The 62,340-nt window shown below is 42.2% G+C and overlaps 3 protein-coding genes and 1 long non-coding RNA gene across 4 annotated transcripts in view; 3 read left to right on the top strand and 1 right to left on the bottom strand.

Annotated features, from left to right (window-relative positions):
- Positions 1-2,992, bottom strand: part of LOC138978394 (uncharacterized) — a 237,124-nt gene extending 234,132 nt beyond the window's left edge. Inside the window, exon 1 of the long non-coding RNA XR_011459672.1 lies at positions 2,772-2,992. This is a non-coding gene — a long non-coding RNA (uncharacterized lncRNA). The remainder of the gene's footprint in view (positions 1-2,771) is intronic.
- Positions 2,993-25,859: 22,867 nt separating this feature from the next.
- Positions 25,860-26,279, top strand: LOC138977801 (uncharacterized). Its single transcript, XM_070350407.1, has one exon. It carries the CDS (start codon positions 25,860-25,862, stop codon positions 26,277-26,279), a length of 420 nt encoding a protein of 139 aa, XP_070206508.1.
- Positions 26,280-33,561: 7,282 nt separating this feature from the next.
- On the top strand, positions 33,562-48,541 carry LOC138978389 (neuronal acetylcholine receptor subunit beta-3-like). The gene is made up of 5 exons (XM_070351120.1): positions 33,562-34,720; positions 39,154-39,280; positions 42,231-42,346; positions 44,558-44,757; positions 47,574-48,541. Exons 1-5 carry the CDS (start codon positions 34,433-34,435, stop codon positions 48,205-48,207), a joined length of 1,365 nt encoding a protein of 454 aa, XP_070207221.1. The 5' UTR covers positions 33,562-34,432; the 3' UTR covers positions 48,208-48,541.
- Positions 48,542-52,348: 3,807 nt separating this feature from the next.
- Positions 52,349-60,295, top strand: LOC138977802 (neuronal acetylcholine receptor subunit beta-4-like). Its single transcript, XM_070350408.1, has 5 exons — positions 52,349-52,399; positions 56,152-56,278; positions 57,994-58,109; positions 58,830-59,038; positions 59,400-60,295. The coding sequence occupies exons 1-5, from the start codon at positions 52,349-52,351 to the stop codon at positions 60,031-60,033; spliced, it is 1,137 nt and encodes a 378-aa protein (XP_070206509.1). The 3' UTR covers positions 60,034-60,295.
- The last annotated feature ends 2,045 nt before the right edge of the window (positions 60,296-62,340 follow it).

Raw genomic sequence — 62,340 nt, forward strand, 5'->3', positions numbered from 1 at the left:
CATAAATGCCGTGCAAGGGGCTAATTGGTTCTGGGGGCAGAAGGGGACGTGCCCGCGCTCTGTTGGAGAAAGTGGACTTTCAGGCACAAGGTAGCGCGGATCTCGCCGAGGCAGACCTGGACATAATTCCAACGATGGGGAAGGGGTCCAACTACAATCATCTACTCTGAACGTTAAGAGCTTCTTTTACATAATAACATATGCATTGTTCCTTAACCTTTAGTAAGCTGTCGACACATTTGCAAAATTCATTGATTTTAGAATTTCGAAGCGAAATGTTCCAAAATTGTATAAACCTGACATTGTTGTTTTGAGATAAAGTAAAAGTTGTAGACAGCGTACTAGAGTTACATTAGGGCACAGGGGTGGCGGAAACTGGCTCTTACCAAACTTTTGAGAAAATATGGAATAGCCAGTTTGATGGCATAAGTAGACATGGCTAATACAAGTAACTGTGGCTTACATAAAATGTAACATAGGCTTTAGCCAAGAAATTCAATGTAGACACCTAAATACAAAGGTGTGGTTGCGCAAAGCGCACCAAATACCCAGGATTCTGGAATGCCCGAACGCCGATGTATGCGGAGGTATGAACGGATACTGGGTCCCCTAGTTGTTGACCTTTTCTCCATCTACGAATGGTAACTAGGATCAGATCGCATGCTGGCATACGACTAGAATCTGAAAGGGTACATTTCCTTCAGCGGCCGTATGCACGCGGGGCCCGCTGCCAAAGAGCCGGAAGTCTTCGTGAAAAAGAGGGTGCGTAGGGGGTAAAAGAATCAAACAGTTCGTAGAATACGAAACTACCTCCGGTCCTATTACGGATTAGGCTTCTTCAGCTTTGGGGGGATAGGGATTTTAAAAGCCATGCCTACTGCCGCCTTTGTGCCCTTATTTTGCCAATCTTGCTTTATAGCTACTGGATTAAAATCCCGTCGAAGCTGTCATCACTCTTAAGTCAATTTCATTGGGTTGTTGCTGCATGCATGGAGTGGATGCAAGAACATCTGTCTGTTTGAAGCTGAAGTCTGGTCATAAAACAATTTAAGTCTTTACTTAAATTTGGTTATGACCTGGTTCAGCTGAGACCTCCGTAAGACAATCGGAAAAGATAATTTGGTCGCTTTTCTGTAGAAAGTCAAACCTACGATAATTCAAGGGAGTTAAACCTCCCTACTTCCTTTTCCGTCTTGAACGCAGCGCGAGAAGACGTGTTTTTCGCGGACGAAAATTATCCCACCCATCTCACCGCGAGAGTGATGGCTTATCCTGCTCCTAGCAGATGCACTGATGACAACTTCCTGGGATGAATTAGCTTGAATATGTATGCAAGGGGGTAGTTACGTTGACCAGGTTACTAGTTATCTACTATGTATGTGTCGAAGGGGTGTATGTGAATGCAGGGTGGGTTGCCTCGGTCAGAATATGGGTTATCACATATTAGGGCCAGAATATGGGTTATCTCCTATTCCTGTGCCAAGAGGATGTGGGGGGGGGGGGGGGGGGGATTATGTTGGCCCGAATACGGGTTATCGCCTATTCAGGTGCCGGGGGGGGGGGGGGAGATTATGTTGGTCCGAATACGGGTTATCTCCTATCCAGGTGCCTGGGGGATGTGGGGGGGATTAGGATGGCCCGAATAAGGGTTATCTCCTATTCAGGTGCCTTTGGGGTGGGGGGGGGGGGGGGGATTATGTTGGCCCGATTACTGGTTATCTCCTATTCTGGTGGGGGGGGGGGGGGGGGGCTGGGCTGTTGGACAGAATATGGGTCATCTTCTCCGCTTTCAGGTCTTCAAGGTTTGGGTTATCTCCAACCAGTTATACATGTTTTCTTTTAGTGTGTACATTTACTTGTCTGGTACTTTGGCGCAGTAGGCAGCGCTTTTTAATTGCACTGTCACAAGCTATTATAAACTCTTCATAAGTAGACATGGCTAATACAAGTAACTGTGGCTTACAAAAAATGTAACATAGGCTTTAGCCAAGAAATTCAATGTAGACACCTAAATACAAAGGTGTGGTTGCGCAAAGCGCACCAAATACCCAGGATTCTGGAATGCCCGAACGCCGATGTATGCGGAGGTATGAACGGATACTGGGTCCCCTAGTTGTTGACCTTTTCTCCATCTACGAATGGTAACTAGGATCAGATCGCATGCTGGCATACGACTAGAATCTGAAAGGGTACATTTCCTTCAGCGGCCGTATGCACGCGGGGCCCGCTGCCAAAGAGCCGGAAGTCTTCGTGAAAAAGAGGGTGCGTAGGGGGTAAAAGAATCAAACAGTTCGTAGAATACGAAACTACCTCCGGTCCTATTACGGATTAGGCTTCTTCAGCTTAGGGGGGATAGGGATTTTAAAAGCCATGCTTACTGCCGCCTTTGTGCCCTTATTTTGCCAATCTTGCTTTATAGCTACTGGATTAAAATCCCGTCGAAGCTGTCATCACTCTTAAGTCAATTTCATTGGGTTGTTGCTGCATGCATGGAGTGGATGCAAGAACATCTGTCTGTCTGAAGCTGAAGTCTGGTCATAACAACAAAGATTAACTAGTATTAAAGCCAATAACAACAAAGAATAATTATTTTCCTTTTAGCGCATCTTTCACACCTCTCACTTTCGCTCAGTTCACAATGACGTTATAGTTCCTGCACTTTTAGCTGTTAGGACGGCTTAGGCTAATGTTACCATGAATGCGTATCCGAAATCGTCCATGAACTTGGGTTAATGAAGCCGTAGTGCGAAGCGACAGGAGCCATCGGTGACGTTTGTTTGTTTGTTTATTTGTTGCTTAACGTCCAGCCGACTACGCAGAGCCATATCAGGACGAGGAAGGGGGGATGAAGGGGGCCACTTGTCAAGCGATTCCTGTTTACAAATGCACTAACCCATTACTTGTGTCCCAGCAGGCTTTAGTAAAACTAAATTAATACCTACTGGAAGATTACCAGTTTCCAGTATGTTAAAATAGGCTTAACCTATCTACTGCTGGACTTACATCAGAACACTAACAGATTAAACTATACATGAATCGCGAGACAAGCGGAAAGAGAAGAGATTTTTGGAAAAAATACAGGTGAATGAGCAAGAAGGCAGAAAAAAGAAAAGAATTCATGAAGAAAAAGAGAGCATGACAGGAAAGAGGAACCAAAAATCTACCTAACAGCAAACTAGAAAGCTCCTGCGGTTCCAAAAACAGGAGGGGCCTTTAATTTCATAACCGCAGTGCCCCACTGCGGGACATCGGTGACGTCAAGTCCTTGCCAGGCGAGCAGTGCCGTCGTCGAAAGTGGAGCAGGCAGACATCTCTTCAGTAGTAGGCCATTTCAAAGCCTCCGCATGGTAAAAAAAACAATCTGGAATGGTGAACGCAAGACTTAGTTCACAGTAACGGTAACATCGCCCACCAGTCCTTATAATTTAACAACCAAGTGCAGGATTAAATGGACATAACTCTTTACTCTCACTCTCATGCATCTCGAACACACATACCAACGGATTTCCAAAACGAACTCACAAATTCATACCGTTCAAGTACAAAGTTGCAAACACGCACGTGCACACTGCATGTACATTCCGCCATCTTGGACTGACCGGTTTTCATAAGTCAATAAACAAATCTAAGCCTGACAATAATTTAACTGTAACCCACACAACATAATATTTAATGATTACATACCACATCCTGGTTGCATTGAAGTAGCCATACATATCCCCTGCCGTTGATAACAGGTTTCCGGCGTCTGCTCTACGTAAACAGACCCTACGTTCAACGAAGAACGGATTCGCTTGGAACGCAAGCTTTCTTTCCTCGGCTAAAGGCCCGTCCATACACTCCCGTCCGACCCTGTCCACATTTGACTTATGCTCAAAACGGCCCACGTGGGAGCGCCGTAGCGTGCCATGATCGCGAAGCGTTATTTGCAGAAGAATAGCGCGTGTTCTAATTTCTATGACACAGACATAGAACGACGGAAATTTGACCAATCAGAGCAAACCAGAGCGATGACGTCAGCTGCTCGCGGCGCGGCAGTCGAATGCAACTGAACGGTGACCCGCTCACTGATACCGCGTTGTGAAAAAAATCGTCGATGTGTGGCCACTCGGCAAATCCCGCGCGACGCACAAAACGGCCTGCGGCGCATGGAGCGTAAAACGGCGTCCAAATGTGGTCCCCGCTTAAAGGCAAAGAACGAATGAATAAAAAGGAGTATCTACGAGCTCAAATTTAACTCTGAGTTCACCTTACAAAATACAAGTAAAACACACGTGAAATACCTGAGCACGAGCTCCACGAGACACTTGAAGTTAACCAGCGTCTACCTGTGACAGGTGAAATAGAGGAACACAGGCGCTCCATAACAATACCTTTAACACCACAGCATAACAGTATACTAATATTAAAGCCGCTTGTGACATGACATTGTTTCCGCGGAAATCATAACGAACTTTGCACCCTGCATTCCTGAATAATTCAAGTTTATCCCATGACCTGCCTCTTTGTTTCTGTTAGCTGAGGAGGTGATTATTCTGGATAATCCATCACAACCATATGGATAATCCATCACAACCGAGTCTCGATCTCACCTGTCATTGGTCATTGCCTTTGATCTCAGAGTACAATTGAATAATTTATAGAGGTCATCTGCATATTTATCGTTAACTCGGGGACTACTTTCTTCAGAAAAACGATTGAGATATTCTGCGGTATAAAACTCGAACTCACGTTTAGCTAACGATCTACATACATTTTAACATTGAAGAAATAAAGAAAACAACAAAGAATACACATAATCTGCTGGGGTGAAAAGAGCTGAGTGAAGATTATGAGTTGGCCGAAGCGGTGAGAGAGAGAGAGAGAGCGATAGAGAGAGACAGTGATTCAAGGCGCACAACTCTTCATAGGCAACCGCTTAGATCAATCCCGACAACACAATCCTGATTCAAAATCCTGAGCGACGAAATAAGAATTAAACTAAAACAGTATGCTTACAGTTTTGTTCATTTGCTATCGCTTTTAGAGCATTGATTGCTAAATCTTGTTCAACAGAACAAGGCTGTCCCATCTGTCGTCTGCTGCAGATCTCTGTCGTTTGCTACAGAATCATCGGCTATTGATCAAGTTGACTAGCAACATGGAAATTGCCACTTACAAAGTTGGAGATAAGGTTAAAATAAAAGGTGGCGAAGAAGATCGGATCTTGCGTGTGTTATTTTTCAATTTTAAAGTAAACAACGGTGTCTAGGTGCAGGTCATGCAGGCAGATAGATTTACAAGTTTTGACCTACATTGAATAGACCAGCAGAACAAAACTACCGCAGTACAGTACAGATAGCTTACTGGCCTCAGACTGAACGACAGACATCAAAGTAAGGCTCACCTAGATGACGATTGAAGAAGTAAGTAATCCAAATTTGAACACTGAAGCACAACAGCTCAAATAAGCACAAATTCAGCAATCATCCTCATCGCTTGTAAAATCACACACGCGTTTTTTTGTTTTTTTTGGCGAATGCCTCTGACAACTGACTTGGGTCACCGACTGAAACCGGCCGGTAACTGCACAGTTTCAAATGCATTGAACTGCGCAATCTCTGTAATTCGTTTTCTTAAGCAGTATTGATGACTAAATACAAAAGCAGACGTTTTACCAAAAAGACAAAAAGGGACTCGTTTCGCACATGAATTTGAGGACACGATTTGCGGTCGCTGAAGGTTTGGCCAGCAGAAAACAGGCACACGCAGAGTTTGTGTCAAAAAGTGGTGTTTTTTAATGAAAACGTCAGAGTAATGGGATAAAAAGCTTACACACCTCGTCCTAAATATCGTGCACATTTTCCCTCGGGTAGATTTTCAGGTATCACAGGCTCGGTAATACCTGAAAATCGACCCTTGGGGAAATATGCACGATATTAAAACTCGGAGTGTGTAACCTATATATGTACCGTGCAAGTTTTGTGCAAATCGGATTGCCGGTTTTCTAGTGTGTAGCGCGAACACACAAAAACGCAATTTTGCGCGAAATCCATGGGGTTTCCTTACCTTAAGTGTGTCTTGTATCATGTACCCACTAGTCATTGTGCATTTTAGTTAATGGACTGATGATGTCATTTGTATGGAGTCGACGCACGTGCGAGGATATGTATGTGTGGGAGGGGGGGGGGGGGGGCGCGGGAGATGGAAGCTTGCTGTATGTTATGTAATGTATATATTGTGTGTGATACGTGGAAATGTGATACTATTTATTTGCATGTATGATACAGGTACAAATGTGATAATTGTAGGCTTATACTAGTGATTACTGTGTGTGATACATGAAAAGTGATATGAATGCTGTTTTTATATGTTATACTCTTACTTTCTCCCAAGCGCAAGACAAATTCTTCTATGAAAATTGAAGCCAATAAAATTTGAGTTGAGTTGAGTTGAGAGATTTACCAGATCTTACCAGGCACAGTGATAGCACAGATCCCCTTCCCCCTCCGCCGTTCGTCTGTCCAGGTGACTAATGTGTGTCTTATCTACTGACCAGGGCACGACAGGCTGCCTGTGCAGGTGTATAGTGATGGCACAGACCCCCTTCCCCCCTCTGCCACCCCAACCCCCACCTACCCCCTTCCCCGACTACCTCCATATCAAGTGCCTGCAGTTCGTCTGTCCAGGTGAATAGTGTGTGACTTATCAACTGACCAGGGCACGACAGGCTGCCTGTGCAGGTTCATAGTGTCGGGCTAAGATACTAGCAGGTCTCACATAAGTTTACCTGGGAGATCCACCCTTAATCCACCAGGCGGGCGCGGCCAGGATTTGAACTCACGACCTTCTAAGTAGGAGGCCGATGTCTGATACGCTAGGCCACTGCGCCCGACCGTCCAGGTGAATAATGTGTGTCTTATGAACTGACCAGGTCACGACAAGCTGCCCGTGCGGGTGAACAGTGACGGCACAGTTACGTGGGACCCAGACCTTACCATCCACACCTCCTGTGCCGTGGACATCACGTACTACCCGCAAGATCAGCAGGTGAGGATAATTGACCAAACGTAAAAAAACCAAGCTATTTTATTCACAAACTGTGTGTGTGTGTGTGTGTGTGTGTGTGTGCGTGTGTGCGTGTGTGTGTGTGTGTGTGTGTGTGTGTGTGTGTGTGTGTGTGTGTGTGTGTGGTTTTGTGTGCGTGTGTCTGTGACCGTTTGTCTGTAGTCTGTGTGTTTAATTATTGCCAAAATGATCTCCTTGAATATGTCTACAAAAAAGACACTTCATTCCACACTCTACGTGATCACACTGTATTATCAAGACACGAGGGTTTGGGGCCCATTGGCCAGAGGTGCACGAGACAGTTACCAGCCGCGGTGTTGGATTGATTAAATTAAGATTTGTTGTGATTTCAACGAATCAGACCCCGCGGTTTGTTCTCTCCCGTTTGGGTGGCACCCACTTTTGGGTCATGCACCTTGGCCCTGAAGTCTTTGGACCCTCTAAAACTCCGCTTAACCTCTGAAAACTCTATGGACCCACTAAACATTTAAAGCGTGGGTCCTGAGACCATCTTTGGAGCGTTCGTGGGGAGCACTAACTAGTCCTATCTCCAATTCTGCCCTAAACAAAAAAACACAGGAGTGCCCGTGGACCATCTACCCCTGGTTGATGGGCACTGCACAGCTGAGGTTCGCCCCGCCCCAGGGTGTCACGGGCTTCAGTGGGCCGGACGCCAGGCTGAACGTTGAATGGGACATCGTCCGCGTTGTCAACAGCACGTGTGATTTCTACCATCGCAATGTCAATTGGAGCTGCATAAAATACGAGTGAGGGATTTGGTCACGCAAGTGTAGCGTATACAGAGATAGACTCGAGTGCAGTGTGTGTGTGTGTGTGTGTGTGTGTGTGTGTGTGTGTGTGTGTGTGTGTGTGTGTGTGTGTGTGTGTGTGTGTGTGTGTATATGTGTGTGTGTATGTGTGTGTAGGGTGTAGGGTGTGTCTCTGTGTGTGTGTGTGTTCTGCTCTCTTCGTTGATTTGCTAAAGCATTATTTTGATGTGATTCACCATGACCTACTTCTCAGGAAACTCGCACTATACGGCCTTGGAAATGATACAATGATTATCGTTAATCAAGTGTTTTTCTCTCTGACCGAGTACAAGCTGTGTACACCAAAGGCTCTATGTCTAGAAGTTAGTAAACACAAAGTGCTAGGTGTTATTCTTGATAACGATCTGTCGTGGAATTATCACGTTCCAGGGGTATGTAATGTACTTTCCAAAAGGCTTTACTTGTTGTCCAGAATAAAACACTTCTTGAACAGGCATGGCTGGCAGCTTGTCTTTAACGCTCACATTCAACCAATCATTAATTATGCGTCAACATTATGGGATTGTGCGAGTGCTAAAACTCTTAAACCTTTATTTAGTTTACATAAAAGAGCATTCAAGGCGAATGGTGGCTGCTGGTTAAGATCATTTACGAATGTCCTGCGACCATGTCCGGATCATTACGAATTATTGGCTAATTCCATTCGCAAGGCGCAGGCACACACACACACACACACACACACACACACACACACACACACACACACACACACACACACACATACACACACACACACACACACACACACACACACACACACACACACACACACACGTACTCGTCTCCGACTACATTTGATCAAATATTGACTAAATGCCAAAACAAGAACTATTGTGCAAATAAATGCAAATAACTCGAAACTTTTGTTTTCGTTATTTATTAAACTGATAGTCTGGGTTAGCCAAGGTAGTTTTTATAAAACAATCATAAAGACAGAAAAGCTCCAAACTCAAAACAACTTAAGGGGGCAGGGTCACCCAAAATCCGGTACCAAAATTGCAAAAAATTGTATCTCAGGTTCTATTGGGTATGTTTACTTCAAATTTGGCCAAGACATACAAGAAGGGTTCTAAAATAAATCTGTACAGTCTAATTGGTGATATAACTTTGCTTTTTTAGTAAAAATGTAGAATAAACATATATTTTATATTGTGCGAAAATAAAAAAAGCCATAATTGTCAGAAACATAGTGGCTTTGGATTTATATCAGCATGTCTGATTTTTTTCATGACTGCTTTTGACTGTCTTGCCTGTGGCTGGTACCAAAATCGTATTTGTACTCATCAGAACTGTTATCATAACGCATGGGCCAAATTTTCGAAAATATATTAGTACAATAATACTTTCAATCTGCTTGATTTTAGTACCGGCCATAGATACCACATCAAAGAATAAGTGTGCAAAATTTCAAGACAATTGGTAAACATGTAATAAAGTTATGAGAAACAGAGTGTGTCTGATGCGCGATTTTTGATGAAAGTTTCGCGTGCAGATTTTGTTATGTAATTTTGTGTTGTGTTGACACACACACATACCTTTTTTGAAAGCACATATCTCACGAATGCCTTTGTGTATCGCGAAAAAATAAACAGTGTCTGAAAGAGGAGAAATCAAACTTTAAAATAAGCCTAAACACTTTTGTGTTTGCCAAAAAACCGACTTTTTTTCGATTTTTGATGAAAGTTTCGCGTGCAGATTGTTTATGTAATTTTGTGTTGTGTTGACACACACACATACCTTTTTTGAAAGCACATATCTCACGAATGCCTTTGTGTAGGGAACAAATATAAACAGTGTCTGAAAGAGGAGAAATCAAACTTTGAAATAAGCCTAAACACTTTTGTGTTTGCCAAAAAAACCGATTTTTTTCAAAATCTGGGTGACCCTGCCCCCTTAAGATAACAAAAGAATGTTGAAAGTCAACTCGTCTAAAGGGGAGAGTGTACCTTTAATACAACAATGGGAAGTTTTAAACCTTGTTTTGAACGAAAAAGTGGTATCTCGATAAAAGAGGGTTTTGCCAAGTGCCTACTTCTGTTGTCTGCATCAGGCGTATAACATGTCCGGATCATTACGAATTATTGGCGAATTCCATTCGCAAGGGCAATTCGGCACAGTGTAAGAGTAGCTTTATGAAAAGATGCTACTTGTTCTTACTTGCAACGTAGTTCACGGATTATATTCTTTCCTCGACGGTCTACCTTTTTGCTTGCTTCAAACTGTTTTCCTTGTGCCCTTGACAAAGATATGTTATGTTCGTTTGTATGTATATTTGTGTTTGTTTGTCTGTTTAGTTTGTTTGTTTTTTGCTTGTTTGTTTGTTTGTTTTTATTACTTCTTTGACTGTTATTTTAACATTGTTAAAATGTATTATCATTAGATTAGTCCCTCTCATGGACGAGGGCTGGATGTAAAAAAGCACCTGTTGGCTTATGACATTACCCTAGTTAATAATGAATTTGTCTGGTCTTGTCTTGTTTTGTCTTGTCATGGCTTGTCATTGCCATGGTAACTGAACCACCGAGGCATGCAGGTAGGTTTTCAAGTGTGGTAGCTGGCGAATGTGTAATACTTGACTGTCAGTGTCCTCAGTCTCACCTTGTTCACACCGGTGACACTGTGACGGTTCCCCTACGCTTTGTGTTCGGTGCCCTGACCCTTTGTGTTCGGTTCCCACTCGGTTCCCACACGCCAAAATTCGCGGACAAAACATCCATTTATGGTAGTATTACGCAATGTTGCTCTCTGAGAATGGTCTTGTTAGATCTGTGAGTGTTTACACTACATGCCTAGGCACGGTGCTGTTGGATTGAAGGTTTTTGATATTTTAGCCGTTATTAGGTAGAATGCCTTCCACTTTACTGCAAAACTGCATAATTCGTAGCATCGGCAAGAAATATCCTACCAAAAAATGCCTGCTTGGAACTGTCCGTGGTCCAGCAAAAAGTTCAACATGTCTGTAGCAGACAGCCCAAGTTTCAAGATTGTAGGGCCATCCAAACAGCCGTAATAATAAAAACAACAAAAGTAGTCAGTGAAATTGGCTGTGTTCGGTCCCCCCACACTTTTGTGACGTAGGCGTGACGGTTCCCATAATTCATTGTGTCGGTCCCCACTTTCTGTGTCGGACCCCACTTTCGACCTCATTTCTCTGTGACGGACCCCACAACCAGCCTATTTTGTGTCGGTCCCCACACCTTCTTGGATTTATGACTTGCCGGTTACTTGTATCATTGTATTCATTGAATCTAATTGTCTCGGAGTTATTTTTCAGCAAAAACCGGCAAGGCAGCACCTTTTGTGATACCAAGTAAGTCAGATGACATCAGTATGTGTGTGTGTGTGTGTGTGTGTGTGTGTGAGAGAGAGAGAGAGAGAGAGAGAGAGAGAGAGAGAGAGAGAGAGAGAGAGAGAGAGAGAGAGAGAGAGAGAGAGAGAGAGAGAGAGAGAGAGAGAGTTGTGTTTCCGTACCCGCGACAGCGTTTTTCCAGCGGCGCGACGAAAATCAAGCACATAGAAAATGACCAGGAGTGTTTCCACACGCGCGACGCGTTAGCGGCGCGACAAGCGGCAAGCGACGCGATTTTTTTGAAAGGGTCCTGGAGCGATTTTTTCGCGTTGTCGCGCGGCAACGCGGGAGTTTACAGATTTTACCGCATGTTTAAAACGCAAGTACGGAAACACGTCACGCGTTTGCGCGCGTTTTCTTTTGTCGCTGCCGCTGTCGCGGGTACGGAAACAGAACTTACCGCGAGTACGACACTACCGCGAGTACGACACTACCGCGAGTATAACATATGCACTACCGCGTGTCACACTACCGCGAGTATAACATTACCGCGTGTCATTTTATGACTTCCATGGCTGAAGGCAAAGGTTGAAATGTTTCCTTGAAATATAAAACAAAAAGGCCTGGTCTGTTCTCTGAACACTAATTCAATGTTTGTCATGCTAACCAAGAACTCAAAACGATCAGAACACACTATCAGAATACATATAGAATGGGTTGCTTCCAATCAAAGTTAGAACACAAACTCACAAGAAGTAAGTTTGCATGCGTTCTCTCTACGGTTATGGTACTCGCGGTTGTGGTACGCGCGGTAGTGTGACACGCGGCAGTGTTATACTCGCAGTAGTGTCGTACCCGCGGTAGTGTGACACGCGGTAGTGTTACACGCGGTAGTGTCGTACTCGCGGTAGTGTGACACGCGGTAGTGACGCTCGCGGTAGTGTCGCATAACCTGAGTGATCTGGAAAGGTGTCAATCTCTCTCTCTCTCTCTCTCACTCTCTCTCTCTCTCTCTCTCTCTCTCTCTCTCTCTCTCTCTCTCTCTCACACACACACACACACACACACACACACACACATACTGATGTCATCTGACTTACTTGGTATCACAAAAGGTGCTGCCTTGCCGGTTTTTGCTGAAAAATAACTCCGAGACAATTAGATTCAATGAATACAATGATACAAGTAACCGGCAAGTCATAAATCCAAGAAGGTGTGGGGACCGACACAAAATAGGCTGGTTGTGGGGTCCGTCACAGAGAAATGAGGTCGAAAGTGGGGTCCGACACAGAAAGTGGGGACCGACACAATGAATTATGGGAACCGTCACGCCTACGTCACAAAAGTGTGGGGGGACCGAACACAGCCAATTTCACTGACTACTTTTGTTGTTTTTATTATTACGGCTGTTTGGATGGCCCTACAATCTTGAAACTTGGGCTGTCTGCTACAGACATGTTGAACTTTTTGCTGGACCACGGACAGTTCCAAGCAGGCATTTTTTGGTAGGATATTTCTTGCCGATGCTACGAATTATGCAGTTTTGCAGTAAAGTGGAAGGCATTCTACCTAATAACGGCTAAAATATCAAAAACCTTCAATCCAACAGCACCGTGCCTAGGCATGTAGTGTAAACACTCACAGATCTAACAAGACCATTCTCAGAGAGCAACATTGCGTAATACTACCATAAATGGATGTTTTGTCCGCGAATTTTGGCGTGTGGGAACCGAGTGGGAACCGAACACAAAGGGTCAGGGCACCGAACACAAAGCGTAGGGGAACCGTCACAGTGTCACCGGTGTGTTGTTCAGCTCATCTTCTTCGGACAGTTGACCGACAATGCCTTTGTCGGTGTCATTTTGTTCGTGACGACGACGACAATTATGATGATGATTTTGATGAGGATCATCATCATGATGCCCGTGCGTGTGTTTGTGATGATGTATTTCTTTCGAATACATCACCTCAATTTAACTAATAGGAGTTACCTTACTTACGAGTGCTAGACTGAGAAGCGTCCTATGTTACCAGTACTAGACTGTAAACAAGGTCGCTAACTCTAGATTTCCGTCGGTATACCATTTAGGGGAGTAGTCTCCCTTTGTCGGTAGTACCTCTCTGCGCATGTGCCAATGCCCATAATCCCCAGTTTCAATTTCTTGCTACGGGGAGCTAGACGTGTATTTAGACCTTTCCCGTCTAAGAAGACTTCCTTCACAGGAACTACAACATTCACCTTCAATCACGGTTTGGGCTTTCCTTTTTAAGGGCGATTACTACGCCTGTATACATTCAATGATTCATCACGTTGAACAACGTAACGAACCGTGAAAATGAAAGTGAAACGGCTTAAAAATGTAACAAAGTTACTTGGTCATAAGTAGAAGGTACTTCAATCATCAATGATACCTTGTTGACACACAGAGCCTAACAGGCTCCGTTACTTGTCTTTTTTTTAACTAGTGAACATGCAATTGAACGACAACTATTCTTTACTCAGTCGTTACGAATGTCGAACAGATATTTACAGCGGTTGGACCGGTTTCATTGGCGCAATAGAACTCCGCGAACGATAACTTACCTTGCCGCTTTCATTGGAAAGCAACGGCAGGTCACCCTACACATCAATGTAGGAATACGAACAAGACCTTCAACTTCGAAATTACCTGGAAGTTTTTTGCGTTTTAACAGCTTTTTATCGACTACAGCGAGGTTTACCATGCGCGTTATCCCGACCGGAAGCGCATTTCTGATCCGAATTTTTAGGCGTACAAAGTACCGAGCGCCCGCGAAGGTTACATACGGCGTATGAATACTTCTGTCATTACAAACTGCGATGACTCTTGCGGGCAGCGTAGATACGGAACGCAGTACGCTTGAACGCTGATTGAACTGAAGGCACAGAGCGCCCGCAAATGTTACATATGGCGTATGAATACTTCGGTCATTACAAACTGCGATGACTTTTGCGGGCAGCGTAGATACGGACCGCAGTACGCTTGAACGCTGATAGAACTGAAAGCGGGTTGTATCGAAGAATAACAACAACAAACCTCGCTCGCTTGGAAAGAAAACCAAACACTGAGATTGAGATATACGCCTCCGGGAATATTACGGAGGGAACTTCCTTTACTCTCAGAGAAAGGCAAGTAATTCTCTCTCCTATGTTTCTGGGAAACGATGTTTTCTGCGGTTGGCAGATTATGGTTTTGGTATTTTTATCAGATGATCATGGTGGACTCACAGAGACCACGTGGTGGTTCTTCTTCAAATTGGATAAAGAATACTTTCCTTGCCAACTTAACTTGATTAACTTGTAAACTTGTATGCGTGCATACATACACATTATATATATATAAATATATATTTAAAAAAAAAAAATTAAATTGACAAGGAAGAATTAAAGTGTATGCAAACACAGATGGGACATCTTTATTGGGATATAATCCTTTTTTCTTGGCAAAGGGTATCAAAGAAGTCAGTTGATGTTACAAATTCCATTTTCATGGAGTGTTTAAATCAGCTATCTGAGTGGTAAAAGATTTAACTTATGGATAAACTCAAGTGTTTACACTTTGAGATTTACACTCAGCTAAAATCTGTTGATACCACAGTGCCAGGAGACAGCTCTTCAAATTCAATTAGAACAGGCACACATATATACTTATGTTCTGTTCCAGTGCACAATTGATGTACATTACACTTGAATGACATGTTATGAATAATATACAGTTGAAACCATGCCTTAGGGGCATGAATAAACTTGGTTGTTAACACATGAGTATTACACTCAGCTGAGTTTTCACAACATGCAAGATCGAGCAAGGCTCTGAATAATACTCACAGGGGAGCTTCCTATAATGTTGTCATGCCTCTACTTATTCCTGGTTCGTAGGCAAAACCTAAGCCTTTGACCTTTAACAAGGCCACATCTCTACTGTTGTCACCTAATCCTACGACTAGGTTCTCAGAAGTAGACAACAGGACCTAACAATAAGAGGCCGCCCTTAAATAACACTGGCTCTAGTCAGGTTCATACAAGGGATACAATGTTTATCATTTCATATTATGGAAAATATAACATATTTGCTAAACGGATGTTGTTACAACACACAATTAACTATGCCTCCTAGACAGAGCGGCTACTCTCATGAGAAAGGTACTGGATAAACTCTTGGCACAACCATGCCGTTATCAGTACGAGGGGGAATTAAGTCATATTGACATGTATTTATATATACATAGACATTACCAAACAGACAATGTCGGGCGCTCTGGGGGAATACCTCCAGTAAGCACAGGAAGAGACAGGCTTCCTTTTCGCCCTGATAACTCCCAGGATCGTTGCGACAGCTTATGACAGACCCTCCAGCTGTCAGGCAAGACGTCCACTGGGCGTAACATGAGTAGAATCTCCCTGAGGTAGCTACAGCCTCGTCTGCAACCTCTCCCTTGAGGTGACCCCGAAACACGGCTGTTGACAGGACTGGGCCCCTCCCACCACTATCTTTGCCAGGGTTCCCCATCATGATGGTGGCTTCATGCATTTTGACTACCAGAATTCAGTGCTGCAAACTGCCTGTAGCGATGCTTCAGCACCGGAAGGACAGCTCCCGCCCCCCATTGCCTGTCTACCACCTCCTGACGGACTGAGGAAGACCTAATGTTTAACGCTCTTGGAACTAGACCAACACTTCACGCCTGACCATATTCAGCAGTGCCCGGCTACACAGAAGTCTGGGAGTGTGAGGAGAATGCCTAGAGCCTCCTAGTTATCTTCATCACCTGGAATGGAGAGCTAATGGTTAGAGGCTACAACCTTCACACCGGGGAGCCGCCCTACCAGTAACAAGATGGCACCTGCAATCTGCATACAGATCACCAGTCAAACAGCGGTGGACAACTGAACAGGGTATAGTAGTCACATCAGTTTCCATGCATACTGCAAGCTCTTGAGGTCTCTAGATGTTTCCTTCGGATACACAGCTACAAGACAGACACTGCGTACCAAGATAAGAGGAATCAAAGTGTCTCAAGACATTTGCCTGAGGAAACGACTCTGAAGATCACTCACACTTGGAGTGGAGCTTGTTCAACAGGGTAACAGGCCCAAGAATCTTGCCATACAAGCGTCGGGCAACACGGGTGAGCATGTTCAGGCTACATCACAAGGCGGGGAGCTGTTAGAGATAACGCAGAGACGGGGGAAGAAGTGCTCTGAGATCGTCAAGTACAGAATGCTTTCATGACCTGTGGACGGACTCAGCGTAACAACTTGTAAGAGTTGCCCCTTCTTCCTGAATGTCATCTGACACCCGCATCAGCCAGGGGATGATGATAGAAATGTCAGATTGTACAGTCGACACTCAACAGAGGATGTCCGACACCTGTAACAGGTCACATCTCGACTGATAATGGTAACAACTCTGGCAGAAGCATCAACAGGAGAGACGACAGTAGACGTCCTAGAGAAGGGATGGGCCGTTTAAGATCACTGGGCAGATGCCCCTGAGATGATCAGCAGCTTTTGGAAGACAACCTACCCCAGGGTCAGGCAGTCCTTAGGCTACAAAACCTCATGGTTATCATCCTTGGACCAAGTCAAGAACCGCCCTGATATGGCGCTTCGTGGTCGGCTGGGCGTTAAGCAAACAAACAAACCAAGTCAAGGCAAAACCCTTCAACAGGGACAGCACTCAACCTACGTCATGCTTCAGAGACGGACAGACTTGACTAAAGAGGGAATGTCTCCCGAGGTGACTCCGCCCGTTTTTCCATGGACTTTCCAGGAAGGACACTGAGAGATAGTCTGAGGTCTGGCCAGCCATCCGCACTATGAGATCCATAGGCCAGATTTCATAGATCAAGGAGGACCTCTCAGCCCATGCGGATTGATTAGTGCTGCCAGACATCTTGGACTGGGTAAACCATACGTCCCTCCATCATTGAGTCAAATTTTCCTGGAACAAGAAGACCTTCCTCTACCTTTGGGGGTATTGGGTACGGCCACAGACACACTTGGATTTGGGAAGGCTCAGCCACCCCTTCCAACCGAACCTTGAATTGGACAAGCTTCGTTTGCCTCTTACAACTGGCGCTCTAAGATCCCTGGACCACAGAGATAAGACCTAGAGGTATTCCTCCCCCGAAAGGCATAATGAGTGCGGCAATACCTTTGACAATGGGTGAATGTGTCCATCCCATCCATATGTAGACTCTCAGATGCCTGGACTCAAAAGCTAAAGGAGCTGGAAGAAAGAGACACAGTGAGATCCTAGCAGGAGCTAGGAATACCACACAAGGCTATCTCCCTCGCTCCCAGTCTCCGGTGACACAAGGTTATTGGGTGAGTATAAGTTGTGTCACTCTAAGAGCTTGAGGTAGAGACACAGTGAGATCCTAGCTGGAGCCAGGAATACCACACCAGCCTTTTCTCCCTCGCTCGAAGAGCCTGAGGTAGAGACACAGTGAGATCCTAGCTGGAGCCAGGAATACCACACCAGCCTATCTCACTCACTCCCAGTCTACGGCTACGCGTCGTTTTTGGGCGAGAAACGTGGCAACTCGGGTGCTGACTAAGACCTTTGTCAAGTCAGAACTATGCATCAGACCAAGAGAGTACACCTCCTGCCTCAGGCAGGGGCCTGAAAACAACTCTGCATAGTCACCCTAGAGCTCAGCTCCACAAACAGCTGAAGTGCCCCAGAGCTCACAAAGCTATGCTGGTCAGACAATGCAACACTTGCCGCCCACAGCCACGCCTACTGAAAATCCAGATATGGACTTGGGTGATCTAGGCAGAAGTACTACTGAGATCACAACATAAGACATCTTTGTGAGTTCAACTACCAGGGGGCAGAACTTTGCATCAGCCCAAGATAGTGCACCTTCGGCCATAGGCCGGAGAACATCACTGCATATATAGTCATCTAAGAACTTGTGAGCTCTACAGAAATCTGGAGTGTCCCAGAATCCACAAAACCTATGCTGGGCAGACAACCCAGCAGATGCCACCTACAACCATGTTTACAGAAAACCTAGATCAAGGACCTGGCTGATCAAGCCAGAAAACGGTCCTGCTGAAATCACAAATGGGACCTCTCAGTGAGTTGCATGCCAGGCATGGCACCCTCTTGAGTAAGACAAGAGCGGTCATTCAGCCAATAAGGGCTCAGAGATGCCCATGGTCACTGGGGACCCCCTCACGCTATAAGTGTGGAATTTCAAAGTAAGAAGCAGGTTTTCCCCTTGGGTAAAGGCAATACAGCTGGCTGTCTTTAACTGGCTATTCTAGGACAAATGGTACCTATAACCATTAAGGGTAGGCTTATAGCCCCCACATGCGTTGAGACAGGCACAGGTAAGGTGCAGACAGTGACCGTACTGCTGAGCGCACTTGCGCTTACTTCCTGTCACGCAGGAGGAACAGCTAAGTCAGCCTGAATTTACACTGGTATCTGTGCCTATCATCCTCATTAGAGAGGTAAATTCAGAGAGGATATATATATATTCATTCATGCGACTGGCACAATTGTTTGCCATGGAAAGTGGTGCCTCAGACCAGAATTCTACAGGATCTCTGGAAACTCTGTCAATCTCCCTTAAATGGAGGATCAGTCGCAGAGACGCACCTTGGTGATAAGTTCAAGGTATTAGAGGAATTGTTATCTCTGACCATTCCTCATCTTTTAGGTCGTTCACCTGATCCGCCTGCAGAACTTTACGTTGCTGGGGAGTTGGGTCGCTCAAGGCGCATAATGGCAAGTCATAACCATAACCCAACATTGATAAAGACAAGTGATCAGAGGAATAGTAACGACCATCGAGTAGAAACCAGCTCTACATTGACAGGTGGGACTTTCTTTCGATTGTCCCTTTCTGGAGCAAGTTGACACAGTGGCAACAATGCAACTTGCCACTCGCCCGACTCAGGATTTCTTGCTTCTCAGTCCGATGATCTATCCTTTTCTTCCCCCGATTTTACAGGGGGGATTCCGGACAAATGGGCTGAGTCGGGTGAGGTGACACTAGATTACCGATCGAAAGTCAACCCTCCAGCCTGTTATCTATTCTCCTATTAGTTAAATTGAGGTGATGTATTCGAAAGAAATATGTATTTTTTACAAGTAAAATGACTATTTCTAAGAATACTCACCTCAATTTAACCAGAGACCCTCCCACCAACCCCGCTATTGACTTAATAGCTTCGAATTGAAACTGGGGATTATGGGCATTGGCACATGCGCAGAGAGGTACTACCGACAAAGGGAGACTACTCCCCTAAATGGTATACCGACGGAAATCTAGAGTTAGCGACCTTGTTTACAGTCTAGTACTGGTAACATAGGACGCTTCTCAGTCTAGCACTCGTAAGTAAGGTAACTCCTATTAGTTAAATTGAGGTGAGTATTCTTAGAAATAGTCATTTTACTTGTAAAAAATACATTTTATAGAGCAATGTGTTATTCCTTGATGTGTGTGTGATTGCACTGTAAGTAATGTTATGTTGTCGTTGTATTTTGATTGTACTGCGCTTTGAGCAGGGTACATGCGTTATATAAATATTATGCATTATTATTATTATTATTATTTAAGTTATTGAGACATCCCAGTGCACTAAGGGATTTATAGAGCAAATCGAGAAAATTCATTATTTTCGAGATTTGCTCTATAAATCCCTTAGTGCACTGGGATTGTTTCAATAACGATATTGTCAGTACCGCCAGAAAAAAAAATGATTCAAAACGCACATTTTGCTACGCGCATTTGGATAGGCAGAACTGTGTGGTCAGGTCGTGTAAGATCTACTTTTGTGTGGGCTGTCTCAGGTGTGTCGTGCTTTCGTCACACGCAAACTCTTGTTTTAATTTCTGTTGGTAAATAGAGACCTCATTTGAACTCGGAGAAAGGGCTGTGCTCTTAGTCATTAGCGATTCAAAACCTCCAGTCGAGCTTCGACGGATTGACTGTGCAGAGTGGTGCCCCTTGAATTGATGACCAATGACTGCTCGACGGTTAGCACATTATCAAAATAAATGTGGTATGTTTCTCGTGTTGTATCTTCACTCATCGGGGAGTCTGGTACTAAATATGAACGGTAAGAATGCTCTGAACTCTACACGTATTATATCCCCATCGTTTTTTCGTTCACATTTGCCCAACATGTTAATTTGCTGAGCGGGGTTTATGTCGTCTGCTAGGCTTGGGCAATCGAACCACTGCAGTCTCATTTCAAAAACAAAAATTGCTCATCACGTTGCACTGAGTCTGCACGCATGAGGCAGGCTGGTAACAATAAGTCTTATATATGGTAAGAACGTTCTGAACCCTACACGTTTTCGATTCCGATTGTTCTTGCCTTGAAATAATAATTCGGAAACCATTCATTTACTGAACTGATGCAGTGTAGTCTGCTACGTATGACCGAGTCGATCGAGTCAGTCGACTTCCAAATGCTGGTCTAGCTGGTACGTTATCGGAATAACACTTGTGTTTTCTGTTAGCCGCTGGGAATTGTATACTAACTCATCATTTGGTAATGTGGATAATAAGTTAGTCCCTCTTTAGGGCGAATGCAAAACAAAAAAACAAAAAAACAAAAAAACCTACCCTCCAACAAACAACGTTCTGTTCCGTTTTACAAACTACGCTTTTTTGTGTAACAAAACAACGCTTTTTGCCCTGTAATAAAGAACACTATTTATGTAACAGACCAACAAAAAAACAAAAAAAGCAACTCATAATTTGGTAATGTGGATAATAAGTTACATGCCACTAACACGGCATAATTATAAGAAGAATCTATGCAAGTCGAAAATGAGATGAAACACAGCGGCTTCTATTTTTAGATCAGTGGCACTGTGGCACAGGCACATGCAATCTGTCAGAAAAAAAAACCACTTCTGCTTTCATTGAGAAGCAGGGAATTTATGGTCATTTGGTATTGTGGAGAATATAAGCTACATGTCATCAATTAATTCTGAGGATGAGAGTATAGTTTCGCTTAGGCAAAGGGCGGAAGAATACGCTCTATGGAAAAGTTAGCGCACGCCAAGAGTGCGCTAACAGTTTTAGCGCATCGCCATTAGCCAATCAACTGGTTCACATCAGTCATGTGACACCAGTACTTACTGACAATTATTATTGTTATTATTATTATTATTATTATTATTTAAGTTATTGAGACATCCCAGTGCACTAAGGGATTTATAGAGCAAATCGAGAAAATTCATTATTGAACGAAGCGCATAGCGCTGAGTTCAATAATTATTTTCGAGATTTGCTCTATACATCCCTTAGTGCACTGGGATTGTTTCAATAACGATATTGTCAGTACCGCCATAGAAAAAAGAAGATTCCAAACGCACATTTTGCTACGCGCATTTGAATAGGCATAACTGTGTGGTCAGGTCGTGTACAGTAAGATCTACTTTTGTGTGGGGTGTCTCAAGTGTGTCGTGCTTTCGTCACACGCATTTTAATTTCTGTTGGTAAATTCCAGTGTAGCGTTAAGCTGAACAGTGATGATCTTTCAGAGAGACCTCATTTGAACTCGGAGAAAGGACTGTGCTCTTAGTTATTTGCGATTCGAAACCTCCAGTCGAGCTTCGACGGATTGACTGTGCGGAGTGACTCCCCTTGAATTGACTCGAAGGACTCGACGGTTAGCACATTTTCAAAATAAATGTGGCATATTTCTCGTGTTGTATCTTCACTCATCGGGGAGTCTGATACTAAATATGAACGGTAAGAATGCACTGAACCCTACACGTATTATATCCCCATCGTTTTTTCGTTCACATTTCCCCAACATGTTACTTTGCTGAGCGGGGTTTATGTCGTCTGCTAGGCTGAGCTGAACCACTGCAGTCTGCACTGAGTCTGCACGCATGAGGCAGGCTGGTAATAAGTCTTATATGGTAAGAACGTTCTGAACCTTACACGTTTTCGATTACGATTGTTCTTGCCTTGAAAAAATAATTCGGAAACCATTCATTTACTGAACTGATGCAGTCGTATTTCAGTGTAGTCTGCTACGTATGACAGTCGATCGAGTCAGTCTTCCAAACTGGTCTAGCTGGTACGTTATCGGAATAACACTTGTGTTTTCTGTTAGCCGCTGGGAATTGTATACTAACTCATCATTTGGTAATGTGGATGATAAGCTACATGCCATTAACACGGCAAATGAGAAGAATCTATGCAAGTCGGCGAAAATGAGATGAAACACAGCGGCTTCTATTTTTAGATCAGTGGCACTGTGGCACAGGCACATGCAATCTGTCAGAAAAAAAACCCACTTCTGCTTTAATTGAGAAGCAGGGAATTTATGGTCATTTGGTATTGTGGAGAATATAAGCTACATGTCATTAATTAATTCTGAGGATGAGAGCACAGTCTCGCTTAGGCAAAGGGCGGAAGAATACGCTCTGTGGAAAAGTTAGCGCACTCCAAGAGTGCGCTAACAGTTTTAGCGCATCGCCATTAGCCAATCAACTGGTTCACATCAGTCATGTGACACCAGTACTTACTGACAATTATTATTATTATTATTATTATTATTATTATTTAAGTTATTGAGACATCCCAGTGCACTAAGGGATTTATAGAGCAAATCGAGAAAATTCATTATTGAACGAAGCGCATAGCGCTGAGTTCAATAATTATTTTCGAGATTTGCTCTATAAATCCCTTAGTGCACTGGGATTGTTTCAATAACGATATTGTCAGTACCGCCAGAGAAAAAAGAAGATTCAAAACGCACACTTTGCTACGCGCATTTGGATAGGCGTAACTGTGTGGTCAGGTCGTATACAGTAGGATCTACTTTTATGTGGGCTGTCTGAAGTGTGTCGTGCGTTCGTCACACGCAAACTCTTGTTTTAATTTCTGTTGGTAAATTCCAGTGTAGCGTTAAGCTAAAAAGTGATGATCTTTCATAGAGACCTCATTTTAACTCGGAGAAAGGACTATGCTCTTAATTATTTGCGATTCGAAACCTTCATCGAGCTTCGACAGACTTGACTGTGCAGAGTTTTGCCCCTTGCCAAGGTCGACGGAAAGCACATTTTCAAAATAAATGATTCTCGTGTGGTATCTTCACTCATCGGGGAGTCTGGTACTAAATATGAACGGTAAGAATGCTCTGAACCCTACACGTATTATATACCGATCGTTTTATCGTTCACATTTGCCCAACATGTTAATTTGCTGAACGGGATTTATGTCGTCTGCTAGTGCTACGCACTGCACTGAGTCTCATTTCAAAAACAAAAATTGCTCGTCTCGTTGCACTGAGTCTGCAAGCACGAGGCAGGCTGGTCTTATATATGGTAAGAACGTTCTAAACCCTACACGTTTTCGATTCCGATTCTTCTTGCCTTGAAATAATAATTCGGAAACCATTCATTTACTGAACAGATGCAGTCGTATCAGTGTAGTCTGCTACGCCGGCCGGTGCTGATCTAGCTGCTAGTCTACGTTATCGAAATAACACTTGTGTTTTCTGTTAGCTGCTGGGATTTGTATACTAACTCATCATTTGGTAATGTGGATAATAAGCTACATGCCACTAACATGGCATAATTATGAGAGGAATCTTCGCAAGTCGAAACTGAAAAATTAGACACAGCAGGTTCTATTTTTAGATTAGTGGCAACTGTAGGCGGCACAGGCGCATGCAATCTGTCAGAAAAAACCCACTTCTGCTTTTAATTAAAAAGCAGGAAATTTATGGTCATAATCATTGGTATTGTGGAGAATATAAGCTACATGTCATTAATTAATTCTAAGGATGAGAGTACAGTCTCGCTTTGGCAAAGGGTGTAAGAATACGCTCTGTGAAAAAGTTAGCGCACTCCAAGAGTGCGCTAACAGATTTAGCGCATCGCCATTAGCCAATCAACTGGTTCACATCAGTCATGTGACACCAGTACTTACTGACAATTATTATTATTATTATTATTATTTAAGTTATTGAGACATCCCAGTGCACTAAGGGATTTATAGAGCAAATCGAGAAAATTCATTATTGAACGAAGCGCATAGCGCTGAGTTCAATAATTATTTTCGAGATTTGCTCTATAAATCCCTTAGTGCACTGGGATTGTTTCAATAACGATATTGTCAGTACCGCCAGAGAAAAAAGAAGATTCAAAACGCACATTTTGCAACGCGCATTTGGATAGGCATAACTGTGTGGTCAGGTTTTGTGTCAGATCTACTTTTGTGTGGGCTGTCTCAAGTGTGTCGTGCTTTCGTCACACGCAAACTCTTGTTTTAATTTCTGTTGGTAAATTCCAGTGTAGCGTTAAGCTAAAAAGTGATGATCTTTCATAGAGACCTCATTTAAACTCGGAGAAAGGACTGTGCTCTTAGTTATTTGCGATTCGAAACCTTCATCGAGCTTCGACAGATTGACTGTGCAGAGTGTTGCCCCTTGCCAAGGTCGACGGTAAGCACATTTTCAAAATAAATGTGGCATGTTTCTCGTGTGGTATCTTCACTCATCGGGGAGTCTGGTACTAAATATGAACGGTAAGAATGCTCTGAACCCTACACGTATTATATCCCCATCGTTTTATCGTTCACATTTGCCCAACATGTCAATTTGCTGAGCGGGATTTATGTCGTCTGCTAAGCTATGGCAATCGAACCACTGCACTGAGTCTCATTTCAAAAACAAAAATTGCTCGTCACGTTGCACTGAGTCTGCACGCATGAGGCAGGCTGGTAATAAGTCTTATATATGGTAAGAACGTTCTAAACCCTACACGTTTTCGATTCCGATTGTTCTTGCCTTGAAATAATAATTCGGAAAACATTCATTTACTGAACAGATGCAGTCGTATTTCAGTGTAGTCTGCTACGTGCTATTCTAGCTGCTACGTTATCGGAATAACACTTGTGTTTTCTGTTAGCTGCTGGGAATTGTATACTAACTCATCATTTGGTAATGTGGATAATATTAAGCTACATGCCACAAACATGGCATAATTATGAGAGGAATCTTCGCAAGTCGAAACTGAAAAATTAGACACAGCGGGTTCTATTTTTTAGAACTGTGGCACAGGCACATGCAATCTGTCAGAAAAAACCACTTCTGCTTTAATTGAGAAGCAGGAAATGTATGGTCATAATCATTGGTATTGTGGAGAATATAAGCTACATGTCATTAATTAATTCTGAGGATGAGAGTACACTCTCGCTTAGGCAAAGGGCGGAAGAATACGCTCTGTGGAAAAGTTAGCGCACTCCAAGAGTGCGCTAACAGTTTTAGCGCATCGCCATTAGCCAATCAACTGGTTCACATCAGTCATGTGACACCAGTACTTACTGACAATTATTATTATTATTATTATTATTATTATTATTATTATTATTATTTTTATTATTATTATTATCATTATGGTCATTATGGAAGTCGGCAAGGTTACAACGATGCGGCTGAAAAGCAACTAGCAGTATCTTATTGCTACAGGTACACGGTGAAGAGGCGGTCGTTGTTCCTGTATCTGACGTTGGTGACGCCGACGTTGCTGATGGCCTTGCTGTCCGCGCTGGTGTTCTCTTTGCCCGCAGAAAGCGGCGAGAAGGTGTCCTTGGGCGTGACCTTGATGCTGACCTTCACCTTCCTCCTGTCTATCCTGATGGACGTCCTGCCTAGGTCCTCGCTGCAGATCTCCGTCTTCATGGTCTACCTGGTGATGCTCTGCGCATGCTCCGCGCTCTCCGTGCTCCTCACCGTCCTGGTGCTCTCCCTTCACCACAGGCCCGATTCTCTCCCTTTGACAAAGAGAGCTCGCGTTTTCGTTCGACTAATTGGCCCCAGAGTGCGTGTGAGAAAAAGCAGTTCTTCCCTACGAGAAACTTCATTGGCTGGTGTTGCGCCTGCAGAGAACTCCTGCGACATGGTGTCGCCTGTAGAGCAGGCTGGAGGCGCTCGCTTTGCTAAATTCTACGGCCGACAGGAAGATATGGTGGGAAGGTCAGGGTCAGCGGAAATGACGTGGCGTGACGTAGCTGCGGCCTGCGACTTCCTGTTTTCACGCTTTTTCCTGGTGGTCATTGCAGCTTCAACTTTGGTATTCTTTGTCGTCATGACTGTTTGAACAACGTGGAATGAAAGCCAAGATATAACCAACTGTTTTGTAGACAAGGAATAAACTTGTGCTTGAGATTATAAAAAGAATTCGCCGCCACTCTTCATTCAAAACAATAAGAGATATCAACCGACATATCTATATAGATATATCGATATACGGCTTGTGTGTGTCTGTCTGTCTGTCACTTCGCGATGCACGGCCAAAGTTCTCGATGGATCTGCTTCAAATTTGGTGGGCATATTCAGGTAGACCCCGGAAACAATCTGGTCGATGAAAATTTTCAACACGTTCTCTAAGCGCGGCGCGGTGAACCGATTTTGGTTTTTCTGTAGATCCATTCCCAGTAACTCTTCCTTATCTTCTCCAGTGTTTTGCGCATGTATCTCCCTTCCCTCGTGTGGCGTCAATCCCGTACGGTATTTGCAAGAATCTCGCGATTCACCCGGCGAAGCGGGTATTCCTCCAGTACACTATAAACCTTTGGTAAGGTCAAACTTATAGATAAAACAAACCGTTTTTACATTTAGTCAAGTTTTGACTAAATGTTTTAACATAGAGGGGGGAATCGAGACGAGGGTCGTGGTGGTGCATGTGTGTGTGTCTGTCTGTCTGTCTGTCTGTCTGTCTGTCTGTCTGTGCGTGTGTGTTTGTGTAGAGCGATTCAGACTAAACTACTGGACCGATCTTTATGATATTTGACATGAGAGTTCCTGGGAATTATATCCCCGAACATTATTTTCTTTTTTTCGATAAATGTCTTTGATGACGTCATATCCGGCTTTTTGTAAAAGTTGAGGCGGCACTGTCACACCCTCATTTTTCAATCAAATTGATTGAAATTTTGGCCAAGCAAATTTCGACGAAGGCCGGACTTCGGTATTGCATTTCAGCTTGGTGGCTTAAAAATTAATTAATGATTTTGGTCATTAAATATCTGAAAATTGTAAAAAAAAAAAAAAATTGTATAAACCGATCCAAATTTACGTTCATCTTATTCTTCATTATTTTCTGATTCCAAAAACATATAAATATGTTTTATTTAGATTAAAAAAAAGCTCTGAAAATTAAAAATATAAAAATTATGATCAAAATTAAATTTTCGAAATCAATTTAAAAACACTTTCATCTTAGTTCTTATCGGTTCCTGATTCCAAAAACATATAGATATGATATGTTTGGATTAAAAACACGCTCAGAAAGTTAAAACGAAGAGAGGTACAGTAAAGCGTGCTATGAAGCACAGTGCAACCGCTACCGCGCCAAACAGGCTCGTCACTTTCACTGCTTTTTGCACTAGCGGCGGACTACGTTCAGTTTCATTCTGTGAGTTCCACAGTTTGACTAAATGTAGTAATTTCGCCTTACGCGACTTGTTTCTTTAGCTGTAATCACGCGGGGCTTGAGGAAAAATCACGAAATTAAAACTCGTACCTTGAGACTTAAATTCTGCTGAAGTGAACATTAATAGAATAAAACTATTTATCGGTTTGCTGATTTGCATAGCTGGTGTTTTTGGATGAGTCTGAGAGTGAGTGAAGAATAAGATAAGACGTGTGTATGTGTGTATCGACGATACAGTTCCAGGGCAACCGATTCGAAGTTCTTTGCGATGTTGTATTCAAACACGTTTTCAACCATTACCTAACAAGGGACTGCTCGAAACATTGTTGCGAACAAATCTACGGTACTTTGAGGAAAGAGTATTGGCAAAAAGCTTGTCAAGTGCGGCTTGCTTTTTGACTTGTATGCTTCAAAATCTTCCGACCTTGAAAGTAGACGATAAACACCAGACATCTTCAATATTTTCAAGGGAGGATGCATTTTTCACAGTCTTGCAAGATTCAAACTTACTTCAATCAATCAATCAATCAATGAGTCTTATATCGCGCATATTCCGTGGATACAGTTCTAGGCGCTCTGCAGTGATGCCGTGTGAGATGAAATTTTATACGGCCAGTAGATTGCAGCCATTTCGGCGCATATTTACCTTTCACGGCCTATTATTCCAAGTCACACGGGTATAGGTAGACAATTATTAACTGTGCCTAAGCAATTTTGCCAGGAAAGACCCTTTTGTCAATCGTGGGATCTTTAACGTGCACACCCAATGTAGTGTACACGGGGGGAGGTTCGGACACCGAAGAGAGTCTGCACACAAAGTTGACTCTGTGAAATAAATTTCCGCCGAACCTGGGATCGAACTCACGCTGACAGCGGCCAACTGAATACAAATCCAGCGCGCTACCAACTGAGCTATATCCCCGTGCACTTCTGCACGCTTCCTTTTTTTGTCATATTTAGCTAATTCTCAGCAATAATATGGATACTTTTCTCAACACGTCTGATCAGTCAAAACGAACGCAGAACACAGTGCTGGAAAATCACACTGATTGAAATACTAAAAGGTCTGGGATGACGAACGCTTAACTGACGTCATATTCAACCTCGCGGGTCTCACCTATCTCAAGAAATAAGCGTCGTACGAAGACACTGCCCTTGCAGTTTCAGATACTTCACTAGTTCAGTTACCTCACTTCCGATACTATGACATCTCCTACGTACTAGCTGAGACTATACTACCCCATATCCCACACATTAGGCTTTGACCTCAAATCAAAATATTACATCATAACTAGATATAATAGATCACTAACGTATGTTCCTGAGTCAACAGGAAATACTTTTAGTAGACAAATCTGCTTTGTGACCTTGAAACTTGTGTCTTTTTTGAATATCATCAAAATTTAACAGTGAATGAATTTAGAAGGCTCTATCTTGAGAAAAAAAAACATCCGAGAAAATGTTAACGCTATTTTTTACAATAAAAAAACAAGAAAGGTATGTTGCTGGAACGTTTTATTACCTTGCTTGTGCCTTCCCTGCAAGCGGCTGAACATTTTGTCAGATAAGTTTTGTCTAATTACTGTTTGTCTGTGCACTTAAAAGACCGTTGGGTCGATATATCTGTGAATATATTTTGTTTTGCTGATAATTAAACGTTCCAACTAGTAAGCTACCTTTCTTGGGTTTTTCATTCTGAAGTTTGAAACGTTGGCAATCTATGTTTTTGGATATGTGGTAACTTTTACATTCAGTCAAGCATTTGTTTTGTCTACGGAAGGCCGGCCTAAACTAGCGTGTGTATCTCGTATGTAGACAATCTTCTGTATGTGATGCCGTTTGCAATATATCATCAATGTTGAAAAATGTTTAAAGAGAAGAAAAAATGAACAGCGGACGAAATGAAGGCGATGTGTGCATTTTTTCCGCAGATATGTGCATTTTGTTCGGCCGATGGAGGAACAATTTCGAGATTGATTCCGCTCGTGTTTAGCTTCAGAAGCGTGGTCTCTCACGCTTAAAATCACAAAAGCGTCAGACATCAATATAAAACTCATTAATTTTGCTAATGCTAGCAAACTGGATCTATACCTGTTCACTAACTCACGGATGGGGAACTGTTCCATACTACTGTATTTTGGTTGGGATCAGCATGTCCCAGTTGTAGATATTCGCTATTTTTTAGTTGCTCTGGATCGCATGCGATGGTCGGTTGGTCGGTCTGACATGTCTGTCAGTACCTGGCGCATCACTTTACAGGATGGTTGGACTACCCTAACATGTTAAAGGAATGCGGTTCGGGGGTCTAGATTAGTACGTATTAACGAGCGCGCATTATGTGAAGAAAATGCATGTTTTCACACGTGTTAGTGTTGTTGTGTATACCATACAAAGCGTCATAGGGTATGAGCAGTGCTGAAAATATGTTTTAATTGTGCCAAAAGTAATCAGTAATTTCTAGATTAGCTGATTATTTGATCAATTGCTTGAGACGATGTTCCTGCTGTGAGCAAATCTTGCATCGAGGAGTCCAAAATCGTTCCAGTTGTGAACAGTGACGTTTCAGTTGTGCACAAAGCCGTAAAACAGAGAAAATACGGGTTTTCGTGTCAACCCGACCGACCATCGCGTGCAATCCAGAGTAACCGAACATTAGCGACTATCCACAAACGAAACACGCTTATCCCAACCAAACTAGTATGGAACAGTTCCCCACCTGTGTAACTTGTAAGCGGTCTTTTAGCTGCACGCGTTTAATACGTAACTGAATTACTCTCTCATTTCAGTTGCATCACAAATGAGGTTTGCCGCTCATGCGTGGTATTGCCCGAAAGGTCGCAAAACGCGGTATTCAGTGCTGCCCTGGTAAATTTGCCTTGTCAACAGCGCATTTCGATCGGTACCAGAGCCATACGTGAATATCGCTCAGGTACCGTTGTCACACCATCAGCTATTCTTGTGTGAATGCGCTCTGTTAACCACTTGGGCATGCTGCTGTTCAGAGATTAATTGCATAATTTATAAATAGACTCTTTCGCAAGCTACACCCTAAGTGTAGCTGTCGTACCCATGACTGAGAGGCAAGTTTAAACGCCGGCTTTCAGGAACGGTTGATGGAGGTAAAATATTTGAATCTTTCAATCTGTTTTATTCGACATTTGTTTTAGCTGTAATTTTGTCACCAGTAGACGTACGTGTTGGCAATTTGCAGTACTATTCAGAAGACAAATACAAGAAAATTAAATACGTTTCAGATAAGTGTTGGCCAAACAGTAGATTGGTGTGTTGGGTCATCATTAAATTGAGCTATCGAATTGGAAAACATTTTGCAAGTGATGTGAAAATAGAAACGACATAACCGTCCAATGGCCATTGCCTACAGAGAGAGAAAAACATTAAGTGTTTACATGTACCCCAGCAACCTAGCAATGGACTTTGTTTTTGAGTCCACATCAATTTTCTGCCTCAGAGTTCCTCGCATGAATTAAAACAGAAGTTCATTTAAATAAAAGTGATTAACGACCATTTCCTGCGGTCGACACGCGGCGATAAAATGAGTTAATAGAATGAGTAATTCTGGAAAATCGTTCACTAGAAGTACTCGATCATTATGCAACCTTTTATTTTATTCGATTTTCCGAACACCTCTCTAAAGCTTTGGAATGAAGAAAAAGTAATACATTTATACAAGAAATCAGAAAAGAAAGAACAAGTTTACAGACTAAAAAAAACAATGTTTTAAAAGCTTTGCTTGCTAGGAGATTCTAACCTGTGACCCGACGTGACGAATTGGCGGCCAAGCGCTCTACCAACTGAGCTAACCGGGCTCACTGAGTAAAAAGATAAATTTTGACTTCGAGTGAGTTCTGGAGCATGGGGATCAGTTATCGACTCGTCGGTTTTCGAGCCGCTCCGTTCGTGTTTGTGCGTTCTGTTGATCTCACTGTTTGAGGTAAGTTAACTTGATAACTGCCCCTTTTCCCCTTTTGGAAGATATAATCAAGTATCATTAACTTTAAGTGTGACCGACACTCCAGCATAGATCAATAGCAGAAGGACGCTGACGTCATTTCAGAAAAGGATTTCTCTACCCAGAATTCCAAACGGGTTTGGAGATTTTGAAGATTTCTTTTTGTTCGATGACGCCCTTAGTATGTTAGGTTAATTATATCAAGTGAAGCCAGCTGTAAAAAAACGGGCGTTGACAGACACAATGTAGGGGGATACTAACTTGTAATATCATATACCTGTGATTACAATTGTAGCTGTCGGTAATGTGCTCCAAGAATAAATGGCTTCCAAACTTAACCACACGTCAGGGATTTCAAACTGGCTTTCCCTTGCACGAAAATAAAAATGTTTCGTTCAAATGAGGTTTGTGCGAACGAGAATCGAACTATTCCGAATAGCTTTTCATACTCTGCTCAATTTAAAATGCGAAAGAAAAAGCGACCTTTCAATATAAAATTAGAAAACATGTCGCAAAAAAAAGTGTTTGAAGTAATTTTATTGGAGCGTTTGTTAACTTTTCAGCAACATTAACGAGTACATGGTTACTTTCAGTGTTTCTGTACATCCTTTCTAGAAAATACTTAAATACACATGTCTCTTTTAAACAATACGAAGGTTATACACTAATTTTTAAAACAATTAAGAAACAAATGACGACAGTGATTTTAGGAAGGAAAAAATGACGTGAAAGACCATATTCGTCACGCGTGTGTTTTTTTAAATCTAGTCAAGTTTTGACTACATGTTTTCACATACTAGACTGGGGATCGAGACGAGGGTGGATTGTGGTGGTGGTGGTGGTGGTGGTGTGTGTGTGTGTGTGTGTGTGTGTGTGTGTGTGTGTGTGTGTGTGTGTGTGTGTGTGTGTGAAAACTGTTGGACCGATCTTCTTGAAACTTTACATGCGAATTCTTCCAGATGAAAACCCAAAACTTCTGTTTTCATTTTTTGGAAAAATATCTTTGATGACGTCATATCCAGCTTGTTGTGAAAGTTGAGGCGGAACTGTCACGCCCTCGTCTTTCAATAAAAATTGGTTGAGATTCAGTCCGGACTTTAAGATTGCATTACAGCTTGGAGGCTTACAAATTATTCAATAAAGTTGTCATTAACATCGAATTTTTACCAACATATTTAAAACGGACTGCATTATTTCCTTATCTTCTCCTGAATCCAAATATACATAGATAATAAGTCATGTTTACTCTGAAAATGTGTTCAGAATTAAAGCAAATGTGTGCATATTAGGTACTACGTTTGCATGCATGCTCCGCCAAAACGAGCGCAATTATTAACCCGTCTCGGTCGTTGGGTTAGGGCTAGCCAAGCCTTACTACATGTAGTCTGGGTAATGACTGGTTGTCAGTGTGGTTTCAGTTTCAGGCCGAAAGACTGACTAAATGTTTTGATATCGCTTCACGCAACTTGTTTCTTTTTGACAGTTATTACTGCTGAAAAAAATGGGTGCATATTACGTGCTACGTTTGCATGCTCCTCCAAAACAAGCGCAATTATTCATTATTGTGTATTTCTCATTGCAGGGTGGCAGGGTGGGAAGTAAACGTAAACGGCACCAAATTACTGAAACACACTGCGGCGTGATGACGTTGTATTGACCAAGCGAATGTCCACTTTGCTCTCTTGAGAACATTTTGATGGACATTTGGGCTCACACTAATATGTCTCTGTTAGCCCTTCCTTTGTCGAACGTTGGATTTAAATTGCATGTCTGTTGAGTTTCGCTGCACATCGGTTCACGCTGGAACACATAAATAATGGGTTAATTGCTGTGGGCGCAAGGAGACATTCTGCACGTGCATTTGCGGATACATCGTAATTAAACTTAACACTGGGGATAAACTAGGGAATTCATCCTTAATCGCCTGACAGAAGAATAAAATCAACACGATTCTCGGCTTTTATCACTTTCGGCGTTTTAAATTGTGTTGACTTTTCTCAGGTAGAAATATGAGTTGCAGCTAACATGCTTACTTAGTTTGGATATACCTTTCGAACGAGTCTGTCGGATAGCTGTTCCTTCTGCAAAACCTTCATCAACCTCCGATTCTGTGCATTGTAGCATGTACGCAGATTCTGAAGGGAGAAACATATTAGACGACAACAGAGAACGCATCTGTTTGGTTTACATTTGTTAATTTTGGTATTTATTGTTATCATCATTACTATTACTTTTTATTGAACTGTGAAGTTGTGTCTCCAGAACATAAACAGCTCAGCAACCGTTGTTCTTTAGGTTGTCCACTGAAGTCATCAAAGCGTTACATTTTTCAGATCATCCACATTGAAGATTAGGCTAGCAATTAAATCAATCCCCAAAATGACTCACACAGGGGATGTGTTTATTTTTATTCTACATTCGTGAGTGAGCTAGACCACTCATGAGATAACAATATTGTTCAAACCACCTGTGTGTATATCAAGTAAATGAGGTCCTGTCAAACTAGTTTGGCAGGGACCTGCTTTTCGACTGCTTATGATGCCAGAGTCACCGAGACACACGTCATTATGGGTGTATTTATTTATCGCTAAGGTTTGAACAGGAAAGTGTGCGTGACTGTCAAGCGTATTAAAGAATAACTAAGCAAGTGACAAACGCAACACAATTGGACCTCCATCTTAAAAGGAATACCACAACAACAGTTATAAGCACAAAAAAACGACAATATACCAAAGAATAATGTATAAAATGTAGTCTCGAGGAGCAGGAAGAGGTGCGCTGGGAAAGACAACATACACAACTGATGAAAGGGCAACAGAACATCGACAAATTATATTAAAACAGAAAAATGACTGGACTTTTCTCCCTTTTGCAAAATCCTGCCTGCTTTTTACTCTTCGTATATTTCGCCGTGAACAAGTGCGAATGTCAAACTTCACTCAATTATAACACAATTGCGTTCTACAAGCTCCACTCCAAGTTATTTGAAACTGGTTACAACCAGAATGTCAGGCCAACCCTTAACTCGTCACAGGCCACAGTGGTGAATGTAAAGCTCGACGTACTCAGCCTCCGTGACGTCGACATGAAGGAACAGCAGATGAAAATGCTGGTTCTCTTGGAGTTCCAGTGGACGGTGAGTGTCATGTCAGCTTTCAATTGTGTGTGTGTGTGTGTGTGTGTGTGTGTGTGTGTGTGTGCGTGTGTATATGTGTGAGTGTGTGCGTGTGTGTGTGTGAGAGAGAGAGAGATATATATATATATATATATATATATATATATATATATATATATATATATATATATTATACTAGAGGAATACCCGGCTTCGCCGGGGTTAATCGCGAGACAGAGACAGACAGCGTGGCGGTTCACCACAATCACCTTTGAAGGCGAAGTCCTGTCAAACGGGATTGAGAATTTTAGAGCTTATTTCTTAGCCCTATATTATCTGCTGTGGCTTCTCAAATGCCAGAACATACAGACAGACAAAAGCCGCTAGACCACATCACAAACAGAACTCTACAATACACAGGTTTTTGCCCACACACACACACACACAAACACACACACACACAGAGAAGCCGTATATATATATATGCATATCTGTATCTATAAATATATAGAGATAGGTGAGAGTGTATTTTTCGCGTGGCTATAAATTGATTCGACCTTTTCACTTTGACAGTAAGAACAACTTACGGGTGCAAGGGAAGCGTTGTGGACAGCGCAGTGGACAGCGCAGTGACATTCTAAAAATAGTAATAGTAACTTACAAACGGGAAAGCCACACGAAGGAAGGGAGATAAACGCCAAACACTGGAGAAGATAAGGAAGAGTTACTTATAATGTTGAAATGAACACAAAAACCAAAATCAGTTCAGCGCTGCGCGCTGAGAGCACGTGTTGAAATATCTCATCGATGATATTGTGTCCGGGGTGTAGCTGAATACGGTGTCCAAATTTGAAAAAGATCCAGCGAGAACTTTGGCGTTGTGATGTGGTGTAGCGGCTTTGGTGTGTCGGTATGGGGGCCCGGGTAGCTGAGGTGGAACCAAAATCGGTTCAGCGCTGCGCGCTGAGAGCACGTGTTGAAATATCTCATCGATGAGGTTGTGTCCGGGGTCTCTCTGAATAAGCCCACCAAATTTGAAGCAGATCCATCGAGAACTTTGGCCGTGCATCGCGAAGACACAGATACACAGACACACACACAGATACACACACAGATACACAGACAGACACAAGTCGTATATATATATAGATATACTAGAGGAATACCCGGCTTCGCCGGGGTGAACCGCGAGACAGAGACAGACAGCGTGGCGGTTCACCACAATCACCTTTGAAGGTGAAGTCCTGTCAAACGGGATTGAGAATTTCAGAGCTTATTTCTTAGCCCTATATTATCTGCTGTGGCTTCTCAAATGCCAGAACATACAGACAGTTAAAATTAATATTAAAAGTCCTACGGTTTTGAGCCATTAAGGACTTGAGTGTTTGTCCGCTTTCAAAAAGAGGAAAGAAAGAAACAAAAAATAAGGAGAGGAGGGCAGGGGGTGGGGTTGAGTTGATAATGCTCTGTGGAATTTGTTAAAATGAAAAGTAGTTAAGATGTTTCTTGGTAAGAATTATAAGTCTGTATTCTATATCTTGAATAACGGGCTTGTAATATTATTTTTTTTATTTTATTTCAAATCGAGTTAAAAAGTGGAACCTTTCAGGATCACCAATATACAGACAGACAAAAGCCGCTAGACCACATCACAAACAGAACTCTACAATACACAGGTTTTTGCCCACACACACACACAAACACACACACACACAGAGAAGCCGTATATATATATGCATATCTGTGTCTATAAATATATAGAGATAGGTGAGAGTGTATTTTTCGCGTGGCTATAAATTGATTCGACCGATACACAGACACACACACAGACACACACACAGACACACAGACACAAGTCGTATATATATATATATATATATATATATAGAGAGAGAGAGAGAGAGAGAGAGAGAGAGAGAGAGAGAGAGAGAGAGAGAGAAAGGTGTTATTTTACTTTATCTATCTTATCTTATCTTAACCATTATCTCGGTGCAATTCCCAAAGCACATAACAGTACCTTTGGTGAATTAAGAGAGAGAGAGAGAGAGAGAGAGAGAGAGAGAGAGAGAGAGAGAGAGAGAAAGAGTGAAAAACGGTCCTATAGTTCCCATTGCGTGTTCTCTTTGAGTGCATGGGTGCATGCGGGGTCTAAACCCGGAAACTGTCCGAACAGACTCACCCTGTATCAAGACATATGTCGCGACAACCACATCAACAATATGCGTACTTTGACGCGACAAATGTCGTAACAAGCTGACAGTATACGTACTATGACGCGACAAATGTCGTAACAAGCTGACAGTATTTGTACTGTGACGCGACAAATGTCGTGACAAACTGACAGTATACGTTCTATGACGCGAAAAATGTCGTAACAAGCTGACAGTATACGTTATATGACGCGACAAATGCCGTGACAACCAGCTGACAGAATACCTACTATGACGCGACAAATGCCGTGACAACCAGCTGACAGGATACGTTTTATGACGCGACAAATGCCGTGACAACCAGCGGACAGGATACGTACTATGAAGCGACAAATGCCGTGACAACCAGCTGACAGGATACGTTCTATGACGCGACAAATGCCGTGACAACCAGCTGACAGTATACGTACTATGACGCGACAAATGTCGTGACAACCAGCTGACAGGATACGTACTATGAAGCGACATATGCCGTGACAACCAGCTGACAGGATACGTTCTATGACGCAACAAATGCCGTGACAACCAGCTGACAGTATACGTACTATGACGCGACAAATGTCGTGACAACCAGCTGACAGGATACGTACTATGACGTGACAAATGTCGTGACAACCAGCTGACAGTATACGTACTATGACGCGACAAATGCCGTGACAACCAGCTGACAGGATACGTACTATGACGCGACAAATGTCGTGACAACCAGCTGACAGGATACGTTCTATGACGTGACAAATGTTGTGACAACCAGCTGACAGGATACGTACTATGACGTGACAAATGTCGTGACAACCAGCTGACAGGATACGTACTATGACGCGACAAATGTCGTGACAACCAACTGACAGGATACGAGGATACGTACTATGACGTGACAAATGTCGTGACAACCAGCTGACAGGATACGTACTATGACGTGACAAATGTCGTGACAACCAGTGGGTTAAGATCTAAACAAACAAAGGGAAACAAGCGCTCTGAAAATAGAAAATGGGTCAATAACATGAGCGAGTGAGAGTTCTTGGTAACCTATTTCCTGGCACTTGAGCGAATAGCAAGCATTAAAATGAACAAGCGATTGTCATCTTCATAAAAAGGAAGATCATCGCAAGGTAAACCATATTATCACTTTTTCTTATCATTTCAGCTCTGCTTATTTTGTGATGATTCTTGTCTTATATCGTCTGTTTCTGTGCTTCGTGTTTTTATTTATGGCTACACGTTTTATTATCCATACGTTTTAGGATTCTGATAGAAGTGCAATGCATTGGTTACATTTTTTACCAGCAACTCATATGAGCGAGAGTGTGCGTGTGAGTGTGTGTGTGTGTGTGTCGTGTGTGTGTGTGTGTGTGTGTGTGTGTGTATGTGCGCGCGCGCGCGCGTGTGTGTGTGTGTGTGTGTGTGTGTCTGCAGTATGGATGTTGGCCGACGTGCCTTGCCTAGAGTACTTTGGGTGTTCTTACTTCGTATGTTTTATTGTTTATATTTTAATTTTGTATGGTTGTTGTCAGATGTTGTCGGATTGTTTTAAGAGCAGATGAACCACATTTTTTCATCCATTGTTTAATTGTATGGACATAGAGAATACTACATGGCTTGCTGTATCGTAGCAGATTTATACAAGGTTTTTTTTTAAATATTGAACTGCCAGCGAAAGCGAGCTGTTCACTATTTGAAAAAGCAACGAGTGTAAATCTGGTACGATACAGCAAGCCATGTAGTATTCTGTTTATCCTACATACTGTACTTACGTGTGTTTTACTGAAAATTTCCTGCAGTCGAGGCAGCTAAATTGAAGACGCTTGTTTTGGACAATCGATCTCTTCTAAACCCTCGTGCAATATATTACGTCAAAGCAAAGAAACGTCACTCTGAAAGTGTGGTGTGACGTGTTAGTTCCAGAAATTCATCGAGGGTAATTAGCGAGCGCAATTTTTTTTCTAAAATGACGTTTGTCTCAGTGACTTTGGCATCATAAGCAGTGGAAAAACAGGTCCCTGTCAGACTAGCTTGACATGACCTCATTTACATGATATACACACGTGTGATTTGAACGATTATTATCTCACGAGTATATCTCTCACGTATGTAGGATAAAATAAATTATCTCATCTTTACTTATCTTGTCTTATGTCATCTTATCGTGTCTTCCGCTCTTATCTTACCCTATTCTTCATTACGTTATGATACATTTATCTCCTCTTATCTCACCTCATCTCATCGTATCTGTATGCGCAGGATGAGCTCATGTCGTGGAACCCGAATGACTACGAGGAACTGAGGGCAATCTTCATCCCGCAGAAAAAGATCTGGGTCCCCGATCTCACAGTGGATCAATACGTCGGCGACACCTCTCTCAAGATGGGTCAGTTCTGATCAGGGTTTTTACACCCCCGATATAGGGGTGTGTATAGGTTTCGGTCGATGTGTTTGTTTGTGTGTTTGTGTGTTTGTGTTCGCATATAGATCTCAAGAATGAACGGACCGATCGTCACCAAACTTGGTGAACAGGTTCTATACATTTCTGAGACGGTCCTTACAAAAATTGGGACCAGTCAAACACACGGTTAGGGAGTTATTGGTGGATTAACATTATACAAGGACTTATAGAGGGACATCTTAATGGTCAAAGGGAAATAACCATTCTCACTCAGTCACTGCCACCAACTGAGAAGGTTATTTCCCTTTGACGGGGGTGTTTTTCCTACCTCGGAGGAATTTCTTGTTTTCTTCTGCTTTTTTGTCTCTTATTTTTAAGGGGGGGGGGGGGGGGGGGGTGGTGGGTTTGTGTGTGTGTGTTTTGTGGAATGCTAAATGCATGACCATATGTACTGCTCACATTATTTTAATTCAATTGCCTCACCAGCATAATTATGGTAGGCGAGTCGCGTTTCGTCGAAGATTTTGAGATGTAAGCTTTTTAATTGTATCATTCAGTGTTGGTCTGTCTGCCTATTTAAAAGACCACTGGGTCGACGTACTGTAACATTAACTGTCACATTTTGTTTCGTCAATAATAAAACGTTCTTATAACCTACTTTTCATGGGATTTTACATTTAGTCAAGTTTTGACTAAATGTTTTAACATAGAGGGGGAATCGACACGAGGGTCGTGGTGTATGTGTGTGTGTGTGTGTGTGTGTGTGTGTGTGTGTGTGTGTGTGTGTGTGTGTGTGTGTGTGTGTGTGTGTGTGTCTGTCTGTCTGTCTGTCTGTCTGTCTGTCTTTCAGTATGTATGTCTGTGCGTGTGTGTGTGTGTGTGTAGAGCGATTCAGAGTAAACTACTAGACCGATCTTTATGAAATTTTACATGAGAGTTCCTGGGTAAAATATCCCCAGACAATTTTTTTGATAAATGTCTTTGATGACGTCATATCCGGCTTTTTGTAAAAGTTGAGGCGGCACTGTCACACCTTCATTTTTTAATAAAATTGATTGAAATTTTGGCCAAGCAATCTTCGACAAAGGCCGGACTTTGGTATTGCATTTCAGCTTGAAGGCTTAAAAATGAATTAATGACTTTGGTCATTAAAAATCTGAAAATTGTAATTAACATTATTTTTTTATAAAACGATCCAAAATTACGTTCATCTTATTCTTCATCATTTTCTGTTTCCAAAAACATATAAATATGTTATATTTGGATTAAAAACAAGCTCTGAAAATTAAAAATATAAAAATTATGATTAAAATAAAATTTCTGAAATCGATATAAAAACAATTTCGTCTTATTCCTTGTCGGTTCCTGATCCCCAAAACATATAGATACGATATGTTTGGATTAAAAACACGCTCAGAAAGTTAAAACGAAGAGAGGTACAAACAAGTCGCGTAAGGCGAAAATACAATATTTAGTCAAGTAGCTGTCGAACTCACAGAATGAAACTGAACGCAATGCCATTTTTCAGCAAGACCGTATACTCGTAGCATCGTCAGTCCACCGCTCATGGCAAAGGCAGTGAAATTGACAAGAAGAGCGGGGTAGTAGTTGCGCTAAGAAGGATAGCACGCTTTTCTGTACCTCTCTTTGTTTTAACTTTCTGAGCGTGTTTTTAATCCAAACATATCATATCTATATGTTTTTGGAATCAGGAACCGACAAGGAATAAGATGAAAGTGTTTTTAAATTGATTTGGACAATTTAATTTTGATAATAATTTTTATATATTTAATTTTCAGAGCTTGTTTTTAATCCGAATATAACATATTTATATGTTTTTTGGAATCAGCAAATGATGGAGAATAAGATAAACGTAAATTTGGATCGTTTTATAAATTTTTATTTTTTTTTACAATTTTCAGATTTTTAATGACCAAAGTCATTAATTAATTTTTAAGCCACCAAGCTGAAATGCAATACCGAAGTCCGGGCTTCGTCGAAGATTACTTGACCAAAATTTCAACCAATTTGGTTGAAAAATGAGGGCGTGACAGTGCCGCCTCAACTTTCACGAAAAGCCGGATATGACGTCATCAAAGACATTTATCAAAAAAATGAAAAAAATATTCGGGGATTTCATACCCAGGAACTCTCATGTCAAATTTCATAAAGATCGGTCCAGTAGTTTAGTCTGAATCGCTCTACACACACACACAGACACACACACACACACACACACACACACACACACACACACACGCACATACACCACGACCCTCGTTTCGATTCCCCCTCGATGTTAAAATATTTAGTCAAAACTTGACTAAATATAAAAAGCGTGCTATGCAGCACAGCGCAACCACTACCGCGCTAAATTTTTAACAGGCTCGTTAATTTCACTGCGTTTTGCACGAACGGCGGACTACGGTCATTGTGAAAAAATGCAGTGCGTTCAGTTTTATTCTGTGAGTTCCACAGCTTGACTAAATGTTGTTATTTCGCCTTACGCGACTTGTTTGGTTTTGTTGTCGATCTATCTTTCTGTTCCAATGTCTGTCGATTCTTCTGTCCATGTATCTTTCTGTTCCAATGTCTGTCGATTCTTCTGTCCATCTATCTTTCTGTTCCAATGTCTGTCCATTCTTCTGTCCATCTATCTTTCTGTTCCAATGTCTGTCCATTCTTCTGTCCATCTATCTTTCTGTTCCAATGTCTGTCGATTCTTCTGTCCATCTATCTTTATGTTCCAATGTCTGTCGATTCTTCTGTCCATCTATCGTTTTGTTCCAATGTCTGTCCATTCTTCTGTCCATCTATCTTTATGTTCCAATGTCTGTCGATTCTTCTGTCCATCTATCTTTTTGTTCCAATGTCTGTCCATTCTTCTGTCCATCTATCTTTCTGTTCCAATGTCTGTCTGTTTGTTTGTCCACAGGTGACGACAGTCTGCTCCTGAAGGTGGGGAGCGAAGGTGGGGTCACGTGGAACCCAGGTCTCACGCTGCAGACCTCCTGTGCCGTCGACATCATGTACTACCCCTATGACCAACAGGTACGTGCACGGACATTTATATTGCTTTCCAGTCGTTCATCGGTAAACATATGGTGGTCTGGCATCTCAATATACGCATTGTATAATGTACACACACAAAAACATGATCATCAGCACTCAAGGGAGGCAATTGACTGCTGATGTTATTTTATTTTTTACATTCTAACCATTCATTTGCTTGTCTGTTGGCTATTGTGTTGGTGTTTCTAGTTGTTCTTGATTCTGAACAGTTTGTTAGAATATCTTTCAAGACTGTGAAAAGGGTTTTAAATCCTGAGTCTGCAAAAGAACCACTACACGGCAACGACACGTTTCTTCGTACGTGACGCACACTAATGCTAGCCGCTACTTGCAGGGTTGAAAGATCAAGAAGTCCTTATGTAACCGCCTACACACTGTCCGCAAGAGGCGCCGCGTGCGTCCAGAGTCGAAGAACAAAGAGATCACTGACCCCTTTTTCGCCATTGGGAACCCGGGAGGAACACGCTAAAACCTAACATCGTCGTTGTATGAGCTGCGCCTGAGGTTACAACCCAAGCATTATCTGTTCAAAAGCTTTAACATCGCTGTGTAAACCTACGTTTAAATAGTTTCCCCCAACTCTGTAACTGATAAAAACAACACCAAACAAAAAACAAAAACAAAATATTTTGTTCAGTACCACTGTATACTTGGTAGCACGCGTCAAGTGCCAGCCCCTATTTACCGGCATTAACGAACGCCTGGGTTGTTTTTTCTTTAACTCGCGCCATAAACGGGCGTCGTGTAACAAATCAAGGCACATAGCCGCCTGCAATGAAAAGGTCAAGCATTAGCGCCTTGATCTGCGAAAAACGAGTGAAAAGACGAAAAATAATTGCAGAAACAAAAACCTGACCTCTCTCTTCGCTGGAATCTTGGAAAAGGGGACGCATAGACCTGCGCATGTCCGCCCTTTCAAGCCTGGCTGGCCGGACACGCACAGCTCTCTGCTGCAGCAGAAACGGGGCTGGCGCGCTCACAAAAATGTCTTCGTTGTATCTCCGCTACACGAAAAATTGCCTGTGTGATATCGGTGCTCTTTTTGTGGCCTTACTAATTTTCACACAGATAATTACGATGACCGCTTTAAAAAAAAGTGGCTGCCATTCACTCACGAGCAAAATAAATAAATATTTAAAGATTTGAGGCCAGGTGTCTTAAACACTTCTCATTACCAGAATATAAGTATTGTTTTGTTTTGTTCTCTGGGGTAGACGACGATTTTGAACGGTGGGATCACTGTGCCTTTGATTTAATGTTGGCTTTTGACGTAGTTAGTTCATGTGCGCGGACTGATCGGGTTCTTCCAACTTAACCTTCGCCAGGCCGGGTTATCGACTAAACACCGAAGACATCGTGGGGCCGTGTGGATCCATGCTTCTCAAAGAAGGGAAAACGTGCATACCCTTCTGTAGACGTCGTGGGTCCGCACGGCCCCACGGCGTCTACGGAAGGGTATGCATATTTTTCCTTCTTTGAGAAGCATGGGTCCACACGGCCCCACGACGTCTACAGAAAGGTATGCACGTTTTTCCTTCTTTGAGAAGCATGGGTCCGCACGGCCCCACGACGTCTACAGAAAGGTATGCACGTTTTTCCTTCTTTGAGAAGCATGGGTCCGCACGGCCCCACGGCGTCTACGGAAGGGGATGCACGCTTTTTCCTTCTTTGAGAAACATGGGTCCGCACGGCCCTACGATGACTCCCGTTTGTAGTCTTAATTTGACCTTTGTTTTTTTAATTACTTCTCGCTGAAATGTAATGATCTTTAAGGACATAAGAGCTTGTTAGGTGCCTGAGGCATTCTTAAAAGCTCATTAAAAAATTCCAACTAGTTGAAGAGATATTTGCAATTAAACACCCTTCTGGGTCCACACGGACCCACGACCACAAGCGAAGGTTAACCTGGCTGTTTCCCTCTTACGCTAACCTACCAGGACTATTATACAAATCAATTCGTCGCAAAATTACAGTGTTCGACTCCTTACAATAAATTCAAAGCAAATTGGTCATTTTCCCGAACGCCCAAGGGAATATGTTCATAGCAGGCCTGGCCTTACGCAATCATGTCAGCATGGCTCGCTGAGAGGCTGGTTGGCGTGTCATCGAAGCATCTGTTGCCCGGGCCAATTGTAAAATTCAAGTGAACATTATCTCTTACGCACAATCTCTCATGATATTCTCTTGCAGGTGTGCGCGTGGAAAATCTACCCCTTGATGAGCGACACGCAACAGATCAAGTTCGACCCGCCGCTTGGGGTGGACGGGGTATACGGGCAGGACGCTCAGCAGAATGCAGAGTGGGAAATTGTCAGCGTTGTCAACGAAACATGCGACTTCAACGTCTCTAGTGGAATGCTCCCAGACACCATGAGCTGCATCAAATACAGGTGAGTGGTTCTGTTAGGTGTGAGAGACTGGGCGACGATGTCTGCAATGAGTTTTGTACCGTCCTTCTCCAGTAAGCAATCATAATGGTACATTACCACATATCTGTGAGCATCTTGAATTAAAGGTTGTTGTGTCATTGTCCAATAATTGGAATGAATGACTGCATGTTTGGCGTTGACGATGAATGCAGTGAGTTTGGTACCGTCCTTCTCCAGTAAACAAGCATAATTATACATTACCACATAGCTGTGAGCATCTTGAATGAATAGATTGTTGCGTCATTGTCCAACAATTGTAAACAATTATAATTATACATTACCACATAGCTGTGAGCATCTTGAATGAATAGATTGTTGCGTCATTGTCCAACGATTGGAATGAATGACTGCATATTTGGCGTTGACGATGACTGCAGTGAGTTTGGTACAGTCCTTCTCCAGTAAGCAATCATAATGGTACATTACCACATAGATGTGAGCATCTTGAATGAATAGATTGTTAATGACTGTATATTTGGCGTTGACGATGACTGCAGTGAGTTTGGTACCGTCCTTCTCTAGTAAGCAATCATAATGGTACATTACCACATAGCTGTGAGCATCTTGAATGAATAGATTGTTGTGTCATTGTCCAACAATTGTAAGCAATCATAATGGTACATTACCACATAGCTGTGAGCATCTTGAATGAATAGAGTGTTGCGTCATTGTCCAACAATTGGAATGAATGACTGCATATTCAGCGTTGACGATGACTGCAGTGAGTTTGGTACCATCCTTATGCAGTAAGCAATCATAATGGTACATTACCACATAGCTGTGAGCATCTTCAATGAATAGATTGTTGCGTCATTGTCCAACGATTGGAATGAATGACTGCATATTTGGCGTTGACGATGACTGCAGTGAGTTTGGTACTATCCTTATGCAGTAAGCAATCATAATGCTACATTACCACATAGCTGTGAGCATCTTGAATGAAAAGATTGTTGTGTCATTCAAGATACTCACAGCAATGTGGTAATGTACCATTATAATTGCTTACTGGAGAAGGACGGTACCATTGTCCAACAGGTTGTGTCATTGTCCAACAATTTGAATGAATGACTGCATATTTGGCGTTGACGATGACTGCAGTGAGTTTGGTACCATCCTTCTGCAGTAAGCAATCATAATGGTACATTACCACATGGCTATGAGCATCTTGAATGAATAGATTATTGCGTCATTGTCCAACAATTGGAATGAATGACTGCATATTTGGCGTTGACGATGACTGCAGTGAGTTTGGTACCGTCCTTCTGCAGTAAGCAATAATAATTATACATTACCACATGCTGTGAGCATCTTGAATGAATAGATTGTTGCGTCATTGTCCAACAATTGGAATGAATGACTGCATATTTGGCGTTGACGATGACTGCAGTGAGTTTGGTACTGTCCTTCTCCAGTAAGCAATCATAATGGTACATTTCCACATAGCTGTGAGCATCTTGAATGAATAGATTGTTAATGACTGCATATTTGGCGTTGACGATGACTGCAGTGAGTTTGGTACCGTCCTTCTCCAGTAAGCAATCATAATGGTACATTACCAAATAGCTGTTAGCATCTTGAATGAATAGATGGTTGCGTCATTGTCCAACAATTGTAAGCAATCATAATGGTACATTACCACATAGCTGTGAGCATCTTGAATGAATAGATTGTTGCGTCATTGTCCAACAATTGGAATGAATGACTGCATATTTGGCGTTGACGATGACTGCAGTGAGTTTGGTACTGTCCTTCTCCAGTAAGCAATCATAATGGTACATTACCACATAGCTGTGAGCATCTTGAATGAATAGATGTTAATGACTGCATATTTGGCGTTGACGATGACTGCAGTGAGTTTGGTACCGTCCTTCTCCAGTAAGCAATCATAATGATACATTACCACATAGCTGTGAGCATCTTGAATGAATAGATTGTTGCGTCATTGTCCAACAATTGTAAGCAATCAAAATGGTACATTACCACATAGCTGTGAGCATCTTAAATGGATAGATTGTTGCGTCATTGTCCAACAATTGCAAGCAATCATAATGGTACATTACCACATAGCTGTGAGCCTCTTGAATGAATAGATTATTGCGTCATTGTCCAACAATTGGAATGAATGACTGCATATTTGGCTTTGACGATGACTGCAGTGAGTTTGGTACCGTCCTTCTGCAGTAAGCAATCATAATTATGCACCATCACAGATCTGTCCAGGCTTGTACACATGGTGAGAGCGTCCATCCATTTGGATTCTGACGAAAAACTGCCTGCTGTGTGTGCATTGTGCAAAGTCTTTGCTGTATTAAATTAGTAACTGGCACCTTATACGTCGGGAATTACATTTCAAATTTTTTTTCACTGTAATGTTTGTCACAAAGTACTTTACCGTCCACACACTTTATAAAGACGTGTTAAATTGTCCAAGGTTCATCGCTTCAGTAAGTGAATTTACCGATTTACCGTTACAAGAGACAAGGGACAGAAACAGGATAACTGTATGACCATGACAACAGTATCGATAGTGGTAACGAGCACGATAAAAATGTGTCGACGACGACGATGATGATGCTTACAGATAAACTACATCGTCCTCAATTAAAACGTTTGACATCGATGATGATGATGATGATGATGATGATGATGATGATGATGATGATGATGATGATGACGATGACGATGACGATGATGATGATGATGATGATGATGTAAAGACGGGGACCATGAAGGGAGCCACTGCCAATATACACAATTTTCATCTCTTCTCCTTACAGCTTCACGTTGCAGAGGAGGTCCACGTTCCTGTCGCTGACGTTGGTGACGCCGACGTTGCTGCTGGCCTTGCTGTCCGCGCTGGTGTTCTCACTGCCCGCAGAGAGCGGCGAAAAGGTGTCCTTGGGCGTGACCTTGATGTTAACCTTCATCTTCCTCCTGTCCATCCTGATGGATGTGCTGCCCGGATCATCGCTGCAGACTTCCGTCTTCATGGTCTACCTGGTGGGACTCTGCGCATGCTCCGCGCTCTCCGTGGTACTCACCGTCCTGGTGCTCTCCCTTCACCACAGGTCCGATTCTCTCCCTTTGACCAAGCCCGCACTTTTCTTTGTTCAATGTTCGGCCGGCAGAGCCTGCGTGAAAAAGAACGGTCCAGTATTGCGTAAAACGTCTGTCGCTCCTATTGTATTTGTAAAAGAATGCTGTGAAAAGGGTTCTGCAGGAAAGCGCGCCAAAGGGGATGAAGTTGTAGGTAATGGCCGACCGGAAGAGGTGGTTCAGAGGTCAGGGTCAGCAGAAATGACGTGGCGTGACGTAGCTGCTGCGTGCGACTTTTTGTTTTCACGCCTGTTCCTGGTGGTTATCATTCTAGCCACTGCCAGCTTCTGTGTCATCATGACCTGGCCAGAGTGAAGCCAGCAAACAAACGGGCAGTAACGAGCGGTTAGGAATCAATCTACGATAAGAAAGGAGATTTCCTTGGCACCACTGTAGGCTTACCCAACATGATTTCCAAACGCCATGGCCCTCGCGAATTCTCGCTCCCTTGTCTTTGCACAAGACGATAAAGATGTATAAATATTATTGTCTTTCGGAAAAACGTATAGATAATTAGATAGCCATAGTTTAATTGCGACCATTTCCGATTTATTCAAACATTGTAGAAACTTGTAGAGAGAGAGAGAGAGAGAAAGATATTCTAGACGTCTTTATCACGTGCACGATTTAATGATTAAAGCTTATTCGCCGCAACTGTTTGAAAAGCGTCTGCCTCTTATGCGTATGTGCGTGCAAACGTGTGGGTTTGTGTCTGTAAATTGCTGTGTTCTCTCTCTCTCTCTCTCTCTCTCTCTCTCTCTCTCTCTCTCTCTCTCTCTCTCTCTCTCTCTCTCTCTCTCTCTCTGTCTCTCTCTCTCTCTCTCTCTCTCTCTCTCTCTCTCTCTCTCTCTCTCTCTCTCTCTCTCTCTCTCTCTCTCTCTCTCTCTCTCTCCAAGATGTTGCAACGGACAAGGTTTTTAACTTTTTAAAGGAGATCAAGATTTTTAACAAGATTAGGAAATGTTACATTTATTAACTTTTGGAACCTCCTGTTTACAGTGATAGACCTGAGTGCGTGTGTGTGTGGTGTATTCATTTATACATCAAGGGTGAGTAGAAAATGCAGGTAATGCTTGGTATACACCTACTTATTAGCATCAAAGATGTTAAAATAGGTTTCTGTCCGGTGTCTGTTACCACAAGCCAACAAACAATAGGTAGCCTACTGTGTATGCGTCGTTTCGGCTGCATGAGTCTAACATGTGATTGAGGCATGAATTATTAATTGATGTTTGTCAAAAATGAGGTTTGCCGCTAATCCGTTGCATCGCCTGAAAGACACAGTATTGACCGCCTCGTGCTTGACTTTATCTTGTCCACAGAACATTTCGATCGGTACCAGGACCATGCGTGGTTATTCCCCAGGCAGCTTTTGTCCTTCTTCGGCGCTTCTCGTTTGAATGCACTTGGGCATTTCAGTATGCAGAGACTAAATGCGTCACTTTATAAATGGACTCTTTCGCAAGCCGCACCCTTAATTTTGCCGTCGTACCCACCCGGGGCAAGTTTCAACGATGTCTTTTAGGAACCTACTGTTTACAGTGATAGACCTGTATGTGTGTGTGTGTGTGTGTGTGTGTGTGTGTGTGTGTGTGTGTGTGTGTGTGCGTGCACGCTTGCGTGCGTGCGTGCGTGCGTGTGGGTGTGTGTGTGTGTGTGTGTGTGTGTACCACATGTTTTATATTTGATTAGCACACCAATATTTGCGACAGTCCTAATTAAAGCATTAATTCCCATGTCATTTCATTTAGACTTTATATGTTATTTGTAATAGTTCACTTGACTATCTCGAACACCTTTCGGATCAATGATTTCTTTACCAGGGATCACGTGACCGCCGGTCTAATAAGGGTACCCCCAAAATCAACCTGACAAAATTGTGAGGTGCCAATTAAAATGTCGTAATAGGCATATTTTGGCATAAGAAGTTTAAATCAAATGACACGGGAATTATTTTTTTAATTGGGGTGCGAAATTTGTTGCAATTATGTTTTTGCTACATGCCAAAATGGATTGGTCCATTTCATATTTTTACGCAAGGAAAGTGTGGATAAGTTGGGAATCCATTTGTTAACTGGTCACTTTACTTTCAATCGGGATTCAGGCAATGGGCTCCGTGGCAGGAAATTCATATGGACTCAAAGAAAAAGTCCAATTATATTTGGCTAAGAGATATGTAAACACTTGTTCGTTGTTGTTTTGGCCTCTGCAGGGAACGGCTTTTAGACGAATCTGTCATTCACAAATTTTGCATCACTTGCAAAATGCTTTTTTGTTTTGATAGCTCAATTCCGTTTGGTGCAAATTAACACTCAGCGTGAATGTATTTCATTATAAAGCTGATTTATCTTCTGTAAAGGGCTGATAAACGCCAACGCGTCAAAGTGAAGCTAAAACAATGTCATTTTAAAATAAAACTTTCACTCATGGCTTTTACATACGCTTTCCCGTTCAAAATGCTAAAATAAATTAGATGGTTTTTTCCATGTAAAATTAGAATGACTGTAAAGCAGAAAGAAATTCAAAAGTCTTTATTTTTATACACATCACATTTTTGTAACCGGCTTCGGAATTAACTACTTTTGTGTATAGAAAAACAACAACACCATAAAAAATACATTTAAAAAAAGTTAAACCAGGGCTTAGGTTATAACACATGTTGAAACCGTGTGAACAAAATAACGCGCCAGCGATGCCAGCGATACCAGCGATACCAGGAAGGACTGAATATTGTGCGTGTTTGTGTGTGTGTGTGTGTGTGTGTCTGTGTCTGTGTCTGTGTCTGTGTCTGTCTGTCTGTCTGTCTGTCTGTCTGTCTGTCTGTCTGTGTGTGTGTGTGTGGGGGCGGGTGGGCGCATGCGTGCGTGTATGTGTGTGTGCGTTCGTGCGTGCGTGCGTGTGTGTGTGTGTCTGTCTGTTTGTCTGTCTGTTTGTCTGTCTGCGTATGTCCGTGTTTACGTACCCATCACAGCTGATAAAATGCAAACCCTATTCCAAAATAGATCGTGGCGATAACAAATCTGTATTTAAAAAGCGCGTGTTCCTCATCACAGGGTGCGCGTCAACGTGATCGGCAGCAAGACACCGGAAACCATTTGATTCTGTGGCGTGATTATGCGTTGTGGACCGAGCGTTAGTTAGTCCAGTTTGCTCTCATGAAAATTCTAAAATGGACTTTGAGACACACACTTAGCCTACCTCTTTCTCTGTTTACAATATCTTTCGTCAAATGTTATATATAAATGTCATGTCTCTATTACCTTAGCCGTGCATCGTTCCACATTTGAACGCAAAAGGAATGGCTTAACTACTTCGGATGCAAGCAGACCAGGTATTTTTGCACGTGCATTTCTGGAAATATTTTGATTAAAACTAACGCCCCGAATTCACTCGAAATGATATCAATATTGAATCGCGCGACTGATGAACAAATTAACACGGTTTTCTGGATTTTCTTCGTGTATTTGCAAAATTACCTTTGAGTTTTCAAAAGAGAAGAGTATATTTATCTGTGGCTTAAAATGTGTGTCAACCTTTTAGTGGCACCAAATGCCATCGACATTTCTCTGGCATAAATATCAGTGCTAACGAACAGGCTCGTTTAGACTGGGTATACCCTTTGTCTGTGTCTGTTTTTTGCAAAACAAAAGTATAATATGAAGCTCCGATTCTTGTCACTTTAGCCTGTGAGCAGGTTCTGAATTGAGACAATATATGAGAAATTCATACAGGGAAAAACAAATAGAAGAGAACACCTAAGGCATCATGTATTATTCTTTTCTTTACCGGAATAAAAACAAATCGCGTGAAGGGGAATTAATATTGTTAGTCAATCCGTCAAACCCATACAGGCCTTGAACAGCGTGAGGAGTTGAAGGGGTCAAACGAATCCGTTGCTGCAAGCTTTTCCCATGGAAAGCATCTCGAATTTACTTGAAGAAATTTCCCACGGAAAATAAATATAGCGAGAAGAAGAAGAAGAAGAAGAAGAAGAAGAAGAAGAAGAAGAAGAAGAAGAAAAAGAACTAAAAACAACAAAAACAACAACTACAACAACAATAACAACAACAACAACAACAATAACAACAACAACTACAGTTCATCTGTGGAGTGGTACGTACCAAACAGGAAACACAGAGAAAAAGAACTGAAAAATGTTTGCGTTGTGATAAAGTACAAAAAATAGAGACAAAAAAAGAAAACATACCGAACACAAAAAATGGCCAGACTTCACTTCGTTTTTCAAAGGTTCACCTACTTTTTCCTCTTCGTGTATTTCACCGTTAACACGTGTGAATGTCAAACTTTGCCCAATTATAGCGAAATTGCGTTCTACAAGCTCCACTCCGACTTATTTGGAACTGGCTACAACCGGAATGTCAGGCCAACCCTTGACTCGTCACAGGCCACAGTGGTGAATGTAAAGCTCAAGGTACTCAGCCTCCGTGACGTCCACATGAAAGAACAGCAGATGAAAATGATGGTTCTCTTGGAGTTCGAGTGGACGGTGAGTGTCACGTTTGTTTGAAAAGTACAATACAGTGTTCCAGATGGTCGAACGTGTAGCAAAGACATGTACATGTACGTATAGGTATTGCATCACCCGTGACTCACTTATTTTCTCCAATTAATGCTGCGTCGCCCAAAACAAATAACGGTTCTGGGTGTGACGAAAAAAAGAACAGGGCCGGAGTGCTATGTAAATTATGAGCAATTTTTCCAAATCCATTTAAAAAATATGACACTACCAAACTTTCCGCATATTGAGCCAGACATTTTTGTTATGGCAAATCGCTGTTGCAGTTCCGGAGCAAATGATCAAAATTTCTTTGCGAATTTGCGTTGAAACTTGTTTTTTCCATAATATAACAATGCACAGCTCGAAAATATGACCAAGAACAAATCTACGGTACTTCGAAGAAAGAAGAATAACAACATTCTTGTCCATTACGACTTGCAATTTACCGTGTGCGCTGTAAAATCTCCCTACCTTCAAAGCAGACGAAATGCAGACATCTTCATTTTCTTCCAAGGGAGAAATTGTTGGTCATAAAGTCTGGCAGGGCCCAATCATACTTCTGCACGCTTTGTTTTCTTGTCATATTCAGTTCGCAAAAATGAAATGTCATTGGTTTTCTCAACTTGTCAAATCAGTCAAAAACGACCGCAGAACACAGAACTGGGAAATAACACTGATTGTAATTCAATCGAGTTTGCGTTTTAATGAAACAGATCCTGTGATTGGTCAGAATGCCCCAACTCATTAAAAATTACAGGTGACTAATTGTCGATAGCCACTCGCTAAAAAATCCATTAACAACCTGCTGGCGAGGCGCATTGATACAACCTCAACTAGTCTCGGTTAGCTTTGAGGGTCATTTTACAAGTAGGAAATATGAAGTACCAACGAAATACCGAGACCATAAGGTATGCGAAGTGATGACGTCGAATACGTGACGTAAGTTGATGCATGAATTCTTTCGGACTACGTCAGTCAATTCCAAAGATCGCTTTTGTGATGAAAAGAATTTGTTTTGAGTTTGCTGTCCAGAAACCCGTCAAAAAAGATGGGAAAATGTATGTGAAAGAAAACAAAACAGGAGGAGAGTGATACGATAGGAATACAGAGACATATTTCTTGGGACTTGACCCTTGCAGGTAGGTGGACTGAAAGTAGTGTGTGAACAGAACAGAACCAATTCTGTCTGTTTACCATCGCATGAAAGCAGGAAAGAGATCGTCGTCAGATTGAATTACAATAACATTAACACGCTTCCATTTGAAACTTCTCGGTCTTCATCGTGGATTGACGCCCTCCCAAAGTCTAATTGAAGCCCTCCGTCGCTTCGCTCCGTCAGGCTTCAATTACCTTTGGTCGGGCGTCAATCCCCGATGAAGACCTCGAAGTTTCAAATGGAAGCATGTTACTGTGTAATTGAAATACGAAAGATCTTCGATGACGAAAGTATAAATGACGTCATGTGGTCACACCTATCTCGAGAACTAAGCGTCGCTCAGAACCAGCGCCCTTCAATTAGACTTTGGGAGGGCTTTTTTCTTTCGAAAATCTGCGCAAAAGAGCCATGATTGGTGCGGCGATTGCTAAAGCTCGCTAGTATAACTACGGCCGGACCAAGCCGAACTAAATTTGGCCAAAAATGTATTGCAACAAATTTCGCACGCTAAGAAAAGCATTAAAAATTCATTTTTGTTGAACTTTATATGCTGGAAATGGGAATTATGTCAGCTGTTCATACCATATGTCCGATATATGGTACTTGGTATAGGTATCCCGTGCCAGCCTGTCAAACAAGATCACCCTTAAAATCGACCTGACAAAAACCATAGCCCCGTATTTTAAAATCTGCAAAAAATCAGAATATGCAGAAACCAAATTCTTTTGACTACAATTGGAAAGGCCATTCAATTTCCTGTTCAAAGCATTAGGGTTAACCCTAACCCTATGCATTTTGTTTTATGCACCTTACATCTCCAGTATTTATGTGGCCTTTTGTCAAAGGCGATTATATGTGTTAACCGTTTCAGAGGTCAAAAAAGGCACGTTTTGCGACATTTTTTTTTTTTTTTAGGGGGGGGGGGGTCCTCCACTGAAAGAGCCATATATGCTCAAGCTCTCAATGCATTGCTTTGGAAATTTCAGAAGTTATGACCAATACGCTGACCTAAATCTGTCTTGCTTTTTGCAAATGTGTATACTAAGCGTGTCGTATTACATAACTTTTCCGAACGAACTAAACAAATATTCATATTAAATCAGGGTTTTCGGCAAAAACATCGCGACTTTGCATGCTAAGCAAATCTTGGTTGCGGCAATAGGTGCCTAAGTTTCAAGCAGATCCGAGTGCTGGTTTATATTTGCTGGCGATTGGAACGCGCATGAAAAATTATCGATCACCGTGCTTGGTACTGTGTACACTAGCCGTGGAGATGTATAGTCCCTGGTCTGTGCTTTCTTCGATGCGGGTCACAAAAGCGCATCACACCGAGCACAGTGCTCTGGGTAAAAATAACCACAGCCAAGTAAGCACAGGCCAAGGACTGTAAATCTCCACGGCTACTGTACACAGTACCAATGACGTTGATCGATAATTGCTCATGCCCGTTCTCATCTCCAAGCTGAACGCCTACATTTGGGATACAATTTTCATCAGTATAAAAACTTGGTTGCACGATTTTGTCATTCAATCACATTCGATTAATTTTTCAATAAATACGTTTCAGATAAAGTCAGGGTTGCTTGACGTTTTGGCGCGAGTGTATTTGGTATTGTAATTGTTTAGTATTGTAAGACGCTTAGAATGGTATGATTTGCGCAAAAGTATATCATTATTATCATTATAATGATGATTTTATCTTATATTTTCTTGTGTTTTCTTTTATTCTCTTCTCTCGTCTCATCTCATCTCACCTAATCTCATTTCATCTCGTATCTTGTATCTCGTATAGGACTGGGTGGCCGAGTGGTAACGCACTTGCGCTCGGAAGCGAGAGGTTGCGAGTTCGACCCTGGGTCAGGGCGTTAGCAATTTTCTCCCCCCTTTCCTAACCTAGGTGGTGGGTTCAAGTGCTGGTCTTTCGGATGAGACGAAAAACCGAGGTCCCTTCGTGTACACTACATTGGGGTGTGCACGTTAAAGATCCCACGATTGACAAAAGGGTCTTTCCTGGCAAAATTGTATAGGCATAGATAAAAAAAAAAAAATCCACCAAAATACCCGTGTGACTTGGAATAATAGGCCGTCAAAAGTAGGATATGCGCCGAAATGGCTGCGATCTGCTGGTCGATGTGAATGCGTGATGTATTGTGTAAAAAATTCCATCTCACACGGCATAAATAGATCCCTGCGCCTTGAGTCCGAGTCTGGAGATACGCGCGCGATATAAGACTTCATATAACAAGTATCATCTAATCTCATTTCATCTCATTTTATTTCATCGTATCTCATCTCATCTCACTTCATCTCATTTCATCTAATCTAATCTTATCTCATCTCATTTAATCTAATCTAATCTCTTTTCATCTCATCTCATCTCATCTCATTTCATCTAATCTAATCTCTTTTCATCTCATCTCATCTAATATCATCTCATCTCATTTCATCTAATCTAATCTCATATCATCTTATCTCATTTCATCTAATCTAATCTAATCTTTTTTCATCTCATCTCATCTCATCTAATATCATCTCATCTCATTTCATCTCATTTCATCTCTTCTTGTCTTAACTGTGTGCACAGGATGAGCTGCTGCAGTGGCAAACGCATAACTACGAGCAAGTGCAGGCAATCTTCATCCCGCAGAAACATATATGGGTCCCCGATCTCACAGTGGATCAGTACCTCGGAGAAACCTATCTCAAAATGGGTCAGTTCCCAAAGCATGTTGAATGGCATGCATTTTTTTCTCCGGCATAATTGTAAATATGGCCAGAAAAGTTTAAGGCAATTTTAGGTAGTTCGGGCCGTTGTTGTTGTTAGTTTTTTTAGGGGGAATCGAGACGAGGGTCGTGGTGTATGTGTGTGTGTGTGTGTGTGTGTGTGTGTGTGTGTGTGTGTGTGTGTGTGTGTGTGTGTGTGTGTGTAGAGCGATTCAGAGTAAACTACTGGACCGATCTTTATGACATTTTACATGAGAGTTCCTGGGAATGATATCCCCAGATAATTTTTTTCATTTTTTCGATAAATGTCTTTGATGACGTCATATCCGGCTTTTTGTAAAAGTTGAGGCGGCACTGTCACACCGTCATTTTTAAATAAAATTGATAGAAATTTTGGCCAAGCAACCTTCGACGAAGGCCAGACTTTGGTATTGCATTTCAGCTTGGAGGCTTAAAAAATAATTAATGACTTTGGTCATTAAAAATCTGAAAATTGTAATTAAAATTATATTGTTTTATAAAATGATCCAAAATTACGTTCATCTTATTTTTCATCAATTATTGATTCCAAAAACATATGAATATGTTATATTTGGATTAAAAACAAGCTCTGAAAATTAAAAAATATAAAAATTATGATTAAAATAAAATTTTCAAAATCGATTTAAAAACAATTTCATCTTATTCCTTGTCGGTTCCTAATTCCAAAAACATATAGATATGATATGTTTGGATTAAAAACACGCTCAGAAAGTTAAAACGAAGAGAGGTACAGAAAAGCGTGCTATGCAGCACAGCGCAACCACTACCGCGCTAAACAGGCTCGTTAATGTCACTGCCTTTTGCACGAGCGGCGGACTACGGTCTTGTGAAAAAATGCAGTGCGTTCAGTTTCATTCTGTGAGTTCCACAGCTTGACTAAATGTAGTAATTTCGCCTTACGCGACTTGTTTTTCTTTGCTTTTGTGAGGTGTTTATTTATCTATATATGTTTTTGATAATAAAAAAAATTCAAGTTAAGAACTTCACATTTGTTTTGCTGGTGATTATAACAAACATTAATTCAAATTCAACTTACCGTGAACTATCTTCGTCTATCTGACTATCCCTCTGATTGTTTCTGTGACCATCTGTCTTTCTGTCTATTCTTCTGATTTGTCCCTCTGGCCATCTGTACGTTTATTCAATGGTTCCTTTTCTCCCTATCTGCCTGTCTGCCCATCCTTTTGCCCATCTGTCTGTCCGTCTATCCATCTGTCCCTCTGTGTTTGTCTGTCTGCCTGCCCTTATACGTATCCACTTATCCATCTGTCAATCTGTGTCTGTCTGTCTGCCTGCCCTTATACGTATCCACCTATCCATCTGTCAATCTGTGTCTGTCTGTCTACGTGCCCTAATACGTATCCACTTATCCATCTGTCACACTGTGTTTGTCTGTCTGCCTGCCTGTGTACTTATCCATCTATCCATCTGTCACTCTGTGTCTGTCTGTCTGCCTGCCTTTACACTTATCCATCTATCCATCTGTCACACTGTGTTTGTCTGTCTGCCTGCCTGTGTACTTATCCATCTATCCATCTGTCATTCCGTGTCTGTCTGTCTGCCTGATATATCCGTCTATCTATCTGCCCCGCTGAGTAGATACTATTCATCAGCCCCTCTATACGTCTGTCCATCTGTTTATCTGTATGTCTGTCCCCAGGTGACGACAGCCTGCTTCTCAAGGTACAGAGTGATGGTAAGGTCAAGTGGAGTCCAGGTCTCACGTTGCAGACTTCCTGTGCCGTCAACATTAGGTACTACCCCTTTGACCAACAGGTGCGGGCACGGAAGTTTTTATTTGCTTTCATCATCATCATCATCATCATCATCATCATCATCATCATCATCAGCAGCAGCAGCAGCAGCAGCAGCAGCAGCAGCAGCAGCATCATCATCATCATCATCATCATCTTCATCTTCATCTTCATCATCATTGTAATTATCATCATCATCTTCTTCTTCTTCGTTCATGGAATAATGGGCTGCAACTCCCACAAACTTTCGTGTTTAGGTGTTATGCACGATTTGGGTTTTACATTTAGGACCGTTTCATTTACGCAGCCATAATCCTATTCTAGGGGATGCTTGCAGTGTGTTCTCATGATTGTAACCCACCGAAAATGAAACCACGGTCGGAGACACACCTCTCGCCAGTGATTCCCCCCCCCCCTCCAATCATGTACGTTTGTCTTTCACAACCAATCAAAATTTGACAGAACTGTTTTCGAATGTCGTCAATTGGCTGGGTACAATTGGATGAGTTTACTGTTAGCAAATGATAACAGACGTGTCCAGAAAAAAATATATATCAACGTGATCCGGCAGCCGAATGTTGATGAATTTTTAAGGCATGTCTGTAATAATTTGCTAACAGTCAGTATATTAAAAACAAAGGTGTTATTACTTAGGTGGAACTTAGACGCTTACAATTTTAACATTCTAATGGCCTTTGCCTCTTGCGCAGAATCTCCAACGACTTTCCTTTGGTTCCAACAGGTGTGCGACTGGAAACTCTACTCCTTGATGAGCGACACGAGACAGCTGGTGTTGCACCCGCGCCACCCTCGCCTCCACGTGGACGGGGTCTACGGGCAGGACGCTCAGCAGAACGCAGAGTGGGAAATCGTCAGCGTTGTCGACGAAACATGCGACTTCAACATCTCCAGTGGATCGAACAGTGACACCATGAGCTGCATCAGATACAGGTAAGTTGTTTTTTGTCGGTGTAACAGAAGGAGCTAATAGATGCTATTGCGAAGGATTAAAACGTGTTTTTTTCTAAGATCTCGACGACAGCATTCCGATGGTAACTGAGACAGTGAGGGTATTGTCCGTTGAAAGAGACGAGAAACAGGAGACTGAACTAGTTTATGTGCCAATGACAAAATATCGACAGTGACAACGACGAGCACGTCAATGATGTGGCGACGACGACGACGATGATGATTATAACGATGACTGCTTTCAGAAACTGAAACTATGGGTACCGTTAAGACGGCCGATACCAGGTCCTTAAAAATATCATGTCAGGCCCTTTAACATATCGTTCACCTGTTCTTCTCACAGCTTCACGTTGCAGAGGAGGTCCATATTCCTCTCGCTGGCGTTGGTGACGCCGACGTTGCTACTGGCCTTGCTGTCCGCGCTGGTGTTCTCACTGCCCGCAGAGAGCGGCGAGAAGGTGTCCATGGGCATGACCTTGATGTTGACCTTCATCTTCCTCCTGTCTATTCTGATGGATGTGCTGCCCGGATCATCGCTGCAGACTTCCGTCTTCATGGTCTACCTGGTGGGACTCTGCGCATGCTCCGCGCTCTCCGTGGTACTCACCGTCCTGGTGCTCTCCCTTCACCACAGGCCCGATTCTCTCCCTTTGACCAAGCCCGCACTTTTCTTTGTTCAATGTTCGACCGGCAGAGCCTGCGTGAAAAAGAACGGTCCAGTATTGCGTAAAACGTCTGTCGCTCCTATTGTATTTGTAAAAGAATGCTGTGAAAAGGGTTCTGCAGGAAAGCGCGCCAAAGGGGATGAAGTTGTAGGTAATGGCCGACCGGAAGAGGTGGTTGAGAGGTCAGGGTCAGCGGAAATGACGTGGCGTGACGTAGCTGCTGCGTGCGACTATTTGTTTTCACGCCTGTTCCTGGTGGTTATCATCCTAGCCACTGCCAGCTTCTGTGTCATCATGACCTGGCCAGAGTGAAGCCCGCAAACAAACGGGCAGTAACGAGCGGTTAGGAATCAATCTACGATAAGAAAGGAGATGTCCTTAGCACCACTGTGGGCTTACCCAACATGATTTCCAAACGCCATGGCCCTCGCGAATTCTCGCTCCCTTGTCTGTGCACAAGACGATAAAGAGGTACACATATCATTGTCTTTCGGAAAAAACGTATAGATAATTAGATAGCCATAGTTTAATTGCGACCATTTCTGATTTATTCAAACATTGTAGAAACTTGTAGAGAGAGAGAGAAAGAAAGATATTCTGGACGTCTTTATCACGTGCACGATTTAATGATTAAAGCTTACTCGCCGCAACTGTTTGAAAAGCGTCTGCCTCTTATGCATATGTGCGTGCAAACGTGTGGGTTTGTGTCTGTTGCTGTGTTCTCTCTCTCTCTCTCTCTCTCTCTCTCTCTCTCTCTCTCTCTCTCTCTCTCTCTCTCTCTCTCTCTCTCTCTCTCTCTCTCTCTCTCTCTCTCTCTCTCTCTCTCTCTCTCTCTCTCTCTCTCTCTCTCTATCTCTCTCCAAGATGTTGCAACGGACAATGTTTTTAACTTTTTAAAGGAGATCAAGATTTTTTAACAAGATTTGAAGTAGTAAATGTTAAATTTATGAACTTTTGGTACCTCCTGCTTACAGAGATAGACCTGAGTGAGACAGGATGCGTTTCTGGGTTACCTGCTCGGGTAGAGGCAGGACAAAATCTCGATTCCTATTTGGGTAAAGTGCCCTCCAACCTTTAGTAGCAATCTGCTATATGTGAGTTGGGTAAGATATGTAATTTAATTAAAAATTTTAGTAATAAATTTTCATTTGATTAATATACTTACCCAACTCACATCGTTTATTCCCTCCCGCCTCCCCGCTGTGGGGTTATATATGTCTAAAAAAGAAGTGAGTTGGGCTTCGTTTTAGAATGATGCATATGGCGGAGTATGCGCGCGCATACGGAAGGCAGCCTCGTTTCCGGGCTGGCCTAGACACCCTTACGGGTCTCGGTCACTCTTTTTTAGAGGCGTCTTTCTTGTTACCAAGGGGACGCGTACAGCGATACCAGCACTGAACCAGGGTTTTGTCCGGGGTGTAGCTGAATACGGTGTCCAAATTTGAAAAAAGATCCACCGAGAATTTTGGCCGTGCATCGCGAACAGACAGACAGACAGACAGACAGACAGACACTAGTCGTATATATATATATATAGATAAAGCTGATTTCTCTTCTATAAAGGACTGATAAACGCCAACGCGTCGAATGGCGGTCAAAGTGAAGCTAAAACAATGTCATTTTAAAATAAAACTTTCACTCATGGCTTTTACATACGCTTTCCCGTTCAAAATGCTAAAATAAAATAGATGGGTTTTTTTCATGTAAAATTAGAATTCTGTAAAGCAGAAAGAAATTACACAATTTCAAAATCAAATGAAAACAAATTGAAAAGTCTTTATTTTTATACACTGTTTGTTAACATCACATTTTTGTAACCGGCTTCGGAATTAACTACTTTTGTGTATAGAAAAACAACAACACCATAAAAACCAAGTCGCGTAAGGCGAAATTACTACATTTAGTCAAGCTGTGGAACTCACAGAATGAAACTGAACGCACTGCATTTGTTCACAATGACCGTAGTCCGCCGCTAGTGCAAAAGGCAGTGAAAGTGACGAGCCTGTTCAGCGCGGTAGCGGTTGCGCTGTGCTGCATAGCACGCTTTACTGTACCTCTCTTCGTTTTAACTTTCTGAGTGTGTTTTTAATCCAAACATATCATATCTATATGTTTTTGGAATCAAGAACCTACAGGGAATAAGATGAAATTGTTTTTAAAACGATTTCGGAAATTTAATTTTAATCATAATTTTTATATTTTTAATTTTCAGAGCTTGTTTTTAATCCGAATATAACATATTTATATGTTTTTGGAATCATAACATGATGAAGAATAAAATAAAAGTAATTTTTGATCGTTTTATACAAAAATAACTTTGATGACAATTTTCAGATTTTTAATGACCAAAGTCATAAATTAATTTGTAAGCCTCCAAGCTGAAATGCAATACCAAAGTCTGGCCTTTCTCGAAGATTGCTTGGCCAAAATTTCAATAAATTTGATTGACAAATGAAGGTGTGACAGTGCCGCCTCAACTTTTACAAAAAGCCGGATATGACGTCATAAAAGACATTTATCGAAAAAATGAAGAAAAAAAAAAGGTCTGGCGATTTCATACCCAGAAACTCTCATGTAACATTTCATAAAGATCGGTTCAGTAGTTAGTCTGAATCGCTC

The sequence above is a fragment of the Littorina saxatilis genome, linkage group LG10, assembly GCF_037325665.1.
Source record: "Littorina saxatilis isolate snail1 linkage group LG10, US_GU_Lsax_2.0, whole genome shotgun sequence".
Lineage (NCBI taxonomy): Eukaryota > Metazoa > Mollusca > Gastropoda > Littorinimorpha > Littorinidae > Littorina > Littorina saxatilis.

Coding starts and splice junctions, on each gene's coding strand:
- LOC138978389 (XM_070351120.1), top strand. CDS start 34,433: ATGACTGGACTTTTCTCCCTTTTGCAAAATCCTGCCTGCTTTTTACTC. Junction 34,721..39,153: donor TCTTGGAGTTCCAGTGGACG/GTGAGTGTCATG, acceptor CTGTATGCGCAG/GATGAGCTCATGTCGTGGAA. Junction 42,347..44,557: donor ACTACCCCTATGACCAACAG/GTACGTGCACGG, acceptor ATTCTCTTGCAG/GTGTGCGCGTGGAAAATCTA.
- LOC138977802 (XM_070350408.1), top strand. CDS start 52,349: ATGAAAGAACAGCAGATGAAAATGATGGTTCTCTTGGAGTTCGAGTGG. Junction 52,400..56,151: donor TCTTGGAGTTCGAGTGGACG/GTGAGTGTCACG, acceptor CTGTGTGCACAG/GATGAGCTGCTGCAGTGGCA. Junction 56,279..57,993: donor AGAAACCTATCTCAAAATGG/GTCAGTTCCCAA, acceptor GTCTGTCCCCAG/GTGACGACAGCCTGCTTCTC.
- LOC138977801 (XM_070350407.1), top strand. CDS start 25,860: ATGGTCTACCTGGTGATGCTCTGCGCATGCTCCGCGCTCTCCGTGCTC.